Source organism: Parasteatoda tepidariorum, chromosome X1 (genome assembly GCF_043381705.1).
Source record: "Parasteatoda tepidariorum isolate YZ-2023 chromosome X1, CAS_Ptep_4.0, whole genome shotgun sequence".
Lineage (NCBI taxonomy): Eukaryota > Metazoa > Arthropoda > Arachnida > Araneae > Theridiidae > Parasteatoda > Parasteatoda tepidariorum.
In genome coordinates this window covers 68,288,134-68,357,051 of record NC_092214.1, presented here as the reverse complement: position 1 = coordinate 68,357,051, position 68,918 = coordinate 68,288,134, and the positions used below count along the sequence as shown (strand labels likewise).

Here is a 68,918-nt window from a genome sequence, read left to right as displayed (position 1 = left end):
ATTATAAAAGGCTATGCTTAACTTTTAAATATATATATATATATATGCGTGTATTTCAATTCTGCCCCGTGCCATCTACAAGACTTTAAGGGGCGTAGGGGTGCTGTACTTGAAAGTCTTGACGTAGATATTATATTGCTAATATAATTGTTTTTGACAGATAAATAATCGGTACGATCACGCTTCCTTCAAGGTAATTTTTCATATTTCGTAAGAATTTTTGTTTTTTCTCTCATCAATATTCATCTTTGACCAAAAATGTCCATACTTTTTTGTTTTTATACGGAAAAGGATTCTAAAAATACGTAATAAAAGGTGGTCATAACGAGACACAGTGCATTTATAATCGTGAATGAATGTATATTAGATATATAGTAGCTATCAAACTATTTGAGGTTCTTATTTCTATTATTTCAAGTACTGCATTCTGATTTTGTGAATTACCATTATGAATCAATGATTAATTTTTATAACTACAAAATAAAAATTTTAAATCTTATTAATAATCGAAATGATACTTTAAATAAAATTGACATTAATTATGAAATTTTTAATTTTAAAAACATTATATAGATAAAAATTTTATTTTTCAATTGACATTATATCACAGTACACTGATAAAACAATAGTTTTAAACAACAAAAAAATAATTTAACATCATATTTGTAATTTTGCATGCATATATATTGATAATACATATTACATACATATACATTGATAATACATATTACATACATAGATATTGATGTAAACAGCAATTAAAGGGTTGTTTGCCAAAATAAGTAACTTAAATTTCCTGTTTTCCAAAAGATATAAAATTTTAATAATAATTGTTTGTAAATTAATCAGATATTTAATTTCAATTCCTCGAGAGCACAATGACTGATAGGGGTAATTTCTTGACCTATTTTTTCAGATAATACAGTAGTTTAAAAAACGAAAGAATAATTTAACATCATATTTATAATTTTTACATACATATATGGGTGATTCTTTTTAAACATGACAATTCGGACCAAAAAATTTCTTCAAATTTAAAGTCTTCAAAATACTCTGAAATTATTTTTGTATACTTCTTTAGTTACATTTATTAATATCTTACAGACAGCAGTGTAGTTTATTGACATTTACTCGAGAAAAAAAATAAAATAGAAATTCACCAAATCTTGAATGCCAGGAAAAGGACATTAGTTTAGAAGTTTAAAAAACAGTCATTTTAAGTTAATAATAAGTAACTCAACTTAAACCTCTATGTTAGATGAACCATAAATTGCTTAAATTAATTCTTTTTATCCACTGTGGAAAGAATCAAATTTTTTTTTTCGTTACTGATATGTACAGAATAAAATTGTGTATAATAATCAATCATTAAATAAATAAATAACTTTGATTACATACAACCATATTACAATCATACATAAACTTGGTATTAGGTTAATATTTGCCTTTCCTCCTTATAGTATCAGCAGTTAAAAAATTGTTTTGGTAACACTTCAATGTTCAGGAATTCATAAGCCAGGAAAATGACAGCCAGGATAATGACAAATTCGCCATTTTATAGCATATCACTTTACTTTAATTTAATATTTTGACCGAAGACGTTTATATTCGGCAGAAAACATTATTTCTTAAAATAACTCAGATAAATCTATGTAGTTTTTGTTATTAATGATTTCAAGAAGCCAGGAAAACGACAGCATAAAAACCTACTCATCTTGAATAATTTTTTGAAATAGATTTTGAACCAGAAAATTGGTTCTTTATTCATGCAACAGGACATGTTCATATAAGAGGGTATCTAATCAATCTATTAACAAAAGATATTGATAGCTGGCTCTGTCTATTTTGGTTATAAACCACTAAATAAAAGTAGCCAGGAAAATGACAGATTTTCTTGGGGCAAACAAATTATTGACAGAAAGAATTATTTTAAACGAAGTTTTTGTAAATAATACCCTCTGCGTATATTCTAGAATTGCTTACACCGATTGAGATAAAAAAAAATTAGATATTGAAAAATTTATGGGAAGTTTTGAAGCTAGTTATTATTGGAAACATTGTTTGGGACATGACAGGAAAATGGCATTTTGAAGTTCAATTAAAATTTTTAACTATGCAAGACAGTCGATGCTAGTGCAAAGTCATTTTAAAATGCTAACAGCAATGCAATTTATAAATTTTTTTTTAAAAAAAGTTCTTTTAGTATTATAGTATTAGATCTTGGAGCAAGGGATATTGATTAATGGTAATGTCTGTAGTAAAGCTCAAATTGCATGTTTTCCTTAAGATATACTAATAATTGTTTGCAAACTAATCAAATATTTAATTTTAATTCTTCGAAAGCACACTGACTGAAGTCTGGAGCTTCTTAACCTATTTTACCAAATAATAAAAAGTTTTAGCTATATAGTATTTGAATGACATATAAGCACAAAATTTGTATAGAAATGTATAAATCTGACGTCATTCTAATAGTATTTAAAACTGAAACTTGTTGCCAGATCAGAAAATCAACCTACACAATTCTTAGAATGAAAATTTTTTTTATTTGAAACCTTCTGATGAAATATTTAGCCCAAAATTCCAAAATATGAATCTACCTCTTTTTTTGTAGCAAACATTTCACTTTTATTTATGAAAGTACAATCATTGCTATCAAATGGGTTTTTCCTTTTTTATTGAAAAGAAAAAAAGAAAAAAATGTAGAAAGAAATGTCAATTTTTTTATACGTAGTTTATATTTAAAATGAAGTATGGTTTTGAAGTTTGCCTTCTAATTAGAACTTGTGGGCAAGCAAGCAGCTCAGTCTCAAATCCAGCTCTGTCTATTTTCATGAAAATATAGCATGAGGGAAACAATTTCTTTCAACCACAGACATTTGTGTTAAAATAAATTTTTTAGGGTTTTTGTAATGGTTTTGTAATGGTATATGTTATTTTTAAAATAACCTTATTCCGAGATAAGAGAAGAAAAAACACCTCTTTTAATGTAAATTTATGGAAAATCTTAAGTCAATCAATCATCAATTAATAGTTAGTTAATCAATAAATCATAAGCCAGTTCATTTATTTAAGAAAACCAAACAATGATATTTATTTCTAAAATCTATTTTTTTTCCTACACTTTTCAGAAATATTTAAAATTGTAATAATTTTTAATTCTAAAATTTTTTTACTGGTAAATATAGATGTAAGTATTATTAAATAATTTAAACTCTGCTACTGTATAAAGACTTCGAATTGGATATTTAAAATAAAAAAGTGCATATTTCTCCTGTAATTGAATAAGTTTTTTAACTTCAAGAATCTCCAGTGCACTATTAAATTAAAAACTTTATTTTGTTTTATTTGCAAATTTTTTTTAAAACAAAACAAGTAATTGAAAAAAGAAAACAAGTAATCTAAAAAAAGTAGTCGGAGCAAAAATATGTATGCTCAAAGAATTTTTGACAAACTATTAAATTGACACATATTTATTAAACTTTATCTCTCTTGTTTTATTTAAAAATTTTTTTAAAGTAAAACATTGAATTAGGGCAAAAATATATGAGGTAAAAAAAGTTGAGACTCGAGAAAATTACAATTTTCGTATGAGTTTGTTTGGTTTTTGAATTTCATTTAAAATATTTGAAGTTAAATGCCATTTATTTTCAATGTGACGTAGTTTAGAAATTACTAAAATAATAATAATTTTAATTTCTAAAACCTTTTTACCAGTAAATTCTAAACGTAAGTATTATTAAAAAATGCAAAATGCATGGGAGCTCTGCCTACGTATCAAGGCTTTGAACTGGACATCTAAAATCAAAAAGTGCACATTTTCCCTATAATTGAATCAATTTTTAAACTTTAAGAATTTCTAGCTCATTATCAAATTAAAAACTTTATTTTGTTTTAATTGCAAATTTTTTTAAAGTAAAACAAGTAATTGAAGAAAGAAAACAAGTAGTCAAAAAAAGTGTTCGGGGAAAAATATATGTGCTCAAAGAAAAATAGTTGTAACTTGAGAAAAATCACTCTTTTCGAATGAGTTTGATTAGTTTTTGAATTTTACTTAAAATATTTGAAGTTTAAAATGAAGTGAATGAATTGAGAGTCTTAAAAATTGAGAAAAAAACATTGAAATAGATCTAACTGCATAGTTTAATATTAAATTATTAAAGAAAAAATGTAAATATTTTTGCTTAAATATTGATAGAAATGACAAATTCAAACCTGGACTTTAGTTTTTAGTTCAAAATGCTGTTGACATTAGATAAAATCGACATTCAAACTTTCAAAATACTCTATAATGAATTTTTTATTATTTTTTGTTTGTTTTTGTATTAGCGTATTTTGTGTTAGCGTTAAGAAATTTTCTCAAAATCAAATTTCTTCAAGAAATGCTTTTGAAATTAAAGAAAGTTCAAAAATATACGAAAGTTCTGACAACAAAAAAATTAATAATTCGAAAATTTTTTCTGAAATTGAATTTTTTTTTGAAAATATAACCTATTCAAATAATTATTGGTTCAAATACTCAAAACAAAATAAAAATTTTAGTTTCGTTTTCCTGAGTTTATTTCCAGTTTCAGTTTCGACTGTCAGCATACGAAAAGACAACTGTAACTTCATTTCTAAATCTCGGAAGTAAATATTTTAAAAGGTTTTGGAAAGCTAATAAACTAATCTTTAAATATTGATAATAATAAGAACAATAATAATAACAATAATAATAATAATGATAATAATAACAATAAAAATCTAAATTTTTTATTTTTACTCAGTTGGATTACTTGAATCATTTTCATAAGGTGAAGTGACATATAAATTTGCTTTTTATTTTATAATTTTTTTTTAATATTTGGCAATTAACACTTTCTTTTGATAAAAATTTTTAACTGCAGTTGAAAAAATAAGTTCTTAATAGTTATTATAGGATTATTTGTGAAAGTGTTTTTAAGAGGATAAAAGTTTCCACTTATATTACTTTCAGTTTGTATAAAAGGATTTATTTTGTGATTCACAGACTGTGTTTATCAATGAAAAGGGTCACTAAAGCTGTGTTCTTCAACGATATGATAGATTCATTAAAACAGGATTATAAATATTTTTTAAAAATATTTATTTTTTAAAAATATTTATTTTTTAAAAATATTCATTTTTCTACATCATGAATTCAAATCCAACAATATATATTTTGTCATAGATTAGATTGACGTCATTTAAATCAAAGTTGAGTTAAAATTAGTTTTTCTACTAAATATCTTATAAACCCTTTCACATGATCATAATCATGTTTTGATTATGCATAAAAATGAATCGTGATAATTGCTTTATGAGTTAATTCATAAAAATGGAAAAATACCAAACATATGTCACATTTATATAGTATTTTAAATTTTGAATGTAAGAAATATAAAAGCATTATAATTTAATAAAATTAAATGTTTCGCAATTATCAGTAATGAAGAGTAAAAAGTGATTGCAATACTCAGTCTTGAAGTTAAAAGTTAAATCAAATTGCGAAAATAAACTTTATAAAAACTATGAGTTTTAAAACTATTTCCAATCTTTTTTTAAAAAATTCTTTCTTTGATCTTCAATTTGAATAGAATAAAAAATAAAAATACTAGTTTTCAAAAAAGATTAGAATTTTTTTTAAATATTTACTTATCAAATATCATTTTCAGGCTTTATATTTGAAGAATTAATACGATAGTTTACAAAATAAAAGATACTTTAAAGAATTAATATAATTTAGATAGATAGAATTAGATAGAATTTAGATAGAATTTAGATAGATAGATAAACAGATCGATAGAGAAAAAGAGAGAGAAGACATCTCAAATTAAACGATTCTTTTTTCAAATTGGTTTTCAAAATATTATAAAGATTATTTATAAGTTAATAAAACAGGCTTGGAATTGCTTGTATACAATAAAAATCAATAGGCATCAACAAATTTGGCATGATGGTTCAAATATAAATTAAAATAATTATTTTGAAAAACATTTTTCCACAAGACGCAACAAAATTATAAAATTGTGAAATTTGACTTTATAATAAATTGCGAAAAATAAGCTACTCAACAATGGCAACCACTCTCGAATTTTTTCCTAAATTTTAAATGTCTCACTAGAATTTCAATTTTAATCAATAAATAATAAGCTCGCAATCTTTTAGGTAACAAAATAAGCTCGGTACTTTAAAATGTTCTGGCCTAATTAAGAATTCCTGAGAATCCCTTTCAAAGAATGACGAAACTCTGAGTAAATGGATCTCATTCTAAAAATAGACATGTTAAGACAATATCTTTTCTTAAAAGGCAGATAAAATAATGTAAAATTGATAAATACACATCATTACTTCAAATAGTAGAATAAACACTTTCATTGACAAAAATATTTTTTAGAGTTGACAATTTATTTTACACAATGGCAATATATACAGGCAATATAAAGGATTAGCGGCAATCACAACATTTTAAGATTATTTAATTTGATTTAAAATGATTAAAGTTATGTTTAATAACTAAAATAGGAATGTGACAAATTTAACATAGTATTAAATAAATAATCCTTAGGAATTGAAATGGTACGATATTATTTGATTAGAAACTTCATTCCCTTCAAAAATGTATAAAATGGACGTAATAGTCGACATGTTTCAAGCTCTCAAAAACTGTCGCTAATCTTCAAGACTTGCCAGACGTGCATGAGAAGAAACAAGAGTGATTTGAAATGGAAACCGTGAAGTTGTCAATGAAAATGGAAGAATAAATATGATAAACAAAGCTAGAAAAATCACAGTAAACGAGAGAAAAAAAAGATAAAACACAGAATAAGGAAATCCACAGTTAGCGAGACGGGCAAATCAGGGTAAAATAACGTTTCCACGCACTATGAAGAGGTGGTGAAGAACTAATGGCATTAACATGGTAATCAGCAATCATATGAATTGAAAAAGATTTCAGGGCACCAAGAAGAGCTGATTTGACTGGGATGGAAATAATTAGTTGGATAAATTTTTCGTTGGTAATTTTACTTGTTCTATTTCAAATCATTTTTGCTTCTTCTCATTCAAGTCTGGTAAGTCTTGAAAATGGGCACCAAATTTTAAGCGCTTGAAAAATGTCGACTGTTATTTCCATTTTGTATAATTTTGAAAGAAATGAAGTATTTTACATAGTATTCATTTTAATATTGTTTTTAATGCTCAAAACATGAAAGAAAACAAATATAAAATAAGGGGAATATTTTAGAAAGTGAACTAAAGAATTTAATTAGTTCGTTTTCACTTTATCAAAATATCTCAAGTAATGTTTGTTAAATTATAAATGAAGGAAAGGGAAGAAAAAAAAGAAACAACGATAACAACAACAACAACATACAATAATTTATATTATAGAAAGTAAATTGGAGGTAAATGACTGACAGTGCAAAAGAATTAAATAATAATAATTAAAAAAATTATACCCTGAATATTTTTGACTTAATTTATCGGATTCTGAAAGACTTATGCTTAACTTTTCGCTATTATAAAAGACTATGCTTAACTTTTAAAATTACATATTTTAGTTAATTTAAATGATAACATGCGAATGTTTCATATTGCAAGTAGTCATAACACTAAAAAAATTACATAATTAAATCTTCTTCAAATAAATAAATGGTGAATCCTAAATTTTGATTAAATAGCGCCTTTATTGATTAAATTTTTTTTGCAGTAAGCTTACACAAACAAGCATTCAACGTAAGTGTTTTCGCGCAACAAACAGTGGTGATGTTTTGATGCATCTGCACAAACACTTGATCTTACATAATACGGGTATTCGAATTTCAAATCTGAAATAGATTGATCCTTAAGCTACACCTTTTTAATGACATTTTTAGCCTATTTTTTTGTCAAAATGTTTGAATTTATAACAGTAGTTACAATAGAGGGTTTCGTAAATGTTGCTGTAAGCTTCTAGGGGAGTTAAGGCACATCATCAGGATTAAAGCTGCAGAGGAATCCATACATGGAAATGTGGTCACACGTGGCTAGGGACACTTTTACCCTATTATGACTTGTTGAGAAGTTCAAATTGGGGAAGCGCCGCTAGCGGTGTATGACGACTTTTCCGGATATGAGTTCCTATGCAATTTTAATCCTGATGATGTGCCCTAATTCCCTTAGAAGTTAGTCACAACAAGTACGTGACTCATTGTTATATGTAACGCTTTTAAACTTGTATAATTTGATAAAAAGTAGACCAAAAATGTCATTTAAAAAAAAATTATAGCCAGGAGAGAGAAACCGAATGCAGATTTGAAATCCGCAATGTAAAATTATCTAAGATCTGTAAAAAATATTCATACAGCAGAGAACAAAAAATATTTGTTAATCAGTGTTAGATAAGCAAAATAAAGTTATTAAGAGGATCGATCTTTTGTGAAGATAATGTTTGGGCTTAGAATAAGGAAAATTAAAGTAGAAAGTCATAAAAATAAAAAAATTTCGCGAGAATGTTTTCCCTTTTGAAAAATGTATGAATCAGTATACAGACAATAAGTAGAAAAATATTGAAAAAATAATTGTAATTTGCTTTACTAAACTGAAATAGGCTTTCATTTGGTAATTCATTTATAAAAATTCAATGAATTTAATATATTACAATTTAAGAAGATTTTACAATAACAATAACAACATTTAACATTCAACAATAATCTTAAATAGCTCTTCGTAATTGGATAACATGTTTTTTTCTATACCCTTTCTTCGCTTTCTATAAATTACTACTGTTTTCCGGGATTTATTTTTGAATTTATAAAAATATTTCAATGTGTAGGGGCCGGGATAGCCTGGTTGGCAGGTGCTGGACTTCCATTCGTGAGAACGAGAGTTCAAATGCAACTGTCCTAAGACAGTAGTAAATGATGACTGGTGCACGTTTAATCTGTCAGGTCATAAAGTCCTCCATGTTCCCATAAAAAGTTACATGTCTAGGGGTACTGAATTAGAGATTGATCGTCCTCTGGTTCAGGTCAAAATTACTATCTGTGGATGAATTAATGGGTCTGCTCTATAAAAGGGTGCGTCTTATTAGTGTCACAGAAGCTGAATTCTTGACCATAGATGGCACCACTGGAAAACAAGAATGACCAAAGGCAATGACCAAATGAGGCCTCAATGACCAACGACTTCAACAACATTCGAATTCTGAAACGTTGTTACATACAAGATTTGTAAGGGTTTAAGATTTTATTCATAGCTAAATTTTAAAACAACCTATGAAAGATCTGAAAAGCTGTTGTCAGAAAATATTGTTCTGGATGTTGTAAAACAATCTATCCACTTCAATTTTCTTGAAGGAATAAACTGCTTTCAAAACAATGCATGCTTTTTAAAAGTTTAAAGTTAGCATTTCAAAAAATGAAAGTTTGAATTGTTTGAATGCGAACTTTCAAAGAGTAGTATACTATATTGTACAGTATATCATTTTCATTAAAATTAAGATATAAATATACTGATATGAGATCATTTGTACTTTAAATAAGAACATGAAACTGCACTTCCTAAAACTTTTTTTTCAACATTTCATTAAATTAAAATTTTCTTAAATATTGTCACAGTTAAAATTTTATATGCAAAAATTTTACTTTGCATTGTGTTTCTCAATTAATTCATTAGTGTCCTGATTAATAATTACGTTAAATTGAGATTTTTAAAATATTGACACAATTACAATTTTATATTCAAAGACATTAAATGAAGGAGATTGATGATTTCATAATTTTCGTGATTCATAATTACATTAAATGAAATTTAAAAAATGTTGACACTTTTGAAATTTTATATGCAAAGACATTACTTGGGAGAGCGCTTCTCAACCATTTCTTCATTTTCTGGATCTAAATCTTCAGTGCCGTTCGACTCTTCACTGCTTACAGAATTTAAACAAATAACTGTGTCACTATTCTCATTTTCTTCAACAATTTTTTCAGCACAACTCTCCGAAAAACCACTGTCTTTTCTTTTGAAAATATGAGTTTTTTTTCCTGAGGAATTAGGAAATGCTTTCTGCATTATCATTCCAAAATCTTCTAATTTAACTTCTGAGAAAACAGTTTCGAAAATGTCATTGTTTGGAACTTCACGGAAAACAGATGACAATTCATTTTGGGTATTATTCTCAACTTTGTTCCTTAGATTATTCACTATTCTATTAATTGATGAAGAAGTATTTTCATGATTGTTGTTAGGGGAATTCATATATTTCAGACTTTTTGGTAACCTTTTGCCAGATTTTAGTGCATTGCAATTTTTGAGAAAAGCTATTTCTTCAGGAATGTTCAAATGCTTATGACCACTGGTAATAGAACTATGTTCAAAATTTGAGTTTGATAAAATACTGTTACCTTGTCTACTTCCATCCAATTCACTGCTGCATTCAATTTTCACTTTATTGGCGAGTGCAAAACGTCTGTCGATTTCGTTGTTGTAGTTAACAAAATCAATGAAACTGTTTTCATCTGAAATTTCGGAAAGATTAATACTGTCTAGATAATGTTTTTGTGCACCATTGAGCTCATTTAGATATATGTCATCAATTCTTAAGTTAACTTCAGGAAAAACCGAATCTGTTAGATGCCACTCTGTTTCGTGAGATGGCTGCTCATTTAAATCATCAAACTCAGGCATACTGAAATCATAGGTATCGTTTAAGAGGATCTCTTCGTCAGAAAAGAAAAACTCGTTTTGTTGATTTTCTGAAGTAAAGTTAAGTTCATTAAGAGTAGAAACATCTTCATCTAAGTCAAAGCATCTAGAATCATAGTAAGAATCAAATTGTTGGGTGATTTCTGGAGATGATTGAATTGATGAATCAGTGTTGGAGAAATCAAATGTTTCGGAGTCGTATACATTTTCAGGAACACAATTATCATCTGAGAAGTTATCAAAAGTTGCTGCAAGATGCATGGAACTCACATCAAGCATTTCCAAATCTTCGGGAGTATTATTTTTGATGGAGATGGTATAATGCAACTTATTTATGTCTTTCATATCCCTTATACTGTCTACAACTTTTTTGTTGATTGTATTACTTAGTGAACTTTGGAAACAATGATTTTTTCCATCTTCTTCACACTCATCTCTCACTTTTACCTTGAAGTCAAAGGCATTAGAATCACTGTTCACAGACCTAAAGCAGTCATAATCACTTGCCAATTCATAACTTATACTTTCATTTTCCCTTGAGTTTCCTTTATAGATTTCATCTAATTCCATTTCACAAAAACTTTCCGATGTAAATTCACATTCAGTTTTGACAGCATCTTCCGTGGCCATAATAGCATAATCTTCTCTCCACATCTTACGTAGAATTGCTTCAACTTCTTGCTCACATTTCTTTAATACTTCTGGGTTACATTTTTCTTTATCCGTAAAACTTCTAACAGAAGAAGATGGAAAGATGGCACTTGAAAATGTGTCCAAAAGGGGCGATGGTTCAATTTTGGCATCGTCAAAACCTAATAGAGTAACATCTTGATCCCAAAAAACATCATTTTGCCTAGTATTATTTAACTTATGCATTTCTAAGTGTGATGAATTCTCATTTCCGGCAGTTCTATTCAACATGTCCATTTTATTTTCCTCTTGGTAGGCATTACTTTCTAAGATCGAATTTTTCACGGGTTCATTTATGTCTCTAATGCTTGTCTCATTTTTTGAAATCGCATGATCTAAATTGCCAATTGTATCATTGCTGAACAGTCCGGATAAGTTCATTTCTCTTGACAATGATTTTGTACGATCTGGGTAGTTAGTGATCAGTTTGTCATAGTTAGATTTCAAATTGATTTCAGATCCCGCAACGCTTTCTTTCTCGTGCGATTGCTCATTTGTCTGAAATAAACGAGAAGATAGATTAAAAAACACTTTATCATCCAAATTAGCTGTTTTTGAATCAGAGTTATTGTCAAATTCTGCAGTATTAGTTGATTGAAACTCAGTAGATTTATTTAAAAATTCAAATTTTGATTCAGAGGAATTAATCGGTTGGTTTTCATAAATTGGAACGTTAATAAATTCTGATTTGTCGTAAATGATAGTTTTTGAGTCTGAGGTATCCGTAAAATCAACTATTTTAGAATCATTTGTAGATGCATTCATATATTCTGACAAGCCGGAACTATTTGAATATTCAGTAGTATTAGTTGTTACAAAACTTCCACTTAAGTGGTGAGCACTAGTGAAACATCCTGAACCAGTTAAAGGTAGTATCGATCTGTAACCAGATTTTACATCACTTTCATTTAGATGACAGTCAACCGCGCCATTTTCTGTAGATACATATTCAATGAATGATTTGTTGCTATGTTGATTTTCTGACATGCAAAGATTTCTAGAGAATAAATCAGCATTAAATTGAAATTGTTGTGGATAATGATTGATTCTCATAACATTGGATCGATCAGTTTTATCAGTGTTTGGTGGGGAATCATTCAAGTATGAATTGTTAGTCATTGGAGTGTTAGAACAATATTTCAGATCCGTAATCTGTAAGCTTCTATAATTTCTTAGATCGAATTCTGACACAGTCTTAGACTTTATAAATAAATCAGCTGACGCAGTTGTAGTTGACGCAGCAGAGCTCCATGCTGGTGTACTCATTAAGTTTTCTTGAAAAGTAGAGAAGTTGTCTCTTCCTAAATAGGGCAAGTTAGGAAGAGATGCTCTATTAGTGAGTAATTGTCCAGAATTATAAATCATAGGGTGTCGAATTCTTGTTCTATTTCTGCGCCGTGAACGGCTACTTCTTCTTCTAGGCGTATTCTGAGAACCAGCCACAGGGTTCATTTGCCAATAGGAGCATCGGTTTGTAGTTTCAATGTCATCAGGTTGAATCCGTTGGAATCGGTTATGCAAACTCAAGTTGTGGCGAATTGAATTCTGAAAAATGAAATTTATATTAAAATCCGTAAAAAGAACTGACAAAAGTAATTGAAGGGATAACTGTCACATCATACTTTAAAATCGTTTCAAATAAACTAAATTTTTATCAAAACTTTATTAGTTCTTGAATTATTATTTCTTTTCTTGTTTTATTTATTTAATTTTTTTTTGTAAAGTGAGGTGTCTGCTTTACACCCCCTCTGCCCACGTAGGCCATTCAAGGGTGCTAACTCACTCAGTACGAGTTGGGCCATGAAATAGATGGTTAAATAGATCGTTTTAGACTGTGCCTCGACAGGTTATAGTCACTGGGACGCTGCTTTCCCGACGGAAAAATCTTTCAAAAATCATTCTTTAACTCTCACGCTAAAATCAAAAACTCATTTCTAAGCACCTTTGCTTCATAGTAAGCACTTTCAACTGTGATGGAATACTGGGATGTATCACAGTTTTATTAATTACATTTCAATTGTCTTTTAGAGTAAATTGATATATTAAACTCATAATTTAGTTTTTCTTCGCATAAAGCATACATTGAAAAATTTTGAGAATTACGATATAATATTATAATTTAAATATTACAATTCAAATTCGTAATTTCATAATAGTTTGGCTATAATGTATATTAAAATTATGCAAATATAAGCATTTTGCCAGATATTCTTAGTATGTAATAAGCTAGTGATGCAAATGAGTAATGAAACTTAGCTAAGAACTATTTTCCCGATAGATATCTTTCATGGGGAATAGGTGCTGGGTCATGCGCTGGCGTTGTTGTTAGGGTAATGAAACTATGTTTTGTTCACTAAAAAGAAGTGGTGTGTATAAAAGATTTTTTTTTCTACAATAAAATGTCGATAATATTTAGTGGTCAGGGATATCCTAGTTGGTAGGGCAGTGGGCTCATGTCCAAGAAGTCGTGGGCTCGATCCACTCCGATCGAAGACTCCCCATTTAGTAAATGGCGACGGATGCACGTTAAATCTGTCGAGTCACAAAGTCCTCCATGCTCCCATACCAAATCATGCCTCTGGGGGTACTGAGCCAGGAGTTTTACTTGTCTTCTAGATTGGTTCAAAATTACAAGGCAGCTGAGTTGAAAATTAGTAGTCGGAAACCCGAAATTGGGTCAGCTGTTCAACGACGGTTATAAAATAAAATATAATAATTAGTAAAAGAGTTTCTGAGTAACTAAATTTTATAACCGTCGTTGAACAACCCACTCAATTTTCGGGTTTATGACTCCCAACGTTCAACTCCGTATCCTTGTAATTTTGAACCCAATCCAGAAGACAAGGGAGCTCGGAGAACGAGTATTAGGAGAAATTTTCCTTCGTGGAAGAGGTTTCGATGGAACTAACCCGCATTTGCGCTACATGGTGAGGATAACCACAAAAACCTCCCATGGTAAGCCTGACGGCAAGGGGAATCTAATCCATGATCCGTCAACCACTGAGGCTATTTTACGTCAACACTGTGGTTGGTGCAAGCCGGGTGCTTGGATTGAACCCAGTTCACATCACTGGAAGGCGAACGCCAAAAATTTCCTTTTGTGTTATCACACCATTTTACTAATTCTTACGTAAAATGGCCTCCTGAATCCAAATATGACCTTGCAACACTTAGTGAAAAATTTCAGGTCAAACTATGGTAAAAAATACTGGCACTCAGGGTGCGGGTACTTTTTTTCTCCGTAAAATCCCTTTTTACCGGAACATGTTACAGAGCAAAAATCTGATATACCGTAATTTTTACAGTAATAATGACAGTAAAATAACTAAATCATTCTAATTAAATAAATATTACTGTAAAAATTACGGTATAAAAATTTTATGGTAAAATAGATCTCATGGATGATGCTCCCAAAGACGTAATTTATTCCTGACCGTACATTATACCGTAAATTATTCCTGAATTTTTCATAGTGTACTCACAGTTTTATGGTAACATCCCCTATATTTACCACTTCTTAAAAATTTATTAATGATTATAAATTTGTTTTGAAAGAAGAAAAAAGCATTATTTTTATCGTTAAAGTTCATATGAGGAATTAGGGAGGTGATAAAGTCTGATCAGTAAGTAAGTAGCGACACGTTGGTGTTATTTGCCTCTTTAAATTAATAATAGTAAAACAAAATCATAAAAAATTAACTTCTAACTTTTTCTCGCAACTTATATTCTTTAATATTTCTGAATTCTTTTACTTATTTAAATTTCTGACTTTTTCTTTGGAACCCTAAGCACCCTCTAATAATAATAAATATTTAGTAATAATTTTGATCAAAAGCGGGTAAGGGGGCCTAGTTCTTCAAGATTCACAATAAGAGGGACTTCTTATCTTTTCTCAACCTTTTTTTTCAACCAAAATTGTTAATAAATATTTTATCGTTAAGGGAGGATTTGGAGATGAAAATGGAGGCTATATTCTTGCATATCTGGAAAATTAGTTTAGAAAAAATTGCTACCGGAACAAAAAAATTGATTCTTTTTAAAAAAAAAATTAAAATTAATAGGGGAAGAACACTCCTAAAATCTCCTTGTTGGAACTCGTCACATCTTAGAACTTTTTTTCTCTCTACTCCCTCAGAAGAATTTTAATGCTTAAATTTATAATTTTTCCCCCTAGAAGAGGGCCCCGAGCTCTCACGAATACGTTAGGAAGATTTTCTATAACAGGACTTTTTGAGCTCTTGTCTATCCCACTTTTCTACAAAGTGTTGGCCAAATATTTTTGCTATTTAAAAGATCTAAGAGATAATTGAGAGGGAGGAAATCTAGAATATGTGGAAAATAAGTTGTTAAAAATCTCCTGAGAAAATGATAAATTGTAATGATTTTTTTTAACAAATAAAGAGGGGGGATAATCCTCCTAACACATCTAGTTTCTTTACTACCTCTTCATTTTTTAGAACTTTTTACTTCTCTTGCCTCTCATAAGAAGTTTAACGGTAAAAATAATATTTTTTCCTTCTTCAAATTAAATTCATGGCTACAAAAGTATCAAAAAGTAATCAATACAGTTGTGAGGGGATATGTCCCCAGCAAACGTTGGGTATTGGGGGAAAACGAGGGTTATATTTGGATTCAGGAGGCCATTTTACATAAAAATAAGCTGAAATGGTGTTAGGCTTATTTTCATGCAGCGTTGTTTACAATAATTTTCATTTCAATGGAAATTTCTCGTCAAATTGACGAGTTTTAAAAGTTTAATAATTTGTTTTTCAAAATATTGTACCTAAATATCCGTTTAAAAGTCCATATAATTTTTTAACGGCAAGATGGTAAATATAGTTTTAAGTTATAGTCTTGATTCGAGTTTAATGCACTTAAACCATGAATATTTTTTCCTCCGGTTAAAAAACTTGGAAAGAATGTAGCCTTGTTTTTAACACCCTAAAAAAGATTTTGAAGGGTTCTAATTCCCAGCTCACCTTTGTCATAGTGAAAGATCAACGGCAATCATTATTAATCTGGGCTACAAATTATGTAAAGTGCGCAATAATATTAAAAAGTGGAACACCATGAATAACTTTTGATCTAATGATCGAATCTTCACGCTCTAAATTTCAATCTTAATGGTTCGAGGAGTGGGTGACTTCAAATATGTTAATTAGTGCTGAGGATATTTTAAGATACTAAATTAGACACAAAACCGTAGGTTCTCCAAGTAAACATAATTTTTTCAATTTATTCGGACTGCCCCCAAAATACCAGGGGCAGCCACAATCTGGGAAATATGGTCCCCATAGTTTGGTCCGGAATGCGATCCAAAGTTTGGATCCCTTAATGATAATTTTACTTTTTGTGTATTTCGCCATATCTCCTGAAGTTTTTAAGCGAATTGAAAATTTTTTGCACATATAAAATTTGTTTATCCAAAGATAATTCCATGCAATAAACGCTTTTAGTAATTATTTATTACTTTTTATAATTTCATTTAATAGTAGTCGAAAATTTTTTGAATCATAACGCATACAATTTTTAAATAATGTTAAAGAATGCAGTTTGATATGGTAAAATGCAGAATTTCAGTGAAATCGGTAGTGAAGTTCCTGAAAAATCAAATTTTAAAAGTCGTATTTTTTTTAAAATTACGTCTTTTATGAAATATGAGAGAACGTGAAGATCCGATCATTAGATCAAAAACTATTCAGAGTGGTCAGTTTATTCTCTATTTTTTTGTGCACTGCACATAGGAAAAATATGAAAGAATAATTAAGTTGTCAGCAGATAATTATATTTCTGCCATCAGTTTGACATAGTTCAGCGGTCCCCAAATGGTGTTTCGTGGAACCCTAGGGTGCCGTGAATGAATCAAAGGGGCTCCGAAATAATTTTTGAACAGTTTTTCTTAACCTTTTTGAGATCTGCAATTATATTTAGATCCAGTCAATAATCCATTATTTGCTTATTATTTATATTGATTATACAAATTTATTTAAAATGAAATGCCAGTAAAACAGAAATGGCAACTTTTTTTAATAACATATAATTATCAAAAGGACATATTTTTATAAAAAATTGCTATAGCATTTCACATTGCGCTTCTCAAATCAAAATAATTCGCTGATAAAGAAATATGTTACCCTAATAACCATTTTCAACCTTTACAGCAGCTCTTCTTATTTTTCATTTTAAAGCAATACAAAAACCAATTTTTAACTAAACTCGATCCAGCTCCAAGACTGCGAAGTCAACTGTCAAACATGAAACCAATTTAAGATTATTAGTGATAAAACGATGAAGAAAATTCATTCGTCTTTCAAAAAAAAAAAAAAATCTTTAAGTCAAATAAAGTAGTATTTTAATGTTTAATACGTTCTCAATTGCCTTCGTTTATTTTATTTCTAAAGCTGATGTTCCGTAGGGAGAAGATTAATTATTTAGAGATCCGTAGGCGAAAAAAATTGTGAGCCGCTGGCATAGTTAACTCTCTCTCTTTCTCTTTTGCTTTAATAAAAAAATAATAATACTTTGTTCTGAACTTTGTTGTGAAAAAAATATTTTAAATTTAATAAAAAACATTAAAAAAAATTATAGTTTTGGCATTAAAGCAGTGAAATATTGAAAACCCGTTCCTTATCCTTTTCAAGAAGAATATGGATGTTCTGCACACGTGTTTTAACAAGTTATAAACAGGAAAACTTTATCGTTACTATCGACTCCGGTTGTTCTAGGTTGGAGGGTGGAAAATTATCTTTGTTTCGAAACGGTCATCTTTTGCTGAAATTATCTGGGACGGGTGACAGGGGAGTGGCTACTCCCCAACTTATCAGCTGACTTTTTCGGAGTATAAATGTATTTTTACTCATTTCTATGAATTCTATCTTTCCGATACTAAAAGGACAGTTATAGATGAAAATAAATATTAAAGTGCATTGTTCCCAAATAATTGTAAAACACCTTAGTGTTTGTATTAGTGTTATTCATAAATATGCCAATATTTTTGAATAACACAAAGGTGGTTTCGAAAGGAAATCATTCGAATTTCTTTTAAAATTTATAATTAGCAATTTTTATGCATTTTCAGATATATTAATTTTTTTATATTTTTTAAAAATGTATATTCAATTAAATTTTTAATATTGCAATGTTTAATGTTTTAAAACTTTTTTTTTAGCAAAAAAAAAAAAAAAAAAAAANAAAAAAAAAAAAAAAAAAAAAAAAAAAAAAAAAAAAAAAAAAAAAAAAAAAACATAATCGCAGCTTTGGGTAATTGTTAATTTTAAGTATTTAAGTAATGTTAACTTCCAAAACTTTTGGTGATCGGGCCTTAAATATTTTGAAATAGCGCACCTTAAAAAAACTTTCATTAAATCTTCCTTACTTCTTTTTTCATTTCTAGATTGAGGTGCTATGTTTTTAATAATCTTTAGGGAAGCTTATAAGAACGCTTAAATTCTTTCTTTTAACTATGTAAATATTATGAATCACAAATGTTTCAAAACAGCAATGTTTATTATTTTTTTTTTAAAAAAAAGCTTTCATGAATTCTTTTTTTAATCTCCTTTTTGTTTTCTAGATTAAAATCAGTAATTTTAAACAAAATCTACGCAAACGATTAACAATTCTTAAACTCAACAAATGTTTAGAGCTACAAATATTTTGAAAAAGCTCTTTTTTATTTTTTTATTGTTCTTATTAATTTTCTTAAATAATTTTTTTCCTTCTAAATTGAACTGAAATATTTTTCATAAACTTTTCGGAGCATTATAACAAAGTTTCATTTTTTTCAACTCTAATAATGGTACGTGCTAGTAATATTTTGAAACAGCAATATTAATTAACATCGTTATTAATTTTTAACTTTTTTAAAAATTTTTTTAAATTTAAAAATTTTTTTTTTTTAAAGCTAATTATTTTCAATGGCGATTGAAGCAAAATATTTTGAATTGAGATTGAAGTGAAATATTTTTTAATAGAGATTGAAGTGAAATATTTACAGAATCGTGAAATAATGCTTATTTTTTTATCTTTATTAAATATTTTTAATCATAAAGCAACTCAACTGTGCCTCTTTGAAATAGCTTTTCGTTTTCAGATAACTATGTCTTACCGAATAAGAAGTAACTAATTTAAATCTAGTAACGCTTGGTTCAGGAAATTGTCTAGAGTGTTTCCGCAAATAGGAAGGAGTAATAGTTAACTCTTTTTTTTCTTTCCAAAATCAAAATTCTTTTGGTACAGGGCAATGTTTAATTTTTTTTCAACTCTACAAATATTTAGAGGTGCAAATAGTTTGAAAAAGTGATGCTCTTCTTTATTTTTAATTTTATTATTTTTTTAACGTTTTTTCTTTCTTTTTAGATTGAAGTGAAGTATTTTCAACAGACACTTTACCGACCCTTATACCAAAGTTTAATTTTTTTTCAACTCTTCAAAGGTTATGTGCTACAAATAGTTTAGAACAGCAATGATCATTTTTACATTTTAACTTTTCAAAAAATGTTTTATTAAAAAAATATTTGAAAGTTAATTATTTTGAATGGAGATTGAGGCGAAATATTATGATAAGCTTTATTTTTAAAAAAGATTGAGGTGTAATATTTTTCTATAAACTTTGCGGAATCGTGAACGATCTCCAATTTTTTTTCATTTTCATTAAATGTTATATCTTAAAACTAATCTAGCGTGCCTCAACGAAATAAATTCCTATTATTAAATTAATTATATCCTAGTCAATAAGAAGTAACTAAGTTAAATCTAATTAAGATTCATTCAGGAAATTGTCTAGAGTAGTATCGCTAATTGGACAAAATAATAGTCAACGATTTTTTTTCAAGATCATAATTCAATTGCAAATAAGCACATATATTATTCAATTATTGATATATAGCTGACAAAAATCTACAAATATTAAAATATGACACAATATTATTAAATATATGATAAAGTTTCCTTTACAAGTTGTTCGTCTAAGAACAATACAATACTGGTTAGATTAAGGGGTGAAATTTACATTGTTAGTTAGTGAATATTATTTAATATTATAATTCTTGACGTAAGGCTGCTGATTTAAGGTATGATAATTGATAATTGGCTGTAGTTTAAGTGTTTAACTTTATGACGATTGGCTGTAGTTTAAGTGTTTCAGATACTATGTCCTTGTTTGAAAAAAACACGGAATTAATTATTTTTTTTCTAAAAATTAATTTCGTATTGTTGAGAAACGCTTTTTTTTCCAATTTTAAATGAAACTGAGATTTTCTAAGATTTCATTCAAGATATTGCTCTTTTTCTCATAGCATAATATTAAAATATTGTTCAAATGCTAAGTGCAATACATTACAGTTTATAACAGTGTGTTGCTAAAAATGATTTAATTTATATTCATGGTTAATGTTTATATTCATTTAATGTTATAATTACAGTGTTCATTTTTACAATATGAAACAGTGCTAATTTTTATCACACATTTTAATGATGAAGATTTCAAATCTGTACGGGAAAAAAACTTCTTTCCGAGAAAATATGCTTCTATTTCTAAATATTTAAGCCTGATAATTTGAGTATAATCTATGTCCTTCATATTAGCTCCAGTTGACATTATTTCTCATTAGAATGTTTTTATAAGAATTACGTAGCATGAAAGAGCGAAGATTTATTTAACATGAAAAATCTTCACAATAAAACATTGTAAACTTCGTTTATACTTTCTCTTTTACCAATTTTTAACGAAGGACATGACAACTGAGAGAAAATATCCTCACAAAAATTGTTTTTGGAAGTTTTTTTACCTTATATCGTATTCTTATAACTTCGCTTCATAACATTTTATATTTAATTGAATGAGATGAAATTCATCTAAAGGTTTTTCGTTTATGTACAATGCGCAAAATAAAAAATAGACCACCACTAATAGCTTTCGATCCAATGATCGGATCTTCACCTTCTATGATTCAAGAGGATGACTTTAAATATTCTAATTAATTAGTGCAAGCGATATTTTAAGTTATGAAATCAGGCATAAAAAGGTTCTTTCTCTGAATAAACATACCTCATTTTTGATAGATTTGCATTTCTTATCCTTTAAATATAGGGTGTCTCAATAGTTTGGTCAGGAGAGCTGTTCAAAATTTGGGCTCTTTAATACTAATTTTATCTTTTTCGTATTTTGCCATACCTCAAGAACTTTTCAAGCGAATTAAAAACTTTTCGCACACAATTATAAGATTTGTTTATCCAAAGATAATCCCATGCTAAATATAACATTGTGAAAATATTTATAATTTTTTATTCAATATTAGTTGAATAAGTTTTAAACAGGTAAGGTATATAATTTTTTACATAATTTTGAAACTGAAATTTTGCATGGCAAAATCCAAAATTTGAGCGAAATTGGTTGAATAGTTCCTGAGAAATCGAGTTTAAAAAATACGACTTTTTTAAAATTCAATTTCTCAGGAACTATTTGAATTTCGCTCACATTTTGCATTTTGCTAAGTAAAATTGCATTTTTAAAATGACGTAAAAAATTGTATACTTACCTATTTAAAAATTTTCGACTATTATAAACCAAAATAATAAAAAAGTAATAAATAATAATTACTAAAAATTATTTTTTGCAAAAAATTATCTTTGGGTAAACGAAATTCATGGTTTTGCTCAAAAATTTTTCAATTCGATTAAAAATGTCACGAGATATGGGAAAATACACAAAAAGTAAATTTAACGTTCAGGGGTTCCAACTTTGAACCGATCTTCCGACCAAACTGTTGGGACCATATTTCCCAGATTGCGACGTCCCCTATATTTTTGGGGTCAGAAATCCGAATCCGTCGGGAAAAATTATGTTTTTTCAGAGATAATACGTTTTGTGTCTGATTTTTGTTTTTATGTCTAACTAATTAATTAGCATATCTTAGATTACCCTCTCAAACTGTTAAGATTGAGTTTTAAAACGTGATGATCTGACATTGGAACAAAAGTTATTAAGGGTGGTCCGTTTTTTATTTTGCGCATTGTATTTCTTAACATTATTTTTAAACTGGAACTATTAAATTCCTACATTCAAGAATAGTTTGTAAATCACATCGTTTGTAAACTAAATATTTTATTAAGGTTGTATGTGGTCAGGATATTATTTTCCAGACTGTGATTTATAGTAAAATATTAAAAATTCCAAGCTAATAATATTGAATAATTTCTATAAAAAATACCCATATTTTCGTCCAACGGTTTATATCAAAAGAATTAATCTAGTTTACTTCAAATACTTAAAATTAAAAAAAAAGTGCCCAAGTTTTATGAATTTATTGGGAAATAATAAGAAATGCAAACTGTTCAGATTTAACTAAAAGTGATGTTGCGGAAGAAATTGTGATGAATATAAAATTAATCGCGCTAGCATTTTATTTTTTACAAAATATTGATAAGCTCAATTTTATTATTCATCGAATTTCTAACTAAATAAATATTTTGAATTGTCTAATGCTAATTAATTGTCTAAAAAGCGCTGACTTTTTTCAGAAAATTTATCAAATTTACGCTTGCCAATTTTTAAATTGAAGATCAGCATGAATTTTTTCTAATAATATTTTGTTTTTAATAGTTAACAATTTTTTGAAAATTCATATGCTTATTTCAACTAAAAATACAAGTCAATGTCAACCGTAAACAGTACTATTTGTTTTATCTGTATATCAATTTATTTGTATGTCAAAGAAACTAGTCAAGGTGAACTATTTCATATTTATTATCTATGGTTAAATTTTATATTTGGGTGTGGTAAGAGGATTGGTCATACGGTCACAGTTAAATGTTTGAGATAACCGGAAAAGGAAGTCCTGAGAGTGAATGCAGGAAACTTAAGACAGAGAATGTCTTGATGATAGAGAATTGATAAAAAAAAATAACATTTTTGTGCCCTTCGTAGGAACCGTAACTATAAAAATAATTCACGTATGGGATTTTGTAGGTGATACTAACATTTGACAAATATTCTTTTTAACTTCGTATATTTTAATGATGCATATTCTTTCCACAGTCTTGTGTTAGATTCATTAAAAAATATTATGTTATTTAAACCACCTGTTGTTTGGCCAATACGTTAAAAATAGTTTAGAAATAAATCAAATTAAAATTCCAATGTTTAATTATTTTTCGAAAAGTGCCTGTTAGCTAGCTTTTAGAATTTTTGCAACTGACATGCCTTCACCCAGAAACTGTGTCTTGATATTTTTTGTTTGATGAAAGAAATAATTTTTCAAACTTTAAAGATAACACAAAAGTTTTTAATAAACGATTGTAGAGAAAGCACTTTTTTAGAATTGCTTTCTAATTTTTAATAATATAATTTTTAAATTTCTATAAAATATAATCTACGAAAACAAATTCTGGTATTAATTCTGGGATACTATTTGCGCCGTAACGTTCAGTAAGATTTGTTAAATTCTTTAGCTATTTTAAACATATTTCTTAAGAAAAAAAGGGTAGATTTGTCCTACACATTATCATTGATCAAACTAAGACTCAACAATATCCAGCTATCAAGAAGACATCAATTTTTTGAAAGTTGTTCATTGTGTTACTTTATACTCTGACTAACACATTGTTAGAATCTTCATTCTAAAATTACCCTAAAATAACTTGCAGCAGTCTGTCCATCCAATTAAACACAAAGTTTGCGGTAAAAAAAATCATTTACTGTTTTCAAGCCGTTTACAACTAGTATGGTTATAAAATCATGAATTCAGAACTATACGGTTTTTTAGCCATTTACAGCTAGCTAAGTTTAAAAACCGAGAAAAAGAAATTTACCTGAACATCGGAGTTAGGCTTTTCGTTAAATAATGGCATTGGAATCAGGTTGTGGTTGTGTTGCGTTTTATCAAACAAATCGTGGAATACAGTTTGATTAGTTTATCTGGTTTTATCATCTGTCGTAAGAGATGGGAAATACTAAAAATGTTTGAGTTAAGCAACTCTATGGGTCTGCCATCTATGCGTGATTTAGAGTAGCGTAGTCTAATAAATAAAGGTCCCAAATCGGGGAGTGCGGGACACTGGAAGTTCTTCATGTGCTGAAGGGAATGGAAAAATATTGTGGTGTCATCACTGGGATTCGAATCTTAGTCCTGTCGGTTATGTCATTGACATATTAGCCTTCTCGTTTATAACATGTACCCAGTTGTAAGGAACAAAGTGGCTTCTATAAAAATTCTGGTTGCTTAACCGTACTAGATGAAAGCAGTTTATAAAATTTTTGATCAAAGTTAACAGTTTTAATACCTCTTTATTTATGGTTATTTGACTGTTTTGCTTGAATATGGCAAAATAACAATTAAATTGTTATTTAAACAATTTTTTCGAGCAATTTCTAGCAGTGTAGATCTATCCATCCTACACATAATGGTACATGTCGTGACTTTTTATTGAGAACTTCGCTTAATGACACAATGAATGACTTGGCAATAAAAAATTTATTGAAAAATATAATATTTAATAATTGAATAGTATAATGATTCATAAACTCCTGTGTAGCTATTTATTTCGAGGACTGATCTCCAAAGAATATTATGTGAATTATACAAGTCCATATGCGTTTCAAAAGTAAATGACTGTCTTTATGAACTCCTGCATTTGATTTTAGTATGACTTTCATCCCTTATATCCGCTTTATAACTTTATATCTGCGAAAAGTACTTACTAATATTGTATCAATATAGCCAAAGCAAAATATATCAATATATAAAAATCAATATATACGAAATATACAATAGTGGGAGAATTACTAAAAAAAATGAAACAAAATGGAACACAATGGAAAATATATCACGTAAAAATCAGAAAATAAAGTGCAAAGAAAAAAAAGAACAAAACACGAAACGAAATCTACAGAAAGAGTAGCGAACTTACATGCAACAGAAACTTCCAAGAATGATTTAAAATACTTTCGTAATAAGATTGTCAGATTACAAAATTTGAAAACAGGAGCATAAATGGAGCTAAAAACGTAAATAGAGGGATTTTGTTTTATGGCGCATTCTTACTGCAGTACTGAAGCGAGTTTGATTTGTTAATTAGTTGTCCTTTTTTAATAATCTTTAATATTTTCTATGTTTTCTCCATATTTTAAACTTATTTTATGAATTCTATATACTTGCAGCGTATGCGCAGTAAATAAAGCTTATTAATTTTCTTCGTTTTTCTTCTTTCTATATAATAAAACTCTCAGTTTTAACGATTCAACAATCCCTGTGATGTATTTCATTAATTTGAGAATACTTTCTTCTCAAAATCTCGAGATTTGTGACGAAATACGAACTCTCAGATATGTGACGAAGATATTTTATTTCCTCAACTCGAAACCGCACCGTAGTGCATTATGGGAGATGATTAACTAGAATGATGAAACTAGGATGAAGACTAGTCTATCGAAAATAAAGTGATGAAATAAGTCGACCAGTTACTATTATAACTATAAACAAATTTCCGGATTAAAGTTTTTCGGATTAAATTCGGATTAAAATTATAATGCACTTTGTAACTAAATTTACCAATGAGCGAAAATAATTAAAATTTTGCCAATGAGCTAACAAAATTGAAAAAGAGTGCAATAGCAATACATAATTTTTTATGAAATTGGTGGTGCAAGTTGCTTCCCAAAAACGTAAGACTGGTTTCATTTTTTATTGAGTTGAATGCCATTTTTTAACTAACGGAACATATTTAAAATGGTTCAGAATTTAGCTTTAAGTTAAGATATCTGTGATTTTTAAAAATAGACTGTTTACTAAAATTTTACTTTTCATAATATTTCATTCATATACAGAATATTCTCCACTTTCTTATCATTTTTAAAGCAGGAACGCTGTAGGATGCATAAGCACATTATACGTTTAAGTACTTACTGAATGATACATACTAATTATGAAATATAATTGGTATGAATCATTATCATTATGTATCATTATAAAAGCATAATTTTTTATTATAAACTTTTACTATGCTACATAAAAATAACATAAAGCGATTTATGAAGTAAAAAGTTCCTCTATTTCTAAAATTAAACTCGATATGAATTTGATTTAAATGAAATAATCTTGAAATGAGACGAATCGGTTCTTATTGAAAGTAGTTATAATAGATAAATTAACAGAACGATTTTACTTTTTGACTGAAACTTGTCAATTTTGTTTCGTTAATTTAATATCAGATTAAATTTTTTAAGAAAAAAATCGTTCGCATGTTTTCTCTTTATATTTAAATTTTTTTGAAATTAAAATAAAATGTCAAACGATTTCCACCAACATTTATTATTGTGCCTTCTCAACTTTCTTTTTCTAAAATATCGATTAGGACAAAATTCCATATGCATTTAGCAACTTGCTTTTATTCATTTTGGTTTCTGTATTCAAATGGTGAGTAAATACTGTTAGTGGAAAAATAGCAAACAATAAGCTTAAAGTTATTTTTAAAATCTAAAATACACGAGAGTATTTAGTAGGGTTTAATATTCGTATTCTAGATATTCAAGTGAAGAAAATTACACATGCTTCAAAGCATTTTATTATTTTTAAGAATATTTTCCTGGAATTCGTAGTTCCACTTCAGAGAAAAATTTCAAGAAACTTATTCATTAGCCTCAAAAATTACGAAGAAATTTTGATTTGCTTCCTAAAAAGGCCAATTGATGCATAAACTTTAAAAGAAGGCTTTTCAATGGATACAAATGTAAGAATGCTTCTTTAATGAATTCTTCTCAAATATCTATATGTTATATATTCAGTTTTAAAAATAATCTAAAGAATTTAAGAAAAGGACGATGTTGTGCAAATTCTTAGTATTTTGAATCATTTACTGTGTTTCCAAAATAAAAAGAATCTGATTTTTTATTATGATATATTTTAGAAGTAAATTATTTTTGATTACCATTATCATTGTTTATAATTATAATTTTTAATTAGTGTTAAGCATGTTTTTATGAATTACCCCTTCTTTAAAAAAGTACTTTCCAAATTAAGAACAGCATGACAAACATGTTATAACAAAAAATAAGTTCAAATGATTTAAAAAATTAATTAATTTAATGCAAATAAATTATATATATAATGCAAATAAATTGCGCATAAAATTATAGATTCCCCATGAAAAAGTAATTTTCAAATTGTTGTAGTTCGTAGCTCTTTAATTAATGAGTCAGAATTATTCCTGAACAGCTTACGTTTTTACGTTTTACTTAAATCCTTATTCAAATCGTAAAACAACTACACTTTTCTTTTCGATTATCAAAATTTGCTTATCTATTATCAACAACTATTTCTAATTTTTTATTAAAACTTTTTACGGTTACAATTTACTGATTTATTGGTAAAAAATTTAGAGCGTGAATAATGGATATTTTTTAAGTGTTCTTTTTATATTAATAAATAAAAGATAAACGTTATTAAATAAATTTTTACTGGTGTTTGCCGTATTTATTTTACGTTTCTGTTGAGTTTACGCTTTTGTTGAGGTAGTATTACGTTTCTCTTGAGGTCCCCTACGTTCGGGTCATCAATGTGAGGATAGGCTACCGACAATATCAACTGACATGTATATAAAGGTACCTCCCGATAGAATCCAGCTAATATGTTTTATATACTAGCGAATTGGAATTGAATAATTGTATATATATATATNATATTTAAAAGTTCAAAATGAAGATAAAACAAAGAAAATTTCCTGCATTTATTTATTTTGTTATACATATATTAGGTTGAGGAAAAAGAAATACATTATTTTTTTGTTAGATGGCTTTAGTGATCGATATCTCGTATCAAGTATCAAACAATTTCAGATTTATGCTCGTTGGAAAGGTGACATTTTGCATTAACAAAATTATTTTTCCTTTTTTTAGTTTGGTCCAACCAGTTGTAAGTTACAGAGCTACAAATGGTAACAGAGAAGTAAACAAAGAGAAAATTCGATACGTTTAAAAATTTTCTTAGATAAAGGCGAAAATGCAAGCGGCTAAAATTGTGAATGGTGTTTTTTGTCCTGGTACTGTAACAGCCAATACGATTTGCGCTACGTCGATTTCATTCAGATTTTTTTTATCTTAAAGATACACGTTGCACAGGTAGGCCCGTAGTCAAAATTTCGATAGAATCATAGAAATGATCGAATTTTACCGGCATGTTATCAGTCGTAGCAACGCGTAGGAGTTAAATATCGATATAAAACAGTTTTGAATCCTTTGCAGAAAGCTAGAATCAAAAAGAAGTTTGGGTGCCCTACCAATTAATACACTTACATAAAAAGAGCATGATATAAAGAATTTTCATTTGTTAAGCCTTTGCCAAATCGACCTCTTTCTTTAACAGATGGTGACTGGAGATGAAAAATGCTTTACATATGACAAAATTGAAAATGATTGTGGTCAAAGTGCAGTGCGGCAACTCAAACGGAGGCAAAACCATGATGACCAGGAAGGTTTTGTCGTGCATTTGGTGGGACGGGAAGGGAATAATTTATTATGAGTTGCTTCCATAAGGCCAAGCACGGAATTCGGATCTCTACTGTCAACAACTGGATCGGTTGAAGTTGATAATTGAATAGAAACTGCCACAAGCAGCCAAAAGGGGAGTTGCTGTGTTCCATCACGACAACGTTGGGCCACACAAGCTCATAGCGACTTGCCAGAAATTCCAGGAGCTTGGTTGGGAAGTTTTGATGCATCCACCACATAGTCTGGACCTGACACCAAGCGGTTGCAAAACTTTCTTCGTAATAAGAAATTGGCATCAAGAGGAGATAGTGAAAATCGATTACAAGAGCGTTTTTTGTCGATAGGGACGAAGAATTTTATGAAATAAGCATTAGGAAGCTACTTTCAAAATGGCAACAAAATAAACTCTTGAATACACGTAATCACGTAAAAGTAATTGATTAAATTTTTTTAAAAAAATACAGAAAATGCAACGAAAACAAGGAGAATGCTTTTTAAAAAGGAAAAGAAAAATTTAAATTAAATTAAAATTATTTTTAAAGAATTTAATTTAAAAAATAAAAATGAATTTTATAAAATTAAAATTTTAAAAAACAAAAATTTTATAAATTAAAATTTAAAAAAAATAAAAAAATTAAAAGCCGAGAAACAAAATAAAGAAAATATATAATCTCGTGATTAGCTCACACAACTATAATCGCAAAAACATTGCTTTTTAACACTGTATTAACATGGATAAAGCAAAATGCATCAATACAAGAGCTTATTATTTTTAATAATAATAACATTTAATAATTGTAAATAAAATTGATTATTTACCGTAATTTTCTTTGTTAATCTTTCTGTTAGATAGATAGATAGATATATAAAATTATCAATAATATATATAAAAACTAATATAAATCCAGAAAAAAAATTGTATTTATTTATTGTGCTATTTAAATATGTTGTCTCATTGCTATTAAAGCTTTTGAATGGAAGTTATTGATCTTTTAATAAAATAAGCTTTTTAAAAGGTATCTTTGTTTCCTGAAATTAGATTAAATTCTTTTCAAGAGAATAAATATAATATGTTCATATGTGAAGTACTACTACTTTCCTCGAAGTCATACAATTGAGTTTATTAACTGGGAAGTATATTATTTTCTGACAAATATAAATAATTTGAGGAAACTTATATGCTTTCATCCATTGTAAATAAGCATTTAGCTTACTTTATCTAAAAATAGCTACAAAATCAATATTAAATGCTTTTTTATGGTTTACATTTCAGCTTATTTCTTAAAAAAAAATTATTTTGCCTTTTTTTTCATTAAAGTTTAAAGTCAATTTTTAAAACATCCTTTACGGTGTTTTTTGAGAAAATAACGATTTTTTTTATTCCATTAAATGTGGTGTACTTTTTAATCAAAGATTTCGCTTTAATTTTGTTTTCTTTTTTTGTTTATTTATGTTTAAAACCAATTTTAGTATTAAATTTTATTTTTAAAAAGTTTCAGTATTTAAATATTCTAAAAAAGTGAAAGTTTCGAAAAAAAGTCTTTTTGAAAACTGATTTAGAAATTACAAAAGAGCTATATTGAAATTCACCATTTTTTCCTGGCCTAAAATATATCTAGGTTTGAAATAAGAATAGCTAGAAAAATTATCTAATCACTGAAGTTTATTTTTAACANATTCAGAAACAGGCTTTATTAAATTCGCAATCTTACTTACTACCTAAGATGAAGAGTTTTTAAATAAAATTTTTAAGATAATATATCAGAAATTAAACGGAAAGGTGCTTAAGTTCATTTACTTTACGGGTGTCTAAATATCTCTTTATCAATTTCTAATGAAAATTGTCGGAGCGAATATCATAGGTTATTCTTAAAATATGTATGTTTTTATTGTGTATTAAGGTTAAATATAGTTTAATTTTTAAATCTATGAGAACTGTATTAACTGTTTTTATAGCGTATAATTCCTATCTGCTTCCGTTCCTATTAGCCTAATTCCACTTTTTCCTAAAATTCTCTATTTGCTCCGCGGATATTTGATTTGCAAACTAATTTTAATTTAAGAATTAGTGTATCTATACACATTCCAAATTAATGATTCGAATTTTCGTCAAAATTGAAAAAATAAAAACGGTTAAAAAATCCTGCAAAAACAGTTAATACGTTTAAGAAGAAATAACCCATAAAAGATATGTTCGGAGAATATATATTAAGAGAGATAGACCCTCAATTTGCATAGTTTTCTTAGACATTTGGAAAATAGTGTTTTGCACTATTAATGTAGAGAAAAAGAACAATAATATTGCTCTTTGACTTATTCCTAGGAAGCAAGCTATAATGAATAAATGTAAAGACAGATAATATTTCGTCGTAAATGAAATAATTTAATATAATAACATTTCACTCCTATAGGCACATATTGTTTCAGCAGACTCAAATTTTTGGCAAAAATTGTGACTAAAATCAGAATTTAATTAAAAATTTTGTTTTGTTTTAACGAATATGAAAGTCATATTTTTAAAAATTATATTTCTCACCTTTTTAATTAAAATGTAGAATTTTTAAAGTTTGGCAGCTCACGAGAACGTAATTTTTTTTCTTTCTATTCACAAAATTAGTTTCACAAATATGATGAGAAACGTAGAATATAAAAATATACATGAAAGAGAAAAATATTTAAACCAATTTCTTAGCTTGGCTGTTGGGACTATATTTTGTTAACTGAAGCTATCTCCCATATTTTGAAGGTCAAAATTCGGAAAATACAAAAATCAGGTCATTTTTATTAGAAAAATGCTTTTGCCGTTAATTTTATTACTTAACTAATCATTTGTATTAATTAATTAATAAAGGTATATAAAATTCTTCATATTTTCGATTAGGACTGCTTTTAGCAATTGGTAGATCAAAAGTAATTTAAAACATTCTTTTAAGAGTTTAGGACATCACCATTTTTTCTTTTCATGAGGTTACTGGTTGTGAAAAGAATTTTAAATGATTCTTCTATAATTTTATGAAACTCTCTTTTCCCTTTGCAAAGTAGAGCTGTTGTCCCGTATATCTTGGTATCGATAAAGAGAGTTCAACCCCCAAAACCCCAGAGTGGTATTTTCAGAGAGCTCACTCAAAAAACTTTTTCGGAATTTTTTTTTTTTACTAAATTTATTGTACCAGATAAGTTTTTAACCCAATTTACTGAACTATAAAGCTAAAGGCAAAATAGTCGTCAATTATTGTGATTTAAGCGAAAATTTCCAAAACATTAACGTTAATTTAATCCGATAATTTAGCATAAATTGTTCTATTATTTAAATAACTAAACTTGATATGGGGAACTCCATCATAACGGAAGTAAAGTTGGCTTTGCGTGTCATATGTATACAACTTCAGAAAAAAAAGAAAAAGAAAACTATTTTATTACTTTTTGTTGAAGTAACTAATTGGGTCATTTTCAATTGCTGAAATTTTTATTGACTTTCATTAATTTGATTATTTTAAAACTTGAAAACAAGTTATTACGGATACATTGTATTAAGTTCATTATTGCTTTCCTTTAATTAATTTTTGTTAAAAATTTTCCAAAATCATTAAAATTTAAAGTAAAGGTCAAAATGCAATGAGTTTTTCTAAGAAAACTATTTAAATACCATGTTTTCATTGTGTCATTCACAATTGCTAAAATTTTTATTGACTTTCAGTAACTTAATTATTTTAAAACTTGAAAGCAAGTTATTACGGATACATTGTATTAAGTTCATTATTGCGTTCCTTTAATTAATTTTTGTTAAAAATTTCCCAAAATCATTAAAATTTAAAGTAAAGGTCAAAATGCAATGAGTTTTTCTAAGAAAACTATTTAAATACCATGTTTTCATTGTGTCATTCACAATTGCTAAAATTTTTATTGACTTTCAGTAACTTAATTATTTTAAAACTTGAAAGCAAGTTATTACGGATACATTGTATTAAGTTCATTATTGCGTTCCTTTAATTAATTTTTGTTAAAAATTTCCCAAAATCATTAAAATTTAAAGTAAAGGTCAAAATGCAATGAGTTTTTCTAAGAAAACTATTTAAATACCATGTTTTCATTGTGTCATTCACAATTGCTAAAATTTTTATTGACTTTCAGTAACTTAATTATTTTAAAACTTGAAAGCAAGTTATTACGGATACATTGTATTAAGTTCATTATTGCGTTCCTTTAATTAATTTTTGTTAAAAATTTCCCAAAATCATTAAAATTTAAAGTAAAGGTCAAAATGCAATGAGTTTTTCTAAGAAAACTATTTAAATACCATGTTTTCATTGTGTCATTCACAATTGCTAAAATTTTTATTGACTTTCAGTAACTTAATTATTTTAAAACTTGAAAGCAAGTTATTACGGATACATTGTATTAAGTTCATTATTGCGTTCCTTTAATTAATTTTTGTTAAAAATTTCCCAAAATCATTAAAATTTAAAGTAAAGGTCAAAATGCAATGAGTTTTTCTAAGAAAACTATTTAAATACCATGTTTTCATTGTGTCATTCACAATTGCTAAAATTTTTATTGACTTTCAGTAACTTAATTATTTTAAAACTTGAAAGCAAGTTATTACGGATACATTGTATTAAGTTCATTATTGCGTTCCTTTAATTAATTTTTGTTAAAAATTTCCCAAAATCATTAAAATTTAAAGTAAAGGTCAAAATGCAATGAGTTTTTCTAAGAAAACTATTTAAATACCATGTTTTCATTGTGTCATTCACAATTGCTAAAATTTTTATTGACTTTCAGTAACTTAATTATTTTAAAACTTGAAAGCAAGTTATTACGGATACATTGTATTAAGTTCATTATTGCGTTCCTTTAATTAATTTTTGTTAAAAATTTCCCAAAATCATTAAAATTTAAAGTAAAGGTCAAAATGCAATGAGTTTTTCTAAGAAAACTATTTAAATACCATGTTTTCATTGTGTCATTCACAATTGCTAAAATTTTTATTGACTTTCAGTAACTTAATTATTTTAAAACTTGAAAGCAAGTTATTACGGATACATTGTATTAAGTTCATTATTGCGTTCCTTTAATTAATTTTTGTTAAAAATTTCCCAAAATCATTAAAATTTAAAGTAAAGGTCAAAATGCAATGAGTTTTTCTAAGAAAACTATTTAAATACCATGTTTTCATTGTGTCATTCACAATTGCTAAAATTTTTATTGACTTTCAGTAACTTAATTATTTTAAAACTTGAAAGCAAGTTATTACGGATACATTGTATTAANCCGCACATCCTCGGTCTCTACTGTAGTATAGTACATAGAACCCTTAAATTAAGAAAAATACAAAGAAAACAAGGAAAGAAATTTAAAAAAAAATTAAAGAGAAGAAAAAATTTTTTTTTTTAGATATAAAATTCTTTTTTAGCATTTTGAAAAAGAAAATTAAAATTAGAAAAGATATAATCTCGACATCAGCTCACATGATTATATCCATAAAAACAGGGTTTCCTAATATTGCATTAATATAGCCAAAACGATAAGAGGAATAATTTAAGTTTAATATAAAAGGAATTCGAATGTTTCCAAGAACATTCAGTTAAGTAATATTTTTAATGAAATGAATAGAATTAAAATAATTTGTAGTAATATTTATTCATCCAAAAATCGAATAGACATGATTTTGCAAAATATGATTAAAAGCAACGGGTATCCAACACATGTAAATCAATTCTATACAAAATCATTGAGTTAATTGTCTATGAATTAATCAAACAATTTGCTTGCATAAAATCTTTTAATTATCTAAAATGATATTTTTGCCATGTACAAATCCAATTCGGGCAAATAGGTGGCTGATAAATTTTATAACTACCCAACAACCACTTTCAATATTCAATTAAATAATTAATACTATTCAATAAATGTTAATAATTTTCATTAAAAACCATCGAATTAAAATGTTATATTTCTGCCTTTTATTATTAAATATTTTGAATTATTTAATATAATATATTATCTTGCGCACATTCAGTTTTTGGGTCAACCCAAGATAATAAACAAATCAAATACGGTTGTTAACTTTAGAATGAACATGCCTTAAAAATATATCGCTACCCACGTTCCACATTTTATTTTCATATTTATATACGAAACTATTAAATCATTTCTGTTATATATTCGTAAGTATTTTTCTCGCTGTATATGTTCCTATTGGTGTGTAATTTTTTATTTTCTTGGATTTAAGGAATTTTATTTTTGGTAGCAAATTGTTTCTTCCTTTCATTTTCTTCATTTCATTTTATTTCTCTTCACACTATTATATTGATGTATTTTGCTTTGGCTGTATTAATGCAATATTAGGAAGCACTGTTTTCGTGGATATAGTCATGTGAGCTAATGTCGAGATTATATATTTTCCAATGTTAATTCTTTTTTTCAAAATTTAAAAAAAAAATTTAGCATTAAAAAACATTTATTTTCTTCTTCTTAAAATTTTTTATTTCCTTCTTTTATTTTTCTTTCTTTCCTTGTTTTCTTTGTATTTTTCGTAATTTAAGGGTTTTATGTACTATATATATATATATATATATACGCAGTAGTATAGTACGTAGAACCCTTAAATTCAAAAAAATACAAAGAAAGCAAGGAAAGAAATAAAAATAATAAAAGGGAATAAAAAATTTTAAGATCAAGAAAGGAAATTTTTTTTAAGTGTTGCATTTTTTGTAAAAATTTTGAAGAAAAAAAATTAAAATTAGAAGAGATATAATTTCGACATCAGCTCACATGACTACGTCCACAAAAACAGCGCTTCCAAATACTGCATTAATATAGCCAAAGCAAAATACATCAATATAGTAGTGTGAAGAGAAAGAAAATAAAAGGAAGAAATTAAAATAAAAGGAAGAAATAAAAATAAAAGGATGAAAATAAAAGGAAGAAACTAATTCACGAAAAAAAATTCCCAAAATCCAAAAAAGTACAAAATTGCGCACCAATAGGACCATTTAAAGCGAGAAAGGTACTTACAAATATATAGTAAAAACGATTTAAAAAAAATTTCGTATATAAGTAGCCAGATTACAAATATGAAATTAAAATGTGAAACGTGGTAGCCGTGTATATTTAAGGCACGCTCATGCGAAAGCTATCAGCCGTATTTGATTTGTTTGTTAAATTGGGTTGACCCGAAAATTGAATGTGCGCAAGAATATATATTATACTAAATAATTCAAAATATTTAATTAATAAAAGGCAAAAATATAACTTTTGAATTCGATGGCTTTAATGAAAATTATTAACATTTATTGAATAGTATTAGTTATTTAATTGAATATTGAAAGAGGTTGTTTAGAAGATATAAAATTTATCAGCCACCTATTTTCCCGAATTGGATTTGCACATGGCAAAAATATCATTCTAGACAATTAAAAGATTTTATGTAAATAAATTATTTAATTAATTTATAGACAATTAATTCAATGATTTTGTAAAGAATTGAATTTACATGTGCTGCATATCCGTTGTTTTTAATCATATTTCGCAAAATCATGTCTATTCGATTTTTAGATAAATAAATATTACTGCAATAAATTTTAATTCTATTCATTTCATTAAAAATAGTACTGAAATGAATCTTCTTAGAAACATTTGAATTCCATTTATATTATATATTGAACTGAAATCGTTCCTCTTATCGTAAATTTCAACAATGCAGATATTTTCGTCTTTTTTAATGTTTAAAACCACAAATTAAAATCAATATTATTGTCATGATTACAATGAACTGATTACGAAGAATTAGAATTTTTCAGAGATCGAATTAGAAATCAAAATTATTCTTATTCTCATTAATAACTCGTATGGACATCTTAAAGCTTTGTAAGTGGAATTCTATTAAAGAGATCTTGGAAATTTAAGGCCGCAAGAGATATAATTTTCTTGTATGTATATATTTATCAATTATTTTAATGTATTTAATATTTTTGCTTGATCTATTTCATTTACATGTTGCACTACTAGTAAGTGCATGGCCTAGTTAAAGTGTGTCTTTTTATTTTCATATTTTGTAATGCTAATTAATTTTTAGAATTGTGCTGCTTTAGAATCTAAAATTTGTTTCTATAAGAACGGCTCAATAAAGTGTAATTATTCAATAAAGTTAGATCTTTAATTCAGTAAGTATCTACTTAACTAATTAGCATCTATTTAAGTTTAAATGAGAGGGAGAGAAATTATTGTTAAATTGTAATTAAACTCAGTCCACTAAAAAACGGGATAGGTAGGGGAAAAAAAACCCGAAAATAATAATAATTTAGAATAGCTTTATTATAAGCATTATTCTAGTAATTTTATGTTGTTGTTACTTTACGTCGCACTAGAGCTGCACAATGGGTTATTGGCGACGGTCTGGGAAACATCCCGGAGGATGATCCGAAGACATGCCATCACAATTTTGATCCTCTGCGGAGGGGATGGCACCCCCGCTTCGGTAGCCCGACGACCTGCGCGCGAAGTCGAGCACTTTACGGTAGCACAGTTTAACGAGGACCAATACCGCACATCCTCGGTCTCTACGCAGACTGATCCAAGTGGTCACCCACCCACACACTGACCGTAGCCAGTGATGCTTGACTTCGGTGATCTGCTGGGAACTGTTTAACGATCAGTCCACTGCGGGACTAGTAATTTTACAGAGTTATGCAGTTAATACTATAGTTTATAGTTAAACTCTTCGTAATAATCATTTAAATTTCTTTTAATGTTTTGCAGTTTAAAAGTTTTTTAAGTATTCTTTTAAAAAAATTAAACTTACATAAATCTGAAATTAAGAATAACAAAATTTCAGGACGTAAGAAACAGCAAATATTTCTTAAGAATGCTTAAAATATCATTTCAAATTCTAATTGTCTACAAATATGTATTTTTTAAGTTTATTTTCATTGCAAACAATACTATAAACACAGTAAAAAAATACAGTAACTTGCATTGCCACTGTGAAAGCAAAATCTGTGTAAATTTCCTTTTATCATAAAATCCAAATTTATCGTAAAATTTTATACTGCATGTTTCACAGTAATATTTATTTAATTACTGTGATACAGTATTTTTGCAAAAAATATTACTACAAAAAGTTAGTATATCAGATTTTTTGTTCGGTAAAATTTTACTGTGGAAATGTATTTTACGGTACCAAGTACAGGCACACTAATTGCCGGCATTTTTACAAAAGAAAAATACAGTCAAATGTAACATTATAAGAAAAAAACATTGATAGAAAAAGATGACCAGAAGCCCCATTTTTTTCCGAGTGAAAAGAGGAGCATTTTTTTTTATTTTTCCAATATTTATCGCATGTATCATTTTTCGTAAAAATAAACGATTTTTTATTCAGTTATTGCTATCTTGAAATGCATATTGCGATGGAATTAAATTTCGCAAGTTTAAATGGAAACTAAATTACAAACGAAAATAACTTGTGAAATTTAATTCCATCACAATATGCATGCTATCACAATATGCTGTAAATTAATTTAATAAGTTTAAATGGAAACTAAATTACAAACGAAAATAACTTATTAAATTAATTTACAACACTATATTTAGTTCTTAACAGAATATTATTCAACAGAATATGCAAAAAGAAAAGATTTTCACTCAGTGATAATTTTCCTTATAGAGGATGTAGAAAGTCAAATCAAACTATAGGATCGAAATTTTTTAGGAAAGTATATTTCTCGGAAAAGAGTACATAATAAAATTCATGCCTTAAAAATAAGTTAGAAAAATATTTACTAACCTTCCAGCCACAGGAGCTCTTGCTGTCCCCTTTGTCGTGAAAATAGGGGACATTGCGAATAATGTATTCATAAATTTCCGATAAAGTCATCCTTTTATTTTTTGCTGATACAATCGCTTCGGTAATGAGTTCCGAGTAAGATTTAGAGCCCCAAGGATTTTTTCGTGACACTTTTTTTGCACTTTCACCACACAAATTTTTTTTCCATATTTTTTCTTGTTTGATCTCAGTACTATTTACAGACATTTTTGAATTGAAGCGTTTTTTTACCAAGAATCAGAAGGGGTAATTTTTATTGTCACATAAATTAAAATAAAGTTATTTGAATAGGAAGCATTTTAACTCAGTGGAGAAAGCAAAAATTTCTTCCCTCGTGATCGGAATCTAAAGAAAGTAAGAAGATAAAACTCTCCTCCACCTATCTGGATGAAGGAGGCGGAGCGAAATCAACAGTTGGTTGGCGCGCATGCGTTTTTCCTTAAATTCTCGTTTCATTATATAACTAGAACGCATATGGTAGTTTAAAACAAATTTAGCCAGGAATCGCCTAAATATAGATCTCGATTATATTTTAATATTCATCTCTAAGCTCTTTGGTAGAATAGCCACAATTCACATATTGTTCCTTTACTATCTTAAGTTATCTCAAAATAAAAACGCTTATTTAAAACTTCTTACAATTCTAATGAATTCTTTCTAGCATTGGAGTAATTTTTCAGTAGTTGATCAGTTGTAGTTCAATAGTAGTTAGATTTTGTTGTTGTTGCATATTTTGTAATTTTCTCTCGACCTCTTCTTTTTTTTTCCTTTTAAATAAGTCACACAAATATGGTGTTTCTGAACGACCACCCTTAATATTCACTAATAGAATCCTTATCGAGAATTACAAAATTATTAGGGGTCCCGAATTAAAAAATTTCGCTGAGTGAATGAATTCGAGTTTACGTATTAGAATTTATATCGAAATTCACCGAGTATACGAAGCACCAAACTCTGTTTGTTTGCGGAAACAAAAAAGGTAGTTGAAAAACGATTCTTTAAAGAATCTTTAAGTTTTTATCTGCTATCAAACAGGTTTTGTCATTCTGCACAACCATATCTTTCTTAAAAATATTTAAAATAAAGTTTCCTCTTTTAAAATCTATGCTATACTTGAAAATGTTGAGGTTATTGATATTGCATTCTATTTCTTTCTTTTTATAGTATTAAATTTTTCTCGTAAAGGTTTTTTGCTATGATGAAATATATATAATTCCAATTTCCGATTATAATTCTTACACTTGTATCGACATTATTATGATATTTTTAATAAGTGCTGTTCAAAATGTATTGAAAAAAATATATGTATTGAAAAAAAAATTGTAAAATAAGTTGTACATTTTTATATAAGGGAAAAGATCTCGAGTAAAATTTCTGTGGCTATTTTGTTCTTAATAATATCAGAAATGTGGCAATTGAAGTTCGAGCAAAATATTGAAAAAAAAATTTGAAACTAATTTTATTTTTAAAAAAAGTTGTCTTTTGATATCGAACCATTTTTGCTGTTTTTCTCGTTAACTTTAGATATTTTTTTAAAATAAAATAAAATAAAAAATTATTAAGAATACATATGAGAATAATTTACAAAGAAAAAGAAGAAAAAAAGAAAATGAGGAGATAAAAAAAGAACCTGTTGTTATTTTGAGCATTACAAAACTCAATAAATTGGTTGCTTTTACTACCACAATTTTAATGTTCACCAGCATCTAATTATTATTAAGAATTCTTCATCTACGTTACTAAAAGAAATAATAAATATATAAATAAAATAATGTAAAAACTGCAGTAAAATAAAAAAAAAATTTAATAATTTTTTTAAATTTCTTTTATGTTTCTCCTTTTATGTTTTTCTTAGTATCAATTCTCGACATTTTTGAGTAGCAAGTCACTTTTAAATTTGAAAAAAGATGGAAATAAAATAAAATAATTAATATAATCTAAAAAGAAAAAAAAGGAAAACTCTTTAAATAAAGTAGAAGGATTTCTTGAAAACTAATTTTACATTTTAGTGTTACAAAAATGCAATTGTTATTTTTAACCTATCGAAAAAAAGCGAGAAAAGAAATTCAAAAATATTTAAAAAATAAAAACTGAGCTAAAAAATTTGTTTTTAGAAACCATCAAGGTTTTGAATTTTTTTTTTGACCAGGATACAAAAGTATGAAGTTTAGTTATGATTTTTTATGTTATTTATTAAACACTAAAATTAAAAAATATCTTAGTGGGAACACAACAAAGATTTTTTAAATTTATTTACAGGATTTCACATTAAATAACTTTGTTTAGAAAACATAAGTTAAAGCTGTATAGAAGGAGAAAAATTTAGCGTGTTTTGAATTGACGAGCATAATAATAAAATTAGCCACCATAAATTGTCAACAACGTTTTCAGAAAACAGAGTATTTCATACTCGCAGTCTCGATAATTCCTGAAATTTAGTTCAGGATGGTAGGTACTTTATTTACGTCGCACTAGAGCTGCACAATGGGCTTTTGGCGACTGTCTGGGAAACATCCTTGAGGATGATTCGAAGAAGAAATTCATTTCAAATTTACTTAATTTTATAGTAAGTAGTCGTGTAGCTACTAATGTAATTTTCGTTGAATCTAGAACTTTTTATTGCTTGCAAAATTTATAATAAGTTTTTTTAAATTTAATTTTGATTTTTTAGAACTCAAGTTTTAGCATTGAATTAATAAAAAAAAATTAAATCTGAACAATAAAAAAGATCTTACCAGCAGCAAAAACTTTAATTATGTAGTGCGCAAAAAATGGACTATCCTGAATAACTTTTGACCTAATGATCAGATCTTTACGTTCTATGACTCGATCTTAATGGCTCGAGGGGATGACCTGAAATATGCTAATAAATTAGTGCAGACGATATTTGAAGTTATGAAATCAGACACATAAACTTACTTTCTTTGAATAAACATACCTTTTTTTCGACGGATTAGGAATTCCGAAGCCCAAAATATAGTGGGTAGCTGCAATTTAGGAAATATGGTCTCCATAGTTTTGTCAGGAGAGCGCTCCAAAGTTTAAACACCTTGATGTAAATTTTAATTTATTCATAATTCGTTATATGTCAAGAGCTTTTTAAGCCAATTAAAAATTATTTTACACACAATTATGGAATTCGTTTATATAAAGATAACTTGCAAAAAATAAGCTTCAGTACATTTTTTTTAATTTTTATTATTTTCATTGAAAATAGTCGAAAAAATTTTGAATTGTTAGGTATACAATTTTTCACATCATTTTAAGGAATGTAATTTTAAGTAGAAACTACAAAATTGAAGCAAAATTGGGCAAATAGTTTTTGAGAAATCGAATTTTAAGTATCTGACGTTTTTGAAACTCCGAATTTCTCAGGAACTGTTAGACCGATTTTGCTCAAATTTAGTGCTTTGCTATATATAAATGCATTCTCTAAAATGATGCAAAAATTGTATGCCTTATAATTCAAAACTTTTTCGACTGTTATTTAAGGGGTCCAAGCTTTGACTCACTCTCCTGACCAAACTATGGGAACAATATTCCCCAGGTTGCGACTACCTCCTACATTTTATAGGTCGGAAATCCGAATCCGTCGAAAAAAAGATATGTTTATTCAGAGAAAGTAGGTTTTTATGTCTGTTCTAGTAACTTAAAATATCGTCTGCACTTATTAATTAGCATACTTGAAATCACCCCCTTAAACCAGTGAGTTCTAGAAAGCGAAAATCCGATCATTTGATCGAAAGTTATTTAGGATAGTCCGTTTTCTTTTGCCCACTGTACATGCTTTTGAAGTTTTGCTAAAATTCCAAGGAAGTTAAAAATTTCATCACGTCCATGCAAACACAAAACAGTATTTGAAGGAAACATCGTTCCTTGTGTGCGAAATTTTGTTTTATTTCTTTTAGCAATTATTTTCATTTCGGTACTTTTTTGATTCAATGTAAATTGAGTCGTATTTTAATTATTAAAGGGAAATATCAATTTGAACTCTTAGGATTAAATTTACTATGATGAATTATGATATAATAATAAAATCAAAGAAAGTGTTTCTTCCCTTTTAATTATTACAGTCTCCCTGTGACAAATATTTTATTGCAAAATTTTGAATGCAAAAAAATGTACAAAATTTAAAAACTCATACTTATTTCTATAGCTCATAAACTAAAATTTTTCTGAGTTGCTAAAATTACTTTTTCTTATATTCCCTACGTTGGAAATTCTGTTTACGAAATGTTCAGAATAAAGTACAGTCATTAAAGGAAGTATTTCCAGGAAAATCTATTTAATCGAATCTATTCGAACTAAAACTTCATAGGTTTTGAATGGACGCAAATTACATGTACTAAGTTTTGTTCATTATCATCATTAAATGGCAAGATTAAAATTATCATATTTCTAAGAATGAAGGGAGACGTTATATATATATATATATATATATATATATATAGTCTCCCTTCATTCTTAGAAATATGATAATTTTAATCTTGCCATTTAATGATGATAATGAACAAAACTTAGTACATGTAATTTGCGTCCATTCAAAACCTATGAAGTTTTAGTTCGAATAGATTCGATTAAATAGATTTTCCTGGAAATACTTCCTTTAATGACTGTACTTTATTCTGAACATTTCGTAAACAGAATTTCCAACGTAGGGAATATAAGAAAAAGTAATTTTAGCAACTCAGAAAAATTTTAGTTTATGAGCTATAGAAATAAGTATGAGTTTTTAAATTTTGTACATTTTTTTGCATTCAAAATTTTGCAATAAAATATTTGTCACAGGGAGACTGTAATAATTAAAAGGGAAGAAACACTTTCTTTGATTTTATTATTATATCATAATTCATCATAGTAAATTTAATCCTAAGAGTTCAAATTGATATTTCCCTTTAATAATTAAAATACGACTCAATTTACATTGAATCAAAAAAGTACCGAAATGAAAATAATTGCTAAAAGAAATAAAACAAAATTTCGCACACAAGGAACGATGTTTCCTGCAANATATATATAATCTCATTGTCAACCTTGTCATGGATAAAAAGGACTTGAGTAATTTTTTTTGCTTCAAATTTCTTGAATTAATACTACGTTTAGTGGGACACTTTAAATTGACAATTTGACATAATTTGACATAATTTCACATAATGGCGTAACTAGAGAACATTTGTCCTAAGTTCTCAGCATCTATATTTTTTTTTATTTATGAACCAATTTTCTTGTTTTTAGTATTATCAGAAAGATAAACGTGAGAACTATAAAATTAATTTATCAAAATTATGAAAATAAATATAGTAATCAAATATTTTATTTTATTTTATAACCATCGTTGGTATAATAATCGTTGGTTTTTAACAGCCGACCTCATTTTTTTGGGTTTGTGACAACTAATGCTCAACTCCGTAGCCTTGCAATTTTGAACTCATTCCAGAAGACTAGGGAACTCCTGGATCAAGTGTTGGGAGAAATTCGCCTTCATGGAGGACTTTTTTATGGAACTAACCAGTATTTGCCTTCATGGCGAGGAAAACCGCGAAGCCCTCCCATGGTTAGCTTAACGGCAAGGAGACGCCAACCCATGATCCATCTAACACTGAGGATATTTTACGTCAGCTTTGGGGTCGGTGCGAGCCGGGTGCGGAATTCGTATCGACAAGCAATCGCTGGAATTCGAACCCGGTCGCAGGGATTCACCTCCTTGGTAGGAGAACGCTCTGAACCACCACGGAAATACTTTTATTGAAGTAATTCTTTAAGAGAAATGTTTGTGCATGTTTTAAAAAATTTCTACAGGTAAATTACTGTTTTTACCTTTAATTGTTTTCCTCATTATGTTAAATATCATGGTTTTTGATATATACAGATTAAGAGGGTATTTTATGTTTTTTCCATTAGAGAATAAAAAGTTATTTTCAGCCTAAATTAAATTTAATTTAATTTAATTAATTTTTAGAGAAAATTTCCTCTTCTAATGTAAAAAGTCATATTCTGTGCAAAAATCTATAGTTATTTTCTCTTTAAGAAATTAAAAGTGATTTTTAGCAAAATAATTTAAGATTTTTTACAGCACAGAAACTTTTCGCCTCGATATTTTTTTTTCTTATACAGTTAAATATTTTACTTTTTGCATTAAAAAAAAAAAATGATTTTTTCTTATTTTCGGTTTTTAAAAATAATAAAAACCGTTTTCGCAACTTTTTTACGATAAAATAATAAAATTCCCGGAGGCAATCAAAACAAAAACATACCTTCTTAATTTTTTTCTTTTGCTGAAAATATTGCATTTAGCATCATGAGAAAAAACTTAAGGTCAAGAAACCTTATTTTATGCAAGAAAATATATTGAATTATTTTGGCTAAAAACTATTTGTTATTTTTTAGTGAGCAGAAACAAAAAAACAAAAAAAAAACTCTTTTTTTTTATGCATATTTTTTTTAACTTCTTTGTTTAAAAATAAGATATTCGTTATTATGAGAAAGATTGAGGTTAAGGAATTGGTTTTGAGCAATAAAAAAATATTTAAAAATTTTGGCTAAAAACCACTTTTCCTTTTTTTTATGAGGAAAGCAAAAAACGCCCTCTTGATTATTTAATGGTTAAAAGTAGGATATTCGGAAAAAATGGAAGGCTAAAAATTGAGATTTAATGACACTTATATTATTTAATAACTAAATTACGTAGTTCTCAATTATTTCTTACGAATGACACCAAAATTAAAAATATTGGCTCATAAATTTAAAAAAAAGCTATATAGACGTTAAAAAAGCATAAATCCCCTTCTTTAATTACGCTACTTATTTAAACTGAATCAAATTTTAAAGAATCTCCCTAATCGTCACATTGATCCAAAAAATTTGAAAAAATTCCTTTAGTCCTTCATTATAACGTACTTTTTCACTAAAAAATTAAAATCTGTAACATGCAAATCTGCACATAAAAATCTGTCCATTTTAAATGGGGTGAACCATACATATTTATAGAAAAAAAAGAAAGAAAGGAAAATAATAAACACATTAACGAAACATATCGCTATAGTTGTTGAAAATGCAGTGTAAGTAGTAATAGCCGTATCCATGCGACGGAAGTGACTTCATGATAGAGCGTTAAGAGTTGCTTATTTCTACCCGGATTTCTACCCGGAAATTATGCCATCAACCGGAAGTTGATCATTTCTGCTTGATTGCTAATTTCGCCCCAGTTTTGGTTTCTGTAATTTAGTTTCGTTTTTTATATTTAGTTTCATTTTATTACTTTTTAATAATGTCAACATATATTAGTTTCATTATTCATGTGAGAATTCGTTTAATTTAACGCCACCTGCTTTTAATGCAGAAAACTATTACGTAATTAATTAAAATATGAATTAATTAATCTAATACGTAATTTATTAATCTATGAAATTATTACTCTAGTACGTAATTTATAACGTAATTAATTAATCTATACTTTAATTAATCTATTACGCAATTACACTAATGGACAAAAATAAATATGATATTAGCAATGAATGGTTCTTAGTTGTGAAACTTAACAGACGCCTTTGGTTGCGCCTACATTTAGTTTTGCTATTTTTATAAGAGCTCCAACATGTATTAATATAGATATTTAAGAAATATAATTTTTTTTATGAAAAAAATATTATTTAATTAAAAACTTAGTATATAATAATTAATCTAAGGTGATTATTCAATCACATTCTTATTAAAATAAATATATTAATAAATTAAAAGGCAGTCATCTTTAGTTTTGCTATAATTCAAAGGTTCCAATACGTATTAATATAGATATTTAAGAAATATTAATTTATTTTTGTTTATGAAAAAAACTTTTCTTCTAATTTAAAAAAAATAAATAAATATTAATAATATTTCTACAGTATTCAATCATAATTTTATTTACATAAATTAATAAATTTACATTTATTTAATAAATGTATTCCCCTTTTAAAGTTTTTAATGCTATCAAAATCAACTATAATAAATTAGTTTTTATATTAAATATAAATGTACTTAATCTTAATCATATGAACAGAAGAATATTAAATTAGCATTATTTTCTGTTAGAAAATAAATAACAACATATTTACATTATGTTATCAATAATATCTATGCTTTCTTTATGCTTTGTGAATTATTTTTCTAAGAAAAATTTCAAAGGAATTATTTTAAATCGAAGAAACGCATAATAGGAATTTTTCCACTGCAAATAATTCATTTTATTATTTGATACTGTAATATTGATAATAACTTGCTTTATTTTCAAATTAGGAGTTGAATTCAAAAGTGTCAATAGACTTTTATGGATACTGATTACAAAGCGTGGGAGCTATAGGATGAAGCTCGGACAAGATTTATCCTGTTCGGTGACGTATGGGTATTGAATTCCGTTCTCTTCACAGAAGTGGTTTGAAGTCAAGCATACTATATTTTCTGATTAGTTGAGGTGTTTTCTGACTTCGCAATTTTTTGGCATCGATAGGATGGGGTAGTGTTTGCTTATCATTCATATCTCGTTTCCCGATTTCTTTATTTTGTAAGTAATAAACTTTTGTTCCATATGGAACTTAATTATACATTGTTTTCAGAATCATGCACATACATCTAAGTCTATTGATATACTATTTTCAACTTAGGAGATATTATTTGCATAGAGCGAAGAAAATAAATTCCAGTGACCATTTCTTAATTAATGTAATGTCGAATTCCATGGCAACTGAAACCGGTAGTGAATTTTAAAAGTTTAAGCAATATCTTTGTAATTGGTACCATTTAAAGGAAATTTGTGGTAATTTATGAATTCAAACGTTATTTTTTGGAGTCATGCATGATTATAGTAAAATTTATCATAAATAGACAGCATTCATGATTTTGACTTATTCTACCAAAAAAACTTTCTATTTTAAAGAAGAATAAGTTATTGAGAATATTACGATTTTACATATTGTTGATTTATATTGTAAAATAAATTGTTCCTGAGTCTAATTATGCAGTGATTACTGTCAAAGAAATTTTTTTTTCCTTATTTTTTAAGTCAAAAATTATCTCAAATATATACTGTCCCCTCTGTTACAATTGTTTCATTTAAGTTTATTTTATTCATTACACAAAAAACTTTTCAACTTAATATTTGGTTTTTACAATAAAGTCTATTAGTACAATCATGTAATGTTATATTTTGAAAATTTTAAAGTTTCACATGTAACAGAGAGGACAAAACTAAATGTCCCCTCAGTTACACAATATTGATAGGTTGACCATTAAAAAGGAATTCTAGGAATGTAAACAAGTGCTAATGCATCTTGATTCAACTAGTTTAAACCAGTTCATCCACTATTAGAGCGCACTTTTTATACAAAACTGTGCCATTTTCATTTAATAGTGCGTTTAGTTTATAATTAAAAGTTTTTTAAGTGAGTTATCAGTATGGGGGAAAACAGCAGCAGAAAGAATGAGAGAATATAGAACTAGAATGTTCCAAAAAGAAAGATATTTGTAAGAAGAAAGATATAGAACATAAAACGAAAATTCATGATAACTGAAGTATTTTGAAAAAAAAAAACCTTAACAGAGAAATAAATAAATTGAAAAAAAAGAAGACAGAGGAAAAATAAAGAGGCACTGATACAAGCAATAGAAATTCAGGAAGGATATTCTCTTTATAATACTCCTTAGCATATATGGCAGTACTTTTACTTTCGTTACTTGTACCGCCGGTACAAGTAAAAAGTACGTACTTTTACTTGTACTTCGTTACTTTTTAAATGTAGTACTTTTACTTGTACTTTCGTTACTTTTTTAGGGAAAAAGTACAAGTATTTGTAACGGAAATGTCGAATGAAATCGTTACTTTTTTCTAAAACTCGGTAAGCTCTCTAAAAAAAAAAAAAATTATTAAAAAAAATACTTATGTTTTTTTAATTTATGAAATTAATGTGCAATATATGTGCATTCACAGCTAACTTCGTGTTGACCTTTCAAAATTGTCATTCCTGAAAGGGAAAAGACGGCTCTTTTGAAGAAGAGCTTCATAGTAACATTATTAAAACAACAGTTTGTAAACCTTTAAACAAAGCTCTTTTTGATGGCGTGCGCGAAAGGTTTTGCGATGTGAAATCGCAGGATGATTTATTGTTTGCTGCAGGTCTGGTACCTTGAATCAAATTTAATTGGTTGAGAGAAAAAGCTAGGGAGGAGGCTACAAAAAAATTGGAAAGAATTGTCCAAGCTGAGCACCCTGCTATAACTAATAACGTAACAGAAAAAAAACCCAGGGATTTTAAATTATCTAAAGCTGAAAACATCATGCCAATCACCAGCGACAGAAGAATTTATGGCATACATGAGCTCAAATGTCGAAACGGAAAGCATATCAATTTTGAATCGATATCCAATCGTAAAAAAATTATATGTGAAATATAATACTGCAGTACCTTCTAGTGCTCCCGTGGAGCGCTTATTCAGCGTGGCTAAGCACGTTCTGAGAAATTCTCGCAGCAGACTCAGTGACACCACTTTCGAAATGCAATTATTTTGCAAAATGAATAAAAATATTAATTAGCAAGTTATTTTCATTCATTTTCGAGTTTTATGCATTTATTTAATACATTTTAAATAAAAAATGTTGGATTTTGTTATTACGTTTTTCAATTTTCTTTTTGAACTCACTAATAATACATTTTTGTCTTAATACATTTTTTACTAAATACATTTTTACCTAGTACATTTTTTACTAAAATTATGTTTATGCCCGACCTTGTCAAACAACGCCCAGTCAAATCTCTAAGAACTTCAGAACTATTTGTGCTATTGAAAACTATTATAATTACTATTTTAACTCTTGAAAACTCGAAGGTATTAATTTAGCCGCTGATACTAAAATTCGTTTACAAATTTTAATTATTCCGTTAGGCAGAAATGTTCGGAAAATGATTTTCTCGCATGACTTCAGCATTAGCCATTGTTACAAATAAAACTGTAGACTGTTCTGTTTCAACTTATACTGCACATTCAATTATTTTTTACTAGCTCAAAGATCACAAAGCTATCTGAAACCCCGTGTTTGCTTTGTTTATGTTTGTGCTTTTAAAACGTGTTTCTATAGAGTAAAACAATTTTAAATCAATGGTAATTTAAATAAATAAAAATAATAAACTAAAAATTAAAATCAATAGATAAAATTTCTTTTTCGTGCAAATCCATAAAAAGTTTGATATTAAAATTATATTTGATTTTAAAATTATATTATACGATTATATTATAAAATTATATTATAATATTCCTCCGAATTTAAAAATAAATTAATATCCATAACTTTCAAAATTAAAAATAATTAAATAAATAACAACAATTTTGCAAAAACAAAAGTACATTAAGGAATATTATTCAGTAAAATTTTAGGTTACTTTGAATTTTCGATTTCCTAGAAATGTACTTTTAAATCGTTACTTTTTTGCTTAGTACTTGTGCTTTTACTTGTACTTTTTACTCGTTACTTTTTAAAATAAGAACTTTTTACTTTTTACTCGCTACTTTTTTTAAAAATACTTGTACTTTTACTCGTTACTTTTTAAAAGTAACGTTGCCATATATGTTCCTTAGGCATTGGGAAAAGCTATTAAAAAAGCCAACCGTGGATTACCTGTATCTCCAAGAAAATGTTGTACTGTTCTATGCATACTCTGTAACCTTACTACCAAAACATAGGAAACAGTCTAGTAACAAAGTTTCTGATGAAACAAAAAATACTTGTAATAAATTTCTACTCATCTGATAAACTTTCTTACCAGACTTCTGGTGGAGCTGAGTGCATGGTTGTCTAAGAAAATGGACAGAAAGTCCACAAAGCCAAATGTGCACCTTATTGGAAGCATATCAAGTATCAAATCAGGGGCATCCAAGCATAAAAATTGGCAAATCTAAGTTTTGCCGTACTACGACCTATCCATATTTAATGCATAGTTAAAGCACCGTATAAAATATGTATGTGCCATTCACGAAAATGTGAATTTTCTATTAAAATCACAGTTGTTTGCCTAATAATTACATAGAATTACTAAATATAGAGACTTGCGACAATCGCTCAATTGGCTTTTTATTTTATAACCGTCGTTGAACAGCTGACCCAAATTTGAGTTTACGGCTACCAATGTTTACGGCTACCTATCTGACTAAGTAGCCTTGTAATTTTGAACCCAATCAAGAAGACGAGGGAACTCCTCGGTCAGTACCCCTTAAGGTAATGATTTGTTTTGGGAACTTGGAGGATTTTGGAACCCGACATATTTAATGTGCACCACTCACCATTTAAAACACTGGGATTCTTTTGATGTTGCTATGGATAGTTTTGCAAGTGTAAAAAGTTCTAGGAAAAAATTGGGTAGTTAATTTTGTTGCCCAATAAGTGAAATTGAGAAGGAAACAAACAATGCACTTGTTTTTTTTTAAACAGGGTCTGGTAAAAGAAAAACTTTTAAACAAATATAACTACAAACCAGTGGCACGGGCTTCAATTATAGCAGTGCTGTCAACTAAAAACTTTAAATAACCGAATAGTCACTTTTAACACTGATATTTCCTTTTAACTTTTTGTCAAATTTGTAAGGCATCCCCTCTGTTAAAATTCATGTCTTCTCTGTTACGATGCATTATTTGGACTTAAAAAAAGGGGGGTTGGAATTTTAAAAGTCTTATAATAATTTATTTTACCTTGAAATGTGATAATTTAAAAAAAATTTGCAGATAATGTTTAGGATGGTCCAAATAACAGAATTTAGCACAAATAATAGTGCATGTCAAAAATGTAGGATTTTATTTGTCCCCTCTGGTACAACTACACTTAATTAACGTGCAATTTAATTAGGAGGCTCTTTAATTATTCTATGCCAATTAATTAAACATTGCACCCTAAAGTAGCATATTCTAGTAGAATTTCTGTTTTCAAAAATATTTAATATATTTTTTAGAATAAAATACTTGTGTGATTTCCCCTCTGTTACGCTTGGAATTCAACTTACATATTTACTTGTTTTTTAATTACATTTCTACTATCACTTCTTGTTGAATTCGTCGATAAACAAAAAAGCTGTGTCGTACATAATAGCAATGTTAAGAATAAAATTACAAGCTCTAAAAGGGAGTTAGTTATAATACTGTTGTAAGATATAAATTCAAATAAAATTGAAATAAAGGTTTTATATTTCATGTTGATTGTTCATAAAAGTGTACACATTAGATGTGGTGCACTTGTGTGAAATGATAGTAAGGCTATGGGGTGAAAAATGAAAAGGATTATTATCCGATTGGGAAATTTTATTTTTACAATACATGTACTTTAGAGATAAAATATAATCATTTTCTTAATATGCCTAGATCAAATAATTTTCGCACAAGAACCCCCTTTCAGAAGATGAATGACGGCAAGGATTGATATCAAATCAGGGGTTTTGTCTGGTGTTTATTTTTCATCTCAGCTCAGTTTTCGTATCTAGCCTTAAGTCATTTACAATGGAAGTTAGCATAACTTTTCTACCTACTACGTTCTATTTTTAACAACTTAGTTTACATTTCGTCACATTTTATTTCCTTAGTTTATATTTCATTCTTAGTTTATAGTTCATTTATTTAATTGAAGTTTAAAAGAATTTAATTTTTAGTCTTAGGCTCTGCAAGTTTACTATACTGAAGAATCTATTTTGAAGAAAAGTTGTTTTGTGAATCCTATTATTATTTTGTGAAAATTATCTTGAAAAATATGTTTAAAAAAGATTAAAAAATGAAAAGAAAAGTTTTCATTTTTTATGAAGCAACTTTTTTTTATTTTTTATGAAGCAACATTCTAGAATTGCAAGCTTTAAATTCTAGAGAAATAATTTTTAAATTTATAAAAAAATAACTATTTTGATAAATAAGGTAAACTAACCAGTGAAGGAACACTTAAGCTTAACTTGCCTTTAAAAAAATCATAAAAATTTAAAAATTTGTCATTTTAGCTAAATGACAGCGCCAACATATTTGCTATTAAATGCAAATTATGTAAACAAAATTTAGCGAACTTGCATAATATCGTTTTAATCTTTTGGTGATTCAAATAATAAGTAGTAAGACAACCAAGTGAAAGAACAGTTCTTACCAGTGAATGAACACTTAATTTTGAGAATTTTTGATGCTCTTTAGGAATTCATAGGTAACTTCTTGTAATTATATTATGTAACCACAGTTAACGTAGGAAATTTTACTTTTTTTGTCATTAATATACTAATCAATTTCTTAGTACTTTAAAAAGAAATTTTAGTTTAAAGGAAAACGTAAATTAAATTATTCCAAGCTTTTATTAAAAGAAAACTTAGAATTTTTGCGTGTTTGCTGAGAATAAAATCTTGTTGAGAAATTAAAAACATTCTACTGTTTAAAGTTATTCGATGCAAAACAGCTGACTATTTACTAAGCATACTATTTTTTCGAAAAATGAAGATAAATTATTTTCTGTTTTTGATTGTTGCTTGTGATTTTAACATTCATTATCTAAAATAGTGTTGATGTTTTATAAGTCACTACAAGGAGTATAAAGATATCGAACATAAAGAGTTGTTTTAATGCGTAGTCAAAATTTTTAAGCGTCTTAAAATATCTCAATATCTTAAATGTCGACCAAACATCTTAATTATGAAACTAAATTTTTAACTGCTTGGCCTCTTGTGATTCACAGACTATTCAACTAATTATTTCATTATATTTTTTTACTCCTTCTTTATGTTACCACCTAGGTTTTTTTACCGATAATATGCTTAACTATTTCATTTAATTTTTATCGGTACTTAAAGTTTATTTATTTATTTTTTTTAGATTTACACTCGTTGAAAGTTATTACTAAATTTTTTTCCAATCTCAGCACTATAGCCAGTTAGCTGATAAGATTTTAAGAATATTTTTTATGTTAAAATTACTCAGTGCAAAGCGTCTGACTAATCGTAGTAAATAAGTGCACCCTTTCCTCTAAGATTGAACAAGCCAACTATTTATTTATTTACTTTACCTATTGTTTCCGATTTTTCCGGTTTGTGAAAAGTAAATACATATTAGTGCAACTCAAAAAACCACAACTTTTTGCTTTGTTTTTTAAATAAACAAATTGAAACTGCAATTTTATTTTGACGTATAAACTTATATATTACTCCGTTAACTTTAAAAATGCTGCTCTTTAAAAAAAAAGTTGAAATTTTTTTATTTTGTTAAAATTATTTTTTAACTTTAGCACAATTCCTAAGATATTATTATAACATAATTTGTTATTAGGAAAATGCCTTATTTCGTTAAACAGCAAGTACTAAAAATTGAAACTTGCAAAAAGATTCCGAAGTTGCGCAATATTAGAATCATCATCTGATTTCAAAAATGTAATAAAAAAATACGCAGAGTGAAGTTAAACATACTTTTTATAGAAATTGTGAATACTATTTTTTCCTATATTTTGTCATAAGAGGATAAGAATGATAGTGCTCCAACTTAGGAACTTACTCAATAATTTCGTCATTTCCAGAATTGAAATCTGTTTGGACGAAACATATTATTCCTTGAAAGTTAAACGAGAAAAAATTTATTATTATTTATCTGAACATATTCCATTAATTTAATGAAAGCAGTATCAAGGTTAAGGATATGCTATGGAAGCCCCGTTTACTATTATACCATAAATTTATTGAATCATATTGCTTGAATAATTTATTTTATGCAAATTATTTAATAATTTTAACCAAATAAGGGTGTAAGAATAAACTCGATAAAAGTACGCCTAAAGTATACCCTAAATAATATGTAGAATAAACTTTGGAATCGATAAATAAAAAATGCATTTTCAAACAACTTCGAGTAGGACAGAAACGCTAACTTGTTTGAAATATCTATCCTTGTAACTATTTAATTTTGACTCCTGGTGCTAGGGGACATTCCATTTTCACATTCAACTTTTGAAATTTCAATTGTAAAAGGAATTCTTTTATGCATTTAAAAAATATTATTACGGCTAGCAGTTAAAAAAAATGTACTGCATTGATTTCTTTGGAAAGCAGTGACTAATTATTATGTTTTCAATCTAAGATTTATGCCTTTATCTTATATAAACTTATTTTAATATCGCGTGAAGTAATTTAATATACTGTGTTACTAAATGAATAATCCCAATAAACTGAATCGAAAAGATAAAAACCCAACTGATTTAAAAAATAATAGATGATAAATAGAAGTAGACATGTTTTAAGTGTTTAATAATTAACGTCACTAGTCAATCCCGCCTGGCGAGTCTTGAGAATAGGCGCTTATATTTGAACGTTCGAAACATGTCGACTTTTCTTTCAATCTTAATACATTTTGAAGCCAGAGAAGTCTTTATCACCAACTATACTGTCTTACATTTGGGTCTTGATCATTATTTTAATAAGAATTTTATGCTCGTAAAAGTAAACATATGCATTTTAATATTTTACCAGGATTCATGTGGTCTTTAAAAAAGTAAGAGAACAATAGCATCAATATTGTAACTATGTAGTTATCTTTAACTTTAAAATTAAAATTTTGAGACCAGATATTTTGAGTTAATGAAATTGAATTTTTTATCATTTAAGTTTTTGTGCCACCTTTCAATATCTTCCAATTCGAACTCTGTTTAAAAAAGAGCATCATATCAGATATATATAAGAAAACTAAGAAGTTATAGTAGCGGTGTTTGGTGATAAATGTAGCTTATCGTAATTGAAGAGCATGTTGTGTAGCATTTTATGGTGAATTTGCGAAAATAAGTTACAGAATAAGTTTCTGGGGGAATGAAACGATTTTTTATACAATGAATCATACAATATGCAACATATTATTTCAATATGTTATTCTTAGACATGACATACTTCAATGTTTTTAAAATGTCACTTAACATTCAGAAGATTCCTAGAAGATTCGATCAAAGCTGTAAAAATGATTATCAATAAAATTTATACTGTTATAATAAATTATTATGTAAATTTGATTTTAGTCTGGAATCCTCGTTTATATTAAGTAAAAGCAACATAAAAAACCTAAATAATGTCAGATAAAAAGTTCATGTATTCAAATTCTAAAGGATTAGAAAACCATAAACAATATATAAATCGATTCAAATTTTCTTTTCAAAGAAGAAAAGAAAAGAAGTCTTTAAAAAGAAAAAAAATCTTTGCTTTTTGGTCAGAAATCAGCTGAAAAGTTGTCTATTGCCTAGAAACTCACGAGATATTTTCTATTAACTATTAATAAATAAACTTCTCCGAGCAATCACAGAACATTATTTCAATTTTCTTTTTTATAGTCTGAACTTGGTTGCTTAGGAAATCATAAATTAAATTAAATTAAGTGAAGTTAAGTATTTCTCTCTTGAATTAGTCTATAGGTTATCTCAAAATATTCATTTGCGGTGTCGACTTTGCTTGGCTGTTTTTGTTGGACTATCATCTAATATATATATCTTATTACCCCCTAAATTTATGATACATCTTTATGAAATTTTGTCTGCCCCCCCCCTATTATGAGGGTCAGGAATCCAAATATGCAAAAAAAAAAAAAAAACACACGTTTACTCAGAGAACGTGCGTTTTTGTGTCTGATTTCCTAACTTAATTAATAGTTAGCGCTAATCAATTACCATATTTGAAGTCACACCCAGAAACCATTAAATTTGACAATTAATACGTAAAAATCCGATCATTAGAACGAAAGTTATTGAGGGTGGTATCTTTTTTTTTTCTTTTCTTGCCCACTGCACGAAGATCCAGCAAGAGCAGGCAGCTTATTACTGTAGGATCTTATTTGCTTCTGCTACAATATGGTACAGTGGAAAAATATCAGTACCTCTCTTTTTCGCTCTATGTGGCATTGTTTTATTTCAAACATTTTCCGTCAACTCAACATCTACTAAAAGCGCTTTTTCAAGACTGAATGGTCATATAATAGCAGAGGATGATTCCTCATGCACTACTTTCAATTTTTCTAATTTCTTGGGCACAAGTTGAGTGGCTAATTTAAAAACTCAAGCGGTTGTCATATTACCAGATTTAACTAAGCTAGATTTTGCAGCGGTACGGTTATACTGAATTGAAATTTGATCGAGTTTATTAAACATGCCGTCGATTACTTAGTTCAGAACTCTCAGTGAGTAATCTTTTCGGCCTGCCCCGTTTCTTTTGCAGTGAACTTTTTTAAAATTATGATAATATAAGCAGTGATATCTTTTTCAGTTCTAAATTTTTATCCAATAATTTCAAATTTTTGTTTTGTCATCTGATGTGTTATAAAACAAATGTCTATTTCATTTTGAAAAAAATCATAAAACCTTTTATTTTTTAACGTAACAAGTAATATTTTCGCTTGTACTTTTATTCTATTTAAAATTGGAGTCTACACTGCTACTTGAAAAGAAAAAGCCCAGCTTAACAAAAAGGACATAATAGGACAAGAAATTGGTATATTTATGTTAGTATTGAGTTTCTGAATCAAATTTCTGAAAGAAAGTAAGTGTAGTCATTGGAAATTTTTTATTACTCTGGTATAAATATTTCAATATTCTTCTAAAACAAAAACTGTATGTCATAAAACACATATTACATCTATAATATATACAGTGCGCATTATAAAAACGGACCACAATGAATAACTTTTGATCCAATGATCGGATCTTCATGTTCTAGGACTCAACCTTAATGATTTGAGGGGGTGATCTCAAATACGTTAATAAGTTAGAACAGACAATTTTTTAAGTTACGAAATAAGACACAAAAACGTACTTTCGCTGAATAAACATGCCTTTTTTCGACGGATTTCTGACCCCAAAAATATAGTGGATACCCGCAATCTGGGAAATATGGTCCCCATAGTTTTGTCAGGAGAGCGATCCAAAGTTTGAGCCCCTTCATGTTAATTTTACTTTTTACCATATCTGGAGAACTTTCAAAGCGAATTGAAAAATTTTTGCACACAATTTATAAAATTTGTTTATCCAAAAATAATAGAATCTAAGAAATAAATTTTGCAAATATTTATTATTTTATTTAATAATGGTCGAGAAAATTTTAAAATGTAAGGTATGCAAATTTTTGCATCATTTTAAAGAATATAATTTTGCTTGACAAAATACGAAACTTGAGCAAAATCGGTTCAATAGTTCCTGAGAACTTGAATCTTAAAAAAGTCAGATATTTAAAATTCGATTTCTCAGGAACTATTTGATCGATTTTTATCTAATTTTGTATTTTGCCTTTTAAAATTATATTTTTTTAAATGATGCAAAAATTTGTATACCTTACAATATAAAATTTTTTCAACCACTATTGAATAAAATAATAAAAAATAATAAATACTTAATAAAAGTTTTTTTTTGCAGCGAATTATCTTTAGATAAACGAATTTTACAATTGTGTGCAAAAGTTTTTCAATTCGTTTAAAAATTTCTCGAGTTATAGTGAGATTATTACAGCAAAAGTAAAATTGACATTAAGGGGTCCAAACTTTGGAGCGTAATCTAAACCAAACAATTATTCTATTCTATTAAAAACTTTTTTTTTACAATATGTTACTTTTAGTAGAATATTTTAAATTATCCCATCTAAAAAGAAAGCGTTGGAACCATTAGACTGCTGCTAGCCCCTATATTTTGGGGGTCACAAATCCGAATCCGCCAAAAAAAGGTATGTTTATTCAGAGAAAGTACGTTTTTGTGACTGATTTCGCAACTTAAAATATTGGCTGCACTTATCAATTAGCATAAATAAGGTTACCCTCTCGAAGCATTAAAATTGAGTCCTAGAACGTGAAAATCCGACCAATAGATCAAAAGTTATTCAGAGTGGTCAGTTTTTTCTTCTTTTTTTTCTACGCACTGTACATCCGGAGAGCCACGAGACCCTTTTTTCCAACTTAACAGAAAAAAATTAATACTATAATGGTAACAGAGAGGAAAAAAATCCAGGGATTATATTGCTAACAAATCATATGCTTTTCTGCTAAATGTATTTAATATTTCATTCTTATTTTTTAATAAACATAACTTCAAAATCCCCTCCGTGGACGTCCCTACGTCTGTAACACAAAGTAATTTTTAATGGCTGTTAAACAATTTAAATGTTATTTTAATGATTTTTGTAGTTTTACCTAGTTAAATGTTTATAGTAACTTTTTATTTAGTACTTTTTTTAAGAAAAAATTATTTTTATAACATAAATGACTAGTAAGCTTTGTCCATCAAAAATGAAATCTCCCTCCATGGACAATTAATATAGTTCGGTAAATATGCGATAAAGGGCAGCATATGCGAAATTCCTATAAGACAGCTGCTGGGAGGGATAACCATTCCATTTTCTAATGTTAACTATCAGTTGTTTTTGTTCTCTTAGAGAAGAGTGTCAGTTTTGGATTGTTGTGTTCAACTGGGGTTTGGCAAAGTTCTCACCGTATACTCCGTGGACATCATAAAGAAGGTAAGAGAAAATTATTTTATTTTTGATAGATGAATTTTAGATTGCAAAAATAGTATATTTAATGAAAAGAACTGCCCCATTTTTGTAACTTTAAAATTAAAAATCAGAAAAATTCAAGAACTAGTTTTTGTCTCCTCCGTGGACATAACAAGTCCATGGAGGAGAAGACACAGTCAATGGAAGAGACAATGTGTTAGAATAATACAATTTTAATAATTAAAAAACTATTTTCTTTTAATTGATATTTTTTAAAATGGAACAAATGTGTTAATTTGTTTATATTTTTAAAGAAAATAAATTAAGTTTAACTTTTCCTCATCGGAAAAGTAAATATTGGCAATTTTTCTAAATAATTTCTGTGATGTTTAATATTTTTTTTCTCTTCAAATTTTAGGAAAAAAATGGCAAAACCAAAATGTAGGAAAGGAAAGGAAAGCAACCAAATGTTCAAATGAAAAAGAGAAGGGAACAGAAAAAACTTAGTATGAGACAAGCTAGACAGAAATTAAANAAAAAAAAAAAAAAAAAAAAAAAAAAAAAAAAAAAAAAAAAAAAAAAAAGCAAGAAACTTTAAAATCTGTATCAGAAAGAGATTTAACAGAATAATCGTGATTAAATGTACTTAAATTTCTAGAAATTGATAGAGCAAGCCGTTTGTGCCCAGGGAAAAAAGAAACAATAACAAGAAGAAAAGAGAAAAAACAAAAACGTTATTTGGATGACAGTATGTTTAACTNTCTTAAAAAAGTCAGATATTTAAAATTCGATTTCTCAGGAACTATTTGATCGATTTTTATCTAATTTTGTATTTTGCCTTTTAAAATTATATTTTTTTAAATGATGCAAAAATTTGTATACCTTACAATATAAAATTTTTTCAACCACTATTGAATAAAATAATAAAAAATAATAAATACTTAATAAAAGTTTTTTTTTGCAGCGAATTATCTTTAGATAAACGAATTTTACAATTGTGTGCAAAAGTTTTTCAATTCGTTTAAAAATTTCTCGAGTTATAGCGAGATTATTACAGCAAAAGTAAAATTGACATTAAGGGGTCCAAACTTTGGAGCGTTATCCAGACCAAAGTATTGGGACCATTAGACTGCTGCTAGCCCCTATATTTTGGGGGTCAGAAATCCGAATCCGCCAAAAAAAGGCATGTTTATTCAGAGAAAGTACGTTTTAGTGACTGATTTCGCAACTTAAAATATTGACTGCACTTATCAATTAGCATAAATAAGGTTACCCTCTCGAAGCATTAAAATTGAGTCCTAGAACGTGAAAATCCGACCAAAAGTTATTCAGAGTGGTCAGTTTTTTCTACGCACTGTACATATATACACACATGTATATATATATATATATATATCGGAATTTCACGAACTAAGTATCAGTCTTAATTATTCAAAGGAATGATCTTAAATATGTTAATTAATAGATGCATACCATATTTTAAGCTACGAAATCAGTTAAAAAAAGGTACTCTCTTTTAATAAACAAAACTTTTTTTTGACTGATGTGGATTTTTATTAATCAAAATATGGGTTGCTGCCGCAATCTGGATAATATAATATCGGACTTTTCATATCAATTTCAATTTTTGCGTATTTTGCAATATTTCAGTAAAATTTTAAGCGTATCGAAACATTGTTGCATGCAACAATAAATTTCGTTTATCCAAAGATTATCCCGCTTAAAAAATAATTTTTGATAACTATTTATTATTTTAATTAATAATGGGTGAAAACTTTTTGAATTGTAAGGTACCCAAGTTCTTACACAATTTTAAACTACGCAATTGTAAATTTAAAAAAAAGTAATAAAAAATAATAAAATTGGTAAAATATTTTCTGGATAATAAAATTTCAACAAACCGTTTATTTTACCCTTTGCACTCCGCTTATTTTTAAATGCTGTTTGATTTAATATCAGCACTATAGCATTTAAAATACAATTTTAAAGTTTTAAAAATAATGTGGTTACGAATTATTACGGTATAAAATTTCTTATTTTTAAAGTGGTGACTGCTGATGGTGCCTCTAAGGGGACAACGAAGTGCAAAGGGTTAACTTTCATTTCTCGAGAACTACTGGAGGGATTTCGTTCATATTTTGTACTTCATTTACAACTATTTAGTTTAAAATGGAGTAAAAATTTAAACACCCTGCAACCAAAAAATTTTGACCATCAGTAAATAAACTTATCATAAAAATTTGAGAATTATTAGTAAGAACTATTTATTACACCTTTGGAAAAAATGAATTTTATTATTGTGCTCAAAAAGTTTTTGATTCATTTAAAACGTTCCCGAGATATAGCAAAAAAGTAAAAAGTGAAATTAACATTGAGAGGCCCAAAATTTCGACCCCTGTCCTGATAAGAAGAAAAGGGATTTCCCAGATGTTGACTACCCATCTATTGGGACCAAATTTTCCAGATTGCAGCTATTACTTCGTTCACTTGACGGTCAGAAATCTAAATGCATCTAAAAAAAGGGTCTGTTCACCCCGAGAAAGTTCATTTTTATGTCAAATTTCGTAACATAAAGTATCGTCAGCACCAATTAATTAGCATATTCTAGGTCACTCCACATAAATTCCACTCCACTTTCAAATTAACACTTGGCTAGCGAATAACAAATCATTAAGAAAAAAACAACAACATAAAACAGAATGATTTTTATTTATTTATTTTACTATTATTAATATTTATTCTTTTTTTGTGTGAACTGAAGTACACACCTTTGGTGTTAAGTACACTCACGAGTTAATAACAGGTCTGTAATCTGCTAGATGCGAATGGGAAAAAAATGTTTTTTAGATTTGGATTTCATAACTCTATCAGATGCTATAGTTTGATATGCTATCTGACGATCACTTTGCTGATTTTTTTTCTAATTGTTTTCGCCATTGGATTCATTTGAAGCTGGTTTCATGTGAAAAAATATGCTTTATATTTTCTAAAAATGCTTATAAAATGCCTAGAAATATTTTTAGAAACTTTTTTAAATAAATTAATTTTGTGCAAAAGACGCAAAAGGAAACGTAATAGTGGAGCTAAAATTGTAAATTACAAATAATAATTTTGGAACAGTTCGAAATTCTATGAAGACCTGCCGTTTTAAGGTTACAGCTTGGAGTTGTTATTACGTATTTCTGTTCTAAGTTTGCTTAGTTTTAGTATTAATGGAGTCTTTTTTATTAAATAACATCCGGCTGACATTTTGTGTTTTTTTTTCTTTAGATTTTTTTGCATCACGAGATTTACTTGAAACGGGTTGGAATAAGCGTTACATTTTTAGAAAATATACATGTACAAGGGTTGAAAATAACTTTAATTTTTCGACATTGCCCCCTTGGTAGCATATGCATTTCGCCTTTCGATCGCCAATATTTTCAAATCGTTCTAATAATGTGTTAAACTTATCTGTGCAAAATAGTTTGTGGTGAAGTTCATGGCGAAATTAACGAAAATCTTTACCCTCTGAGTGTTTTTTTTTTTTTTTAAATTTTTTTTTTATCTTACCAGGTAAGTAACATATAGCATAGATTTTCAGATCCACCCGATCACGGAATACTAGAACATCAAAATCGATTCCAGATGGTCCCTTAGTGAAGAGAACCACAGGCCCGTAAGCTGATCAGACAATGTTTTAAGCTAAATCTGACACAAATAAAAATAAACTAATTCTTATGCAAATTACCGAAAAGAGAGAAAAAAAAAGATTTAACTTTAAAGTCGGGTAATGTATGTCGAATGCAACTATAATAGATGTCAGATTTTTTTACAATATCGTCTGCAATTTAATTTCACGCGGTTGATTCTTTGTGATTTTCTGTTGTTGTTTTATTACGACTGGAAATTTTTGAAGCTGGATTTATGTAAGAAAATAATAGTCATTTTTTCATAAAATGACCACATATGCCAAGAAATATTTTGAATTGTTAGGAAAATTTAATAATTTTCAAATTTGGCTAGAAACGATAAAAACTTTCAATTGGCTACATCATCAGTACAAAAAAAATGAAGAAAGAGTTTTATGGATGGTGAAAAATGCATTTTTTTATCTTTATAATACGAAATATGATATAAACTTATGATACGGAGTATCTTTATAATACGAGTCAAGCGTAAAAGGTATAAATTATGCAAGATGATGAGCGTTAAACTAACCCAAAAAAGTGAATATGTGTCCATGAAAATTTAGAGAAAATTTGAAAGAAAATTAAACGTATAAATAACTTATTTCTCATGTACCCCCTACATTTCAGATGCAAATTAGATTAAGATTTTCCAATTAGTGCTATACAACTAAATAACGGATGACGAAAGCCGTGTATGCTTGAATTTCTTCTGAAGTGCTTAATATTTTTGATATCGAGTGATATTCACTTATTTATACCCTGGAATTCAATTTAAAATAGGATTTTCTTTAGGTTTAAAAAATACTATTATATTGTAAATGATTAATATCACCAGGAAAATTTTTTTTTTGTTTCATTTATACAAATACTTGATATTGAATTTCAAATCTGAAATTAGTTTTGTCGTAAAGATAGAGAATTTTTTAAATGACATTTTTAGGCTATTTTTTGTCAAAAAAGTACAAAACGTTTTTTATTATAGGGGGTCACGTAAAATGTATCCTAAGTCGCCTAGAAGTCTGTCACAAAATTCGCCTGCTGTTATTGTTTATAACCTTTTTAAACGTGCATTTTGACAAAAACTGTACTAAAATTATCATTAAAACTGTATGGAGAGAGAAACCGATGGCAGATTTCAAATGAGCGTTACGAAAAGATCAGTTAAAAAATCTCATGCAACAGAAAGCAAAAAATGAAGAAAAAAAATAGTTTACCTGTGTAAATTTTTTTTCAGAATTCGTTTTATTTTTCGACATGCGAAACTTATCTTTCTCCGGAACCATAGATATTACATAATTTAATTGCATTTACAAAGTCAAAAACTTATAATTTTATGGATTTATAATTAAGATGCGTAAAATATCAGATGAAGAAGTGTGTTGAAGGAGTTAAAATTTAAAATAATTAATATTTAAAATAATTAAAGTTTAAAATAACTAAAATGATAGTTTTAAAATAAATTTACTTCTTCTGAATTCTGATAAATGACGACTTAAAACATTTGAGATGATAAAGCTCTGCTGCTGCCATCTGGACTTTAAATGAGAAACAATCTCTTGAGAGATTTAAAATTGAACAACTTTAGCGAAATTTAAAAGGGCAAAAGCTATGTAATGTCAACTTTCACTTACTAATAAGTAATTAAAACGTTAAAAAAAGAGGATAATCATGTGTTTTTCCTTCGCTATTAAAATGTCTCTATAATTTGAACATATATACAAGTTTTTTCTTTTAAAGAAGTATAGTATTGTCCTCAGTATTTTTAAATGTTGCATAGTTCAAAAAATAATAACCAGGTATCTGGGTATCTAAGTTTCGTATAGAAAACCCTCATTATTTCTGAACTACTACTACTTTAGCGCGTAATTCAGATTTTATTGGATTTCACATAAAATGGCAAATAAAAAACAACGCTTCACTAATCTAGATACTTGTAGAGAAAAAAAACTATGATAAAATTATCATATCGCATGGTAGCAGCGTTCTGGTAATGATTTCTGGTTAAAAAAATCCTTAATTTTGGAGTTAAAACCAAGATATATGCTATTTAAGCAACTTATTTAGTAATTTTTCCTTTTGTACGATAATGGTTTACCAAAAATTCTGGTTTTCAAAATTTTAGTACTTATTACTAAACGTTTACTAAAGAAAATAGAACACGGAAAAGTAAATTTAACCGAATAAAAAGTTCTTGTGCCATGTTCTAACATATCATGATAAAATTACCAAATTTAACCACATTTACCAAATTTCATAACTTAAAGCTCGGTATAATAGATAAATTTTCAAACTTGCAACGAAAAAGAACTTGTAGAATGATTTCCCATACAATAGTTTAACCAGAAAAGAATGCTTTCTGGTTAAAAAAATCCTTAATTTTGGAGTTAAAACCAAGATATACGCTACTTAAGCAACTTATTTGGTAATTTGTCCTTTTATACGATAATGGTTTACCAAAAATTCTGGTTTTCAAATTTTAGTACTTATTACTAAACGTTTACTAAAGAAAATAGAACACGGAAAAGTAAATTTAACCGAATAAAAAGTTCTTGTGCCATGTTCTAAGATATCATGATAAAATTACCAAATTTAACCACATTTACCAAATTTTATAACTTAAAGCTCGGTATAATAGATACATTTTCAAACTTGCAACGAAAAAGAACTTGTGGAATGATTTCCCATACAATAGTTTGGCGCAGTTTGAGATCAAATTTGAATGTTGTTCCTCGAAAATTAAAAAGAAAACCAAAGCTGTTAAAGCATCATTAAGAAAAGAAGTTGAAATTGGTAAAAGAGATCATGACTTGGGATGCTGAATGGAAAAATATTATTTTTTTCTTGCGAAAAGAAATTCAATTTAGATGGCTTGGTAAGTAATAATTACTACTGGCATGATTTGCGAACATAAAATTTTGATTCTTTCAAAATTGAACTTGATTCTTTGAAATTCGCGATTTCTTTGGTAAGCAGATGGGGTGGGAGCTTGGTGATGATGTGGAGAGCTTTTGCGTATTATGGTAAATATGACTTGCAGCGAATTTTTGGAAAAATGGACTCCAGTTGTTATCAACAACTATTTTACCAAGACCTTATACCTTTTGGTCTACATCTAGGTGGGTCAGATTGTAAATTTCAGCAAGACAATGCACCATGCATGCTATGCGTCCCAATCAACTAAATATTGGTTTAAGAAAGAAAAATTGACTTCCTAAGCTGGCTAAGCTTTAGTCGCGATCTTTATACTACAAAAAACTTGTGGGGCTACTTGGCTAGACAAGTGTATACAAATTACAGCCAATATGAATTTGTATAAAACCGGAAATAGATGAATGAATGGGACGAAATACCTAAAACTTTGCTTGAAATATTGATTATATCAGTGAGTCCTTTAAGTTGAGTCTTTTAAGTTATCCAGAAAAATGGAGGATCAACATACTTTTAGTTTCTTAAAGAAAGTTCATTTTAACTGGTAGTCTTATAATTTTGTAGTAAATATTTAAGGAGGAAAATTTTGATATTGTTGACACAATATTTATATTTGAATATATCTCTTAAAAATTTCAAGTATATATTTTGTTTTTTCATTCATTTTCATTAACTAAGTTTAATTTTGAAGAATATATATTAGTTATAATAAAAGTCACAAAAATCACCTCATAATTTTGTTACATACTATAAGAAAAGTTAAATTAAAGTTCCACTAGATAATGCAGTGAGCTTGTATAAAATGTTTTATAAATGAATAAAGAATGATATTTTTTTTTATAAATAGAAGAATATAACCTTAAAGTGTAAGAATTAAAGAAAGAAAAAGCCATTTCTTCTAAATGAGATTTTGAGATTGCTTCTTTAAACTTTTCTTTTGACTGTAATTTGAAAAGATAAAAACTTTTATTTCACATATTTTAGACTATTAGATTAGATTCAAAACTTTACTCAGGTAAAAATCTATTGCCATAAAATAATTCATTAACCAAAAGTATCTTAAGGTACCTTATTTTGTTTTGCAAAAATAATAATATTTGAAAATAATGCTAATTTTAATTATAATAATAGCAGTTTTTTAATAAATAATAAATAACACTTAAGTTAAATGGTGGAAAATAATGCAATTATGAAATAGTGTATTTTCGTTAACATAACAGATTTCTAAACATTTGTTTTCGATTAAAATATTAATATACACTTTTTGGTTAAAAATAATCGTACGGTAAAAGTTTGTAAATTGAATAAATTTAAAAATCAACTTTAAAACATTTATATTTATGTATTATTATTATTATTTCCTATATCTTAACATTGAAAAAGGGAATACCGCCCAAGTGTGACTGCTAATGACATTTTGTCTATAAGAAGCAACTTATTTATACGTTTCTTCTTTACAACTGTCTTTACAAAATACAGTCGAAGTACAATCAAAGGTTTCATACTTAATGACTTTAAATTTATTTTATTATAAAGAATTTAAATTAAACGTTAAAAAGTACAATGACAGAGGAAAATTAATGCTGCTTTATTATTTTTCAGTTTAGTGAAAAATAATAATCCACAATGGTTAGCTATCTAAGAAGTAACCTTTTATTGTACATCATTACACCGCGTAATTATTTTCTGAACGATTTACATTGTCCTAACATTGCAAGAAAATAATTTTTCTCGCAGAGCAACCGCTTGATAACGGCTCATTTATTCCTTAGAATTTCTCAAAATGCCTCTCCATTTACTTTGAAATAGATTTTTAAATCTTCAACGTAGCATTCTTATACATATATAATAGAAATGTTAAAAAAAAAAACTGAACCCTTAAATAAAAAGAAACAGCCTGAAGAAATTTTAATGATAAGTATAATTTATTAATAGTGCTTGTATTTATTTATTTCATCCAGACAATGCCCATGTAAGAGAGAAAGGGAAGGAATAATGATACTCAGTTGGGGTTTAAAGTATTATAAGATAAATATAAAACGACCTGATGGGGGTGGTCGTCCTAGACGATAGTGCTAGTGTTGGTAAGCTGAGAATTTACAAAAAAAAAAAAAAGATTCAAAATCTACACGGAGGAAAAAAAATTCAGAAAAAATTGCAGTACTATATCGTAATAACATTTCTGGTAAAAAAAATCCCATAATTCTGGTTAATAAAATCAAGTACAAACTATTCATTTGGTAATTGTTAAGTTCATAAGGTAACGGTTTATCGGAAATTCTGGATTTCAAAATTATAGTTCTTAATACCATACATTAGTATAAAATACATAACTTAAAAGTAAATTTTATCGAATAAATGATTTTTATGCTCCACTCTATAGTATCATGATAAAATTACTAAATTTTACCACATTTACGAAATTTTATCACATCTTATATAACCATATCTTATTGTTAATTTTCCCAATATCATTACCGCAACGTTTCGGTGAAAAATTAACGAAATGTTTAGTGTTCCCATAGATCTAGAAACACGATAAATTTTAACACATTCTTGTACTTTTGACTACAAATTTTTTCTCAGTGTGGTAATCATTATGACTATGATCGAACTTTATTAACAAGTTATACAATCGACAACTTATAATTCATATCGATCACTATTAGGAGATTGCGACTAATGCCTGTATATTATAAAACTATATTTTGTAATATATTTACCAAAAACATTACCAAAGAGATTCCTTAAAAATTACCGAGTTTTTTTATGTTTTCATAAAGACAAAAACAGGGTAAATTTTACTATATTCCGGAAGTTTTGACCATACTTTTATCTCAATGTAGAGATGATTATTTAAATAAAAATAAAAGAGCACTGTAAAAAATCATAATTATTTTGTAATATTTGTAAAAAGCACTTCATCCATCTTGAATTTGTAATAGTTTTTGTCTGTTTCGATGCTATAAATGATAGATTGAAATATAAATGATTTCGATGTTTTTATAACGTATTTCATTGGAAAAAAAAGACTGCGATTATTTTTTATTTATTTTGAAGGATAAAGTATCCCGCTACTCTTCTTAATCTAGTTCTATGCTCTGTTGCAAGTTAAGAAAAACCACTATCCCTACGGAGAGCACCTGTTTGCATCTAAGTGTACTTCAAATCGA

At 27.6% G+C, this 68,918-nt stretch overlaps 1 protein-coding gene across 1 annotated transcript; it reads right to left on the bottom strand.

Moving 5' to 3' along the window:
* Nucleotides 1–8,823: 8,823 nt before the first annotated feature.
* Nucleotides 8,824–39,034, bottom strand: LOC107451009 (uncharacterized). The gene is made up of 2 exons (XM_016066961.3): nucleotides 38,640–39,034; nucleotides 8,824–12,918 (listed from the first exon to the last, which is right to left on the bottom strand). The coding sequence occupies exons 1-2, from the start codon at nucleotides 38,883–38,885 to the stop codon at nucleotides 9,832–9,834; spliced, it is 3,333 nt and encodes a 1,110-aa protein (XP_015922447.2). The 5' UTR covers nucleotides 38,886–39,034; the 3' UTR covers nucleotides 8,824–9,831.
* Nucleotides 39,035–68,918: the final 29,884 nt, after the last annotated feature.

Coding starts and splice junctions, on each gene's coding strand:
- LOC107451009 (XM_016066961.3), bottom strand. CDS start 38,885: ATGTCTGTAAATAGTACTGAGATCAAACAAGAAAAAATATGGAAAAAA. Junction 12,919..38,639: donor AGAGCTCCTGTGGCTGGAAG/GTTAGTAAATAT, acceptor TTCATTTTTCAG/AATTCAATTCGCCACAACTT.